Source organism: Erythranthe guttata, chromosome 14, assembly GCF_056151865.1.
Source record: "Erythranthe guttata isolate IM_541 chromosome 14, IM_541, whole genome shotgun sequence".
In the NCBI taxonomy this organism is placed as follows: Eukaryota; Viridiplantae; Streptophyta; class Magnoliopsida; order Lamiales; family Phrymaceae; genus Erythranthe; species Erythranthe guttata.
Window position 1 is genome coordinate 6,269,427 of NC_142546.1, and position 71,415 is coordinate 6,340,841.

At 33.6% G+C, this 71,415-nt stretch overlaps 9 protein-coding genes across 10 annotated transcripts in view; 2 read left to right on the top strand and 7 right to left on the bottom strand.

Moving 5' to 3' along the window:
* Positions 1-284, top strand: part of LOC105960199 (uncharacterized) — a 2,432-nt gene extending 2,148 nt beyond the window's left edge. Inside the window, exon 4 of the mRNA XM_012984368.2 lies at positions 1-284. This exon is cut by the window's left edge and continues 25 nt beyond it. Coding sequence (XP_012839822.2) covers positions 1-162 — 162 coding nt within the window. The 3' untranslated portion in view covers positions 163-284.
* A 306-nt stretch (positions 285-590) lies between these two features.
* LOC105960200 (nuclear envelope-associated protein 2) lies at positions 591-3,781 on the bottom strand. The gene is made up of 6 exons (XM_012984369.2): positions 3,653-3,781; positions 3,072-3,306; positions 2,607-2,714; positions 1,573-2,037; positions 1,375-1,476; positions 591-901 (listed from the first exon to the last, which is right to left on the bottom strand). The coding sequence occupies exons 2-6, from the start codon at positions 3,273-3,275 to the stop codon at positions 731-733; spliced, it is 1,050 nt and encodes a 349-aa protein (XP_012839823.2). The 5' UTR covers positions 3,276-3,306; positions 3,653-3,781; the 3' UTR covers positions 591-730.
* Positions 3,782-9,904: 6,123 nt separating this feature from the next.
* Positions 9,905-14,661, top strand: LOC105960201 (hypothetical protein). Of its 2 annotated transcripts, XM_012984373.2 has the most exons (4): positions 9,905-10,445; positions 11,479-11,995; positions 12,095-12,790; positions 13,215-14,661. In XM_012984373.2, the coding sequence occupies exons 1-4, from the start codon at positions 10,181-10,183 to the stop codon at positions 13,402-13,404; spliced, it is 1,668 nt and encodes a 555-aa protein (XP_012839827.2). In that variant the 5' UTR covers positions 9,905-10,180; the 3' UTR covers positions 13,405-14,661. The 2 variants fall into 2 exon arrangements, with proteins under 2 accessions (XP_012839827.2, XP_012839826.2); XM_012984372.2 differs by having other exon boundaries at positions 9,907-10,445; positions 11,479-12,790.
* Positions 14,662-15,847: 1,186 nt separating this feature from the next.
* LOC148765013 (non-specific lipid-transfer protein AP10-like) lies at positions 15,848-16,696 on the bottom strand. The gene is made up of 2 exons (XM_088814213.1): positions 16,331-16,696; positions 15,848-16,005 (listed from the first exon to the last, which is right to left on the bottom strand). Exons 1-2 carry the CDS (start codon positions 16,665-16,667, stop codon positions 15,995-15,997), a joined length of 348 nt encoding a protein of 115 aa, XP_088670339.1. The 5' UTR covers positions 16,668-16,696; the 3' UTR covers positions 15,848-15,994.
* A 6,453-nt stretch (positions 16,697-23,149) lies between these two features.
* LOC105960202 (uncharacterized) lies at positions 23,150-24,510 on the bottom strand. The gene has a single exon (XM_012984374.2). The coding sequence runs from the start codon at positions 24,407-24,409 to the stop codon at positions 23,420-23,422; it is 990 nt and encodes a 329-aa protein (XP_012839828.2). The 5' UTR covers positions 24,410-24,510; the 3' UTR covers positions 23,150-23,419.
* Positions 24,511-32,529: 8,019 nt separating this feature from the next.
* Positions 32,530-36,271, bottom strand: MUG7 (MuDR family transposase). The gene is made up of 3 exons (XM_012984375.2): positions 35,900-36,271; positions 35,034-35,391; positions 32,530-34,686 (listed from the first exon to the last, which is right to left on the bottom strand). Exons 2-3 carry the CDS (start codon positions 35,378-35,380, stop codon positions 32,709-32,711), a joined length of 2,325 nt encoding a protein of 774 aa, XP_012839829.2. The 5' UTR covers positions 35,381-35,391; positions 35,900-36,271; the 3' UTR covers positions 32,530-32,708.
* A 5,797-nt stretch (positions 36,272-42,068) lies between these two features.
* Positions 42,069-44,767, bottom strand: LOC105961793 (putative L-cysteine desulfhydrase, chloroplastic). Its single transcript, XM_012986056.2, has 2 exons — positions 43,156-44,767; positions 42,069-42,361 (listed from the first exon to the last, which is right to left on the bottom strand). The coding sequence occupies exon 1, from the start codon at positions 44,432-44,434 to the stop codon at positions 43,160-43,162; it is 1,275 nt and encodes a 424-aa protein (XP_012841510.1). The 5' UTR covers positions 44,435-44,767; the 3' UTR covers positions 42,069-42,361; positions 43,156-43,159.
* A 1,140-nt stretch (positions 44,768-45,907) lies between these two features.
* Positions 45,908-48,348, bottom strand: LOC105960206 (D111/G-patch domain-containing protein). The gene is made up of 8 exons (XM_012984377.2): positions 48,226-48,348; positions 47,642-47,725; positions 47,216-47,411; positions 46,965-47,119; positions 46,608-46,751; positions 46,391-46,494; positions 46,128-46,290; positions 45,908-46,023 (listed from the first exon to the last, which is right to left on the bottom strand). The coding sequence occupies exons 2-8, from the start codon at positions 47,705-47,707 to the stop codon at positions 45,946-45,948; spliced, it is 906 nt and encodes a 301-aa protein (XP_012839831.2). The 5' UTR covers positions 47,708-47,725; positions 48,226-48,348; the 3' UTR covers positions 45,908-45,945.
* An 18,840-nt stretch (positions 48,349-67,188) lies between these two features.
* Positions 67,189-68,740, bottom strand: LOC105960191 (hydrophobic protein RCI2A). Its single transcript, XM_012984362.2, has 3 exons — positions 68,515-68,740; positions 68,301-68,398; positions 67,189-67,409 (listed from the first exon to the last, which is right to left on the bottom strand). Exons 1-2 carry the CDS (start codon positions 68,599-68,601, stop codon positions 68,315-68,317), a joined length of 171 nt encoding a protein of 56 aa, XP_012839816.1. The 5' UTR covers positions 68,602-68,740; the 3' UTR covers positions 67,189-67,409; positions 68,301-68,314.
* Between the last annotated feature and the right edge of the window lie 2,675 nt (positions 68,741-71,415).

Consider the following 71,415-nt stretch of genomic DNA (forward strand, 5'->3'; position numbering starts at 1 on the left):
AACGGGGGCAGCCCGGCTCTGGGGGGCGGCATCACGGGCTTCGGTGAAAGCCCGCTAGGTGGCAACTCTACAATTTCCACATCGAGCGGACTAAAGCCCTTCATCGGCTGCATCATTGTGGTGACGTCATTCATCACACGGAGAATTGTTTCAGATATCTAGAGATATGTAGACGCAATTAATCGAAGCTCATTCCTTAACAAAGTACATAGAGTTTTGGGATGTTGGGATGTACAGTTCTTTGCTTTGCAGGTAAACTATATAGTTCAGGAATTTCTTATTGTAGGAGATCTCATACACTTTAGCAAGACATCTATATATATATATATATATATATATATATATATATATATATATAGGGCTATTCTAGTTATTACATTGTGGCTCCTATTATATATCCACAAGCTAAAACTAATTGGATAATCTTGCAAAATTTCTCCTTCTAAGAATCTTTTCCTTGATCCTTTTTACTTTTGCCGTGGAATTTGTCGAGCTCGAGTTCGAGCTCGAAAATTAGAAAAATGCTGCAAGAGTATATGTCCGCCACTACTTTTTAATAAAAAATGAGAAGAAAAAAGATGCTCGGAATATAGAAAATCGCAAATTATTTAATACAATATATGTGCTACATAATCTATCCTCAATTGCCCAACTCGAGCCTAAAAATACACATTTTGTTACTACCGAATAATTAATATACAAGATCAATAGATGATTGGATTGAATAACGTTACCGTTTCGAGAACACTACCAAGATGAACATTGACATTGAAACAACGATCTTGAAACTCGGGCTCTCCCAGAAATTCGGGTTTTCGCTGCTGCTCGTAGGTGCACCGGTTTTTTTGGCCACCAATTGGTCTCTTAATTCCTTTAGAGCTTTTTCTCTCCGCTCTCCCATCTATAAAACAGAGATAATCAAGAAATGTAATTGATTAGTAATCATAACTTCTGATTTAGACTTTTAAGCTGATGATGGTGACATTTTTTGCATGTTTGGACAAAATATTCAATTTAGAATGTTATGATTCAATATGAGCCAAAGTGTATTTATGTTTTAAAATCAGGGTAAATTACTTTCACCCCCGAGGTAAGGTCAAATTACTAAAAAACCCTCATGTTTGGATAATTACAGCCACCTCCCTCAACTATGTAATGTCTTCGTCCACCCTTATGGTGTCAAATTTACCTACTGAAAGAGGATTTTTTCGTAAGAGAATACATAGATGAGGGGAATGGTTTTAATTACCCAAACAGGAAGGGTTTTTTCGTAATATGACCTTACCTCAGGGGGTTGGCCGTAATTTGCCCGTATAATTTATTAATGATAATTTTTATCAATATCATATATATGAAAGATTCAAGAAATATTACTCTTTGGAGCTTGCGATTTTGACAACGTGCTTCTTGGAGACAGAACTCTAACTTGAGAACTTTCTTTCTTAAATCTTCATCTGCTCTACCCTGCTTCTCTAACTGTATCCAGATAATTAATAAATTATTGTAATGAGTTAGAAAGCAATTAATCGAAGAGCTAAACAGAGACGAACACAAACTGATTTATACACAAACCTGGTATTCGAGCTCTTTCGTTTTAAGCTTCCAATGGGCAGACATAATTCTGATTTCGTCTCTCAGCTTGGCTATTTCTTCATCTTTTACCATCAAAAGCTTATTAATCTTATCGAAATTTCTCGGTGAAGCCTCGTCGAGTATTTTCATAAGCTCGCTGTCTTTTTTGTTCGATCCAGCTTTTGCTAATGTTTGCATTATCTCGTGCTCGATTCGAGAGACTTCGTCTTTGAGCTGCGTTTGGGAATATTCTCTTGCTTGAAGATCGTTATGCAGAAGGTCTAATTGTTCGCCTAGTTTCTTTATGCGAACTTCGTGTTCTTTCAAAGAGTAATTTTTCTCTTCCAATTCTTTCACGAGTGACGAACATTGTAACTGTGCAGATTGTGCGGATAGTGCACTCGCCTCTGCAGTTGCTTTCGTTGCGTTGAGCTGCAATCTCAAAGCATCCAATTCTTTGACATACTGTCACAAAAATGACCGACGCACGGATTATTAGAAGAAATTCAATTAACGAAAAAAATCATAAATCAGTTAAATCGGCTTCTTTACTCAAGAACGCAGAACTCAATCCAAGTACAAACATAACTAACACAATACACCATTTTTTTTCCCACAACTCATTTTACTCTCCATCGATAATAGTAGATACTAAGGGACCAATGAGTGATAAAACAAGAAACGTGATAGGAAAAAAGTGAATAAACAGGGTACATCAAAATCTATTACTACAACGTTGTCAAATGTGTCAGACTAACGTATGTTCAATTCAGCAACTATTGTAGATTGAGGATTTATAATCTACAACACATTTAAATCTAAATACAATTTCCCAAATAGAACAAACAAGAGAAGCCAAAAAAGCAACCATAAAGAGTAACAACATGTGTGTTTGACATGGAAACTACAGAATATACCGCATCGGGGTCCATGCCCCCCACCGATTTTATAAATCTCTCAAATAAAATGAAAAAATGAAAAAAAAAAATTTATTAGACACTATAAAGATTTTGAAAGAAATTAGCAAAAAATACCATCTCAACGGCAGATGTTGAAGTCTGAAGCTGAAAGTTTCTCTCCTCTAAATTCTTCTGCAATCTTCTCATCTCTTCCTCCATCATCTTTGCTTTGGTTTCTGCTTCCTTTACAAATCAATTTTAAAACAAATTTCAATATAATATATTATAGTGATCTAATGTTTTAATTAAATAAAAGGGGAAAAGGGCACAATTTTTCAAACTCATTCCCGTAGAACCTCGATAATACTCATAAATTAATAACCTCGTTTAAATAATAGTTTCTTCAGTTCCGGACTCGGCAAAAGCTTATTAAAATATTAGTTCGATAATTTAATATTTCGCTAAATTAATAGAATTTAGTTCGCCCCGACTCTATTGATTTATAGAGATTTAACTATATATTAGTTCAAACAATAAAAGCGATGAACTACATGCAATTAAATGAATCGGGCATATATATTTAATTTAATTTCACCGTACCTGTCTGGTTAGGGTTTCTTCGGCAAAGCACTGCTCCTGAGAGGCGAGGCGGCCGCGCACCTCCTTGAGCTCCGCCGCTATAGACACCACGTTCCGCCGGAAATTCTGTTTCTTCTCGTTCAGATCCTTCAGCAACGGATCCACTTCCCGCGCCACCGCCGCCGCCGACGGCGGCACCACCCGTCTCTCCGCCGATGCCGGCATGATTATCCCCAAATTGACAGCGTCTTTTTTACTTCAGCAGCAGAAGACAAAAAAAAATCAGAAATTTAAATCACTACACTCTCTCTCTCTCTCTCTCTCTCTCTCTCTCTCTCTACAAATTGCAATTAATGAAAGCTAAACCCCACACAGAAACCTATCGCCGTCTATATGTGAACGATTTAGCTCCTACAGCATTTAATTCAAATCTATAGTCATTTTTATTTTAAATCTATACAGCATTTATCTCAGCCACACATCAATTTGTAGCTCAATATACAGCTCCGGTTATGTCAGTCAAACACTCATCTATACATATACATGCAGATATATACATACAGAATATATACAGACACATTTTTAGAGAGAGAGAATCATACACACTTTGTAGATGTCGACAGATTTTCTGCAATCACAAAATCCAGTTACATCACTTTTACCAGAATGTATTCACAGTATGTACTAGAGAGAGAAAGCTGAGAGAGAGAGAGAGAGAGAGAGAGAATTTATTAGTTATTAATTCAACTGTGTTTACTCAAAAAAAAAAAAAAAAAATTCAACTGTGTTTGAGTTCTTCGTTCAAATTATCAACGGCGTTGAGCAGAGGAGAGATGAAACCAAGGGCGGAGATTAGTGCGTGTGGCGCGTGTTTTGAGTGCGGGAATCGTGTGAATTAAAGACAAGATGGCGGAGCCTTAGGTTCGGAGGAACCCGAGCCTCGGGGGAAATGACAAGATCCGAACCTAGTTCGAATTTACCCTCAACGCGGGAAATCTAAAAAAATTCGTATGCCCCACGTGGCAGTATCTAAAGACGTGGCTCAAAAACATTTTAGGCCCACTATTAAAAGAGCAGTGTGTTTAACAGGCCCATTTATGGCCCAAACATATCGATCTCATCGGGGTGGAAACTGGGCGGATCGGATCGTAATAAACACTTTCGTGAAAAAAGATTGGGAAGTGAAAACTAATTCTTATTCCGTTAAAAAAAATCGGAAAAATCAGGAATTGGAATGAGAAAACTCATACTGAAATCGAATATTTTTTATTGGAATCGGCGGAATTCAGAATTCCTGTTTTTTAGTCACCTAAAATATAATTGCATAATAATACCAATATCATAAGTTTAATCTTCAGAAGAAAGGAAAATCCAAATTTTTGCAATTGTTTTCGAAAAATAAAATCGGATCAAAAATCGAAATCACATACATATTCTATTTTACGTTCCAAAAAATGCAGAAAAATCGGAATCGCATCTGTGAAGTTCGGAATAATTTTTTTTTTCCAAATTTAGAAAAGTTTGGATAGCAATCAGTGGTCGATGGTTATGTTCAAATTTCCATCTCAATCGTTGCATTAAATATACTCACAATAATTAGGACCGGCAATTGAGGCGAGCCTAACCGATGCCCCATAATTTGGCCCGATTATATTTGAGCCGATGCTACTTTTTAGTGAGCCGGACCGAGTCTGAGCCATCTTACTAAACTCGGTTTATTTATGAGCCGAGTTTGACCCTACTATGGCTCAATCCGAAGAAAGCCCGACTATTTAGGTTTAATAGAATATATAATACATTGATTATTTTAATACTATGACAACATACAAGTTACAACCGTGTAAAATTATTTTATTTTGCAAAATAAAAGAAATTAAGTAGTAGCGGTGGCAATTAGTAAATAGGAATCAAATGAAAAATACTCACCAAAATCTAATTGCTGAAATTTATCACCGAAATTTGAGAATAAAAAAGTTTACAATAATAAGAGTTACTAATCCTTTTTTACGTCTTTCAATCTTTGTTTTTAAGTTTTTCCAATAACATGCAAAGATCGTTGAGGTCTTTTTTCTGGATTGACTTCAATGGGAGGTAAATCTTGTTTATCAATTGTTTTTATTATTTTTCTTACTCATTACAGTTATATAGTAATGGAGTCCGATATAAACCCGAAACCCGAAAAAAATACATGAGCCGAGCATGAGCCTATACTAATGAGGTCCGATGGTATGTGAGTTTGAGCCTATAGTGTCAAGGTCAGATGATACGTAAGCTTGAGTCGACCCAAACTCGGCTCACATAAACTGATTGCCAGCCCTAACAATAATGTAATATATATGAATTTGTACCAAGTGAATAATTTATGTGATTTTACATATAAGTTAACGGTCGGCACCAAAAGCATAGGGATAGCAATTTGACTCGCCTCGACCCACCCCGAAATTTTTGGGTATTACCCACCCCGAGAAAAAATGAGGCGGGTATGAGGATTTTCCTTTTTTTTGACCGAGTACGGGATTAAATATACTCACAACAAGTAAAATATGTGAATTTGTACAAAGTGAATAAGTTATGTGATAAGTTTTACATATAAGTTAACGGTCGACACCGAAAGCACCCTACTAAATTTTCAGTATGTATTTAGTGAAATGATTGTTAATACATTTCATATGATTATTATTTACATTTAATTTCGGAGAGAAAATTAAAGAAAATAATAATATGTAAATTATTTGGTAATTCAGCAAATGATGACGTAAGACGGCACTTGAAACATTGAAGATATTCATGAGAATTTTTTTTCAGTGGATAAAAGTTTCGTTGGTTCCCTATCCACTGTTAAGGATATTTACATACCAATTAACGACAATATGGAACATTAGTTTTGTGTGCTACGGTGTCTACTTGCGATTCTCTCTCCACAACGAAAACCGATACTCATTGGATGGACATTGTCATTGATAATCACGACATAACTCTGGGTATAGTTCTATTATTGTCGACAAGTGTATGACACAACTAATCATATCCTGAATAATGCAGGTAAAAAAAATAGAGAAAGTGTTGTTGGAATGGGACTTTGTAGGACTAAAAACAAGATTCAATTCGGTACTCCGGAATTATGAAATAGCAAATTGGGTACACATATTTAATAAAATACGTAAATTGAAAAAATATTATTTTTCTTCCAACTTTTAATACAGTACAAACTGAATATCAAAACACCAAAATGTATAATTGTGGAAACGGAATATCAAAACACCAAAATGTATAATTGTGGATTATACATGTGCATGCTAATGCTACTGGGCAAGGGATTCAACGCACCGTTGAGTAGTTTGAGCACAAATTTTATGCTTACATTACATTTGATTTTGTTGAACATATATGATTAGCAATTTATTTATCTGAATTTGGATTTTTTTTTAGGAACAAAGAGTAAGCGTAAAAAGACGTTCGTTTTAACAATGTACGGTGGTCCACATAACATTATTAAATACTCAAGCGACGATTCAGATAACTGTTGGTATAATGAGTTGGCCTATTCATGTTTTTTTTTCCTACAAAAGATATTGCATCATACTATCTTCTCAACTTTTTTCTTTTGTTAGGAAATATGTTATGGTATTATTTGAGTTTTAGTTTCAGATTAATTTTGACATTTTTTTTATCTAATACATATTGTGACATGTTCTAATTACTATTGCCTTTTTGTGTGTGTGTGTGTAACCATTTGTATAATTTTTGGGTATGTGTATTCTCAATGTGTTGAGATAAGTATAACTATAACTAAGCAAGTATATTTTACCGCTTATTTGATGCTACACCCAATGAATTGCATCGAATAAATTTTGAACTGTTGATCTGCACATAATCATAAACTTATACACTCATACAATGTCTGACCTAGGGTCATTTGGTTGGTAGGGCAAGAGTGTGGTAAAAAACCTATTTGAGTGACCATATTAAAGAATGTAATAGTTGTATAGTTAAAATATCGTAATTCGTTATATTACTTTTTTCGATATTTAATTCATTATATTATACAACTTCACAAATTGATTCATTGTGTTAATGGTGGAAATATAGCCAACTTTTTTGGTTTTGTTCATAATTATTAAAGTACAACTTTCAAAATACGCAAGTTCTGTAATTTTTGTGATGCAAAATTTGGTTCAAAATATGGTAAAGTGTTGTATTAATTTAAGCCTTTGTTTTGGCCTTCTCAATTTGTAGCGCTCAAGTGTCTGCTTTCCCGTGCTCGGGCGCCGGAACTGTTCACATATACCAATTTGGAGAAAGTTATGAAAGTAAGAGAGTTAAAATATGAAAGTTGTAGCCATTTGAATTGGTTCCCAATGCCACTTGAATCAAGTCAATTTGAACATCAGATCATACGATTGAGTTATGATCAAATCCGTATGAACAAATATCCTTGCGAATAAACTTCATAATATTTGTTGTCATATGTTATCTATTTAAATATCGACTAAAATTCTACAAAACTAGCCCCTAGTATAAAGATTTAAACAGGTAGAAAATAGTAAGTGTTATATTTGATATGTAAGAGGTTAGGTGTTACACCCTCCATAGCCGAAGGGGTAAAATATATTTCACCCTAGCTATGCAGCATGGACACGGGATCGCGGACACGGGGAAACAGGGAAACTAACACGGTCAAACTCCGTTTTCTAAAAAGTTGGATACGGGAACGTGGGGAAACGCGTAAATAATAAAAATATAGGGTGCATTCATAATTTCTAAAAAAATATTATAATGTTTAATATCATTCTACAAATATTATAAAAAATAATGTTTAATATCATTCTACAAATTACATTCGGGCATATAAATTTATTATAGTGTGGAATTAACAGTTACAAAAATATTAAAACACCACTAGAAGTGAAAATGAGACATAATATTTAAGATTTTTTTTAAAGCGTATGCAATTCGAAGTTTTTATTTAAAATGAAATTTAGATTATTATGTGGGGAAACGCATTTCCAATTTTTCATTGTTATCTGAGAAGTCTCTGAAACTTTTAATATTTATGGAAACGACACCAAAACGTTTCCGACAGGTATCATGGAGTTTCAGTTTCCGAAACGTTAAAACGCGTGTGGGTTGAAGTTTCCATGCATCATAGCACCCTAGATTATTTGATAAGTCAAGGCTCTAACAAAATATTTGATAAGTTAATGATTCTTGTTACAGTTGAAGGATAATCGAGAAGCAATTAGTAACCTAATATGCAAAAATTAGGGTTAGACATGGATCGGTTGAGTAATTATCGATCATTCATCGATTCGACTCAATCCGATCAATAGACTTTGCTTATCGGTCCAAATATTACGGGCCATATAATAATTGGCACCTACTTTATCGATCTATTGCAAAATGAGTTGGTTAGTTGGTATTATCGATCATCTAATTATTTAACTTTTTCACAAGAATATTAAAGATCTAATTGAGTAGGGGTGGAAATCGGATCGAATGGATCGGAAATGGTTTTTTCAGAAAATTTCCAAAGTTTTTCGAAAGTAAAAAAATGGGTTCCAATTTCTGTTCCAAGAAAATCGGAATGCAAAAATTCATTCCGTATTCGGAATGCTTCGGAATCGGTTGAATTTCGGAAATTTCAGAAATTACATTAGTTTATAATCTCTCATTCCAAATTCGGATATAATAAATATTTTCACAATATTTTTCTATCTTTTTTTGAAATTTTGCAGCCAAAGGCAAAAAAATTCAAAAGAGAATTCGACAAACCGCAATAAATAAAAATACGTGTAGGAACAACAAATTGAAACATAGGTTTTCTTATAAGAAAAAATGCAACATAAAATTCTGATACCAATTAATTTTTTATAAGGTTTTAATTTACTTCACCATTCGATATTAATATTTTTTTATATAAAATATACCAAAAGTTATATTATGAAATTACAAAACATATCATAGTAATATTCTATATATTTCTAAAAACCATATAAATATTCAGAACTAAAATTAGATCGGAAATCAAAATTGCCGGTAATTTTATATACTATTCCAATTCCATTACAAATAAATTCGGAAGAACCAGAACTTCATAAATCAGAATAAAAATTACGTTACCAAATTTAAATATTTTCGGGTCGAAATTGATGGGAATCGGAAGTTCCACTCCAATTTCCATCCCTAAATTGCAGTTATCAAAGAAAGAAAATCAGAAAAACTTGTTAAAAAAAAAAAGGGTAAATTACAACCACCCTGATGCATGGCAATTTACGAAAAAACCCTTATTGTTTGGATAATTACATCAACTCCTTCAACTATGATTTTTTCTTACACCTCCATCCTTATGGTGTCAAATTCAACATAGTCATCTAGAATTCATGGAATGTACTCTAGTTTGTACTCGTTTGTGTAAAAATACAGCTTTTGATGCACCACAATCTGATATATACAAGCCAAAAAACACATATTATGATCATCCTGCTTCAAAATATGGAGTTCGAATGGGATAAAACGGGTACAAAAGTGATAATATTCCATATAATTTCGAAGATCCAACTAAATTTGAAACCGTAAAGATGGATGTGTAAAAAAAATTATAATTGAGGGATGGTTGTAATAAACAAAAAAGGAGAGGATTTTCGTAAATTGATACCTAAAAAAAAAATCCCATTTTCCCGATCAGCGCACGGGACGAGAAGGCGTCATTCGTCAGAAATCAGAAAATCTTGTCAAAAAAAAAAAAGCTGGATCTTCTACAAGGGTAAAATAGTCTTTTCACACGCCAACGAAAAGTCGTGCCCCCACTGCACACTCTCATTCCAAGAAGTCTATCTATCGAGTCCTGATGATAGTCTTCCTTCGTCCGCACACGGCACGCGCACCATTGAATTAAATAAGAAAATCGAAAAAAGAAAAAAAAAAAAGAAGAAAAGAAGAGAGAGAAAGAAGAGAGAGAAAATACACCACGACGACGACGACGACTACCACCAAGTATGCTAACGTGCGCCTCTACCTACATCCACCAGCCCTCGATCTAATCAGTCCAAATTCGCGAATCAATTTTGTGTTTTTTTTTTTTTTTTATTGAACTGTCCGATTGATTTTGGGGGTTGAATCTGGCCGGAGTGATGGGTGGAGACGGGCCGCAGATGTCGGCGGCGGAGGAGCAGTACGTGAAGGCGAAGACGTCGGTGTGGTGGGACATCGAGAACTGCCACGTGCCGAAGACGTGCGATCCGCACACCATAGCGCAGAACATAAGCTCCGCCCTGGTCAAGATGAACTACTGCGGCCCCGTCTCCATCTCCGCCTACGGCGACACCACCAGGATTTCGCCGGCCGTTCAGCAGGCGCTTAACAGCACCGGCGTCGCCCTCAATCACGTCCCCAACGGTAAAAATCTTTTACTGATTTTTTTATTTTTGCTTTGCTTCAATTTTTTTGGGGATCGTTTGTACTTGATGATTATTATTATAATAATTATTATTATTTTTTAAGATAATTCTATTTGACTTGCTAATTAGTGAAGTTTGTAACTTGGTGATTATTTTTGTTAATTTTTTTTTTTTATGAATTGATTTTCTTCTGCGCAGATCGGAGATGTGGAGTTTAGTTAACTACTTAAGTGCATTGATATTATTTATGCTGTCTTTAGGGTTTTCCGGGTATTGTAGATTCTACACCTCGTGAAATACACTATGTAGTTTTACACCATTGATCTACACATAGTAACACATACCCATGTGTATGTGTGTTTCATGGTTAGTTATTTATGTAGATCCACGGCTCAAAACCGTAGGATCTCCTAAGTTGGGATTTCGCCTCTTTTTTGATGAGTTCTATTTTTTCCTTTTGCCTTTGAGTTTTCAATGTTTACAATAGTTTTTTTTGTGTGCATCGCACACTTTTTTTTTGTTTTTTTTGGGTCGAAATATTATCCTCCAATTCTGCACCAATATAAAGAATAAAATTTTGAAATGAATTATAATAATTGCAATATTTTTTTGTGTTTTATAATATAATCAATAAATGTTACACTATTTTAGTCAAATTAGAATGAAAATCATTGCATAGTGTAAAAACTAAAAAAAAAAGAGAAAAAGTCAGAATAATACATTCATTTTGTCTACAATTTATTTATTTTTTTGGTTTGGGGTGGGTAGTGGGGTTGGGCGGCGAGATGTGAGCCAGTAATGATCCTTGTTCGTCTTAATTTTCGTTTTCATTTATATTTGAGCAATCTAGTGAAGATAAGCACCGAAATATGAGAGATTGTCTGTTAGTTTTGGGGGTTGGGGGGAATCCTTGGCCAGAAAATTAGGCATCGAGGCTATTGTTTGGTCTGTTTATCATGTTCATGTTACTACTACTTCCCTTAATTGGCTAATTATGCTGAATTCAAACATTGGATTGAAAATACATTCAGGTGTGAAAGATGCAAGTGACAAGAAGATTCTGGTTGATATGTTATTTTGGGCGGTCGACAATCCCGCGCCCGGCAATTATCTACTAATTTCCGGAGATCGAGACTTCTCAAATGCCCTTCATCAGTTGCGTATGCGTAGGTACAACATTCTTCTAGCTCAACCACTCAAAGCTTCCGCCCCACTTATTGCTGCTGCAAAGAGTGTATGGCTCTGGACTAGTCTCTCAGCGGGTGGGCCCCCCCTTACATCCGCCGAATCTGCCCAATTCGTAAGTAACAGCAACAACAGCATGTATCTATCTGCCCCCGACTCGTCACGTACAGATTCAGTTATGGTAAACCACCCCCCCGATTTGGGAAATCAAAGATTCTTGAATATGGGAAGAGGGACTGATGTAAAATCTAAAGGGAAACAGATTCGAAGAAACGGCACTCAACCTAGTAGCATGCCGAGAAACCCGAACAACATAATTGGTTCTGACGAAGATCATAACATTTCCAATGGCCAAAAATACGGGTACCCTAAGCAGTTCAATGATCCCCAACAATTATCTGGTACTAATTATAATCCAAAAGTTGCTACTACTCACCAAAATCACTACCCTCATTTGTTAAGGCCGACAGTTAGTCCACCTGTCGAACCCGCCCTGCCGCATGCTAGCTCGTCTTTTACCAATCAGCATTGGCGCCCGCCAAATGGATCAATGCCTTACAGACCCGACCCGCCCAATTTGACGTCCGGCCCGCCCAATTACGTACCCGATATCGGCAATTTAATCATTTCCCAGCATCAAAGGAATGATCAACAACGATACGGAGGAGGAGAGAGAAGACAAACTTCTTCAACAGAAACTCCAAACCGTGTAAACTTAAACGGACCCCAAAAAGGATACAACCCACAAAAGAAACCTTCGACTGCAATTAATGGTGTGTGGGGAACACCGGGTTGCCCTAAACCTTCCGAGCACGAACAGGGTCTTATTGGAATCGTTATACTCGCTTTAAACACACTTAAAAACGAGAAGATTATGCCGACCGAAGAAAATATATCTGGTTGCGTCAGATATGGAGACACCCGACATCAAAATACTGATATTAAGAAAGCTTTGGCATGTGCCGTTGAGCAGCAGTTTGTCATACAGCAACAATTGGGTAACTTGCAGTTGTATGTTGGGAGAAACGAGAAACTATGGCAGTGCGTAAATCCTATGGGCGGGGATCCGAACAAGTGCCCAAAATCAACATGGGATGAAATTCAGAAATTTCTGTCGTCCCCTGTTGGACGATCTGCCATGCTGGATACCGAATGCAGGTATATTATTGATTGTCTTCGGTGTATTTTCGTTTCGGTTTTTGCTTTGTATAATTTTGTCGATCCTCATCTCGTGAGCTATTCTGGATATTGTTTTATTTGGGGAAAATTACTCTTTTAGTCCCTCAGGTTTACCTTGATTTCACATTTGGTCCCTCTTGTTTGCTAAAAAACAAATTTAGTGGCTTACGTCTCAACAATTTATCACTTTCGGTCCTTTCCGTTCCATTAGTTCTAACGGAAAATTGACCGAAAGGATTAGAAGTGTTAAGCTGTTGAAACATGAGGGACTAAATTTTTTTTTGTGAACAAGGGGGACCAAATGTGAAATCGAGGTAAACCCTAGGGACGAAAAGTGTAATTTTCCCTTTTGTTTGTTTCCGACACGTTTAAAAATATCACGTTCCTAATGTGGTCTTCTTAGGTACGAGGCAGCGACAATTATGAGAAAGATGTGCTTGAAAGATCTTTCATTGGGTGAAATACTCCAGATCTTGCAAATGGTAACTATGAAAAGATGGATTACGTATAATTATCAGTCAGGATGGAAACCGATTAAGATTACAGTTGCAGAAGTCAACCCCGATTCAGAGGGGTTGGCAGCTGCTACATAAATCTCGACAAGAAAAATTTACGTGGAAGGGTTAAGAGGGTAGCGTGGAGTTTCCGCTACATTACGTGAAATTGGTTTTGAAATTAATAAGAACTGGTTATATATATATATCGCCCTCTTCCCTTTCAGAGTAAGTGGCTGCAAAAGTAAGCAGCCTTTGGACGGTACAAAAGTAGGTAATTTTTGGTTTCTTGTAGAACTTCTCGTTTAAGACGACTTTCGGAAGGTACTTCACTGTGGTTAGACAAACCATCGAGACTTTAGAGATCTTTTATGATGCATGCTATGGGCGTTAGATACAGAGGGTGTATCTATTTTAGGTTCAAATGTTTGGAAGAAAAAAAATTGGGGTGACCATACTTGCTTTTTTCTTGAATTGACGTCCGGATTTCTGGTCAAGATTTTGTATAGTTGCGTAGGAATCTTCAAGATCACTGTTGTCGAAGAAAAACCCGAGGGTGGAATAATTGTTTTTTTTTCGACAAGAAGATTCCAGTGCATTTTCGGAATGTGTTCGAGGTTTGTGAATAAGATGTGCTCTTGTAAATTCATAACAAGATCAAGACATGGTTTAAGAAAGAAAATGGCGGGACCGTGGTAACTTCAGACATCATCGGTGTAACTAAAGCTGTTCGAGAGAGCTTAGTATTTGCGGTAGACTGTTACAGAACAATCGAGAGTTTATTTAAGCATATCTTGATATTAGTCGGCTTTGAGATAGGGGTGTTTCTGCAATATCAAGGAAAATTGAGAACAAAAGACTGCTACCTCTTTTTGCTTATCCGGGACAAAGGTACGATGTACATTGAAATCCAATGTATGTGACGAAACATCTTAGCGATTCGTACGGTTCTTTTACGTGATGACCTGGCTAATTATCCCTTCTTTAATCCAAAATACTTCTTCAAAGAACTCGAGAGGAAGACGTATATAGTGGGACTTATCAGACGTGTTGATCTTATGGTATTTCACACCTTTCTTCCCAGGTTGAGATATCGTGTATTTTGCGGAAGACAAATCTGAGTTGCCGGAAATTGGATCGTGGAAGTGAATTATATACTGCTTTTTTTTTTTTTTTTTTTTTTTTTTTTTTTTTTTTTTTAATGTACTCGGCTTAAGTATGTCGTACTTTGTTCCGTAAAACTTCCGAAACTTGAATGTATGTAGATAAGGGTTTGTGACTTTATACTGCTGATCCTGAGCAGTACTCTATATTGTTAATTTCCTATGTTGCAATCTAGTTTTTATTATAGTACAACTTGGGTTGTTATTTCTATTTTTTATTTTACCTAAAATCATTTCAATACATGGAAGTTGGTTTGCTTAATTTATGCTGCGAATAATAGAGAATGTGAGTTTCTAACATAAGTGACAAAATGTTTTCGGGAGTTGAAAATAAGCATAGATCCGGAGATTTTCGAATAGGGCAACCTTTCGAACTGTTGCTAAATCCATGGGCTGACAAGAGACAACCTGGCGAGTTGAATCATCTTAGTAGCAGACAACCTGGCGAGCTGAATCATCTTAGTAGCAGACAACTTGGCGAGCTGAATCATAGTAGCCAGAGGAAAAGAAAGCAAAAGCTATCCCCGTAGTAGCGGCGAGCGAAATGGGAGCAACCTAAACCATGAAAACGGGGTTGTGGGAGAGCAATACAAGCACGAAGGTGCGAAACAGTTTGAATGCTACACCTTAGATGGCGAACGTCCAGTAGCCGAAAGCGTCACTAGCTTACGCTCTGACCTTACTAGCATGGAACATGTGGAATTTTGCGTGAATCAACAAGGACCACCTTGCAGGGCTAAATAATCCTGGGTAACCGATAGCGAAGTAGTACCGTGAGGGAATAGCGAAAAGTGAATAATAGAGCATGTGAGTTTCCTAATTCAATTGCTCGAGGGTTTTCAACTTTCCACTAGTATATCATCAACTTACCAGGAAATTAAATACTACACTTGGTTATATAAATTGCGTGGATTTGAACAGTAGATTTTAAAACATATATAAATACACCCATGTATATGTGTGCTTAGTAGATAATTATTTAATTAAATTTACGGTTTAAATCCACAAAATGTGAATAACTAGTTGTACCATATACCTCCCTTTCACCATATATATCCCATAATATTAGTGCTGATATAATTTCTATGTAACCTCCATCTAACTTCGGATGGTTTACACCTATGTAAATGAAATATCTCCCTCGCCAAAGACACCAACAATTATCTATCAACGTATAGTTGTTGATCTGCCTTCTCTCGACCTATTTACTTATATTGTTGTTTATATTGTGTTATTCCCCGATCATCAAACCAAAGAGTTAGATTCAAATATGCCATCTCACAAAAAAAAAAAATTATCTTTTTGTATTTTCTATTTATTAAAATATAAGTTATATTTTAAACATTCATATTATTAGTTTGCAAAAAAGAAGACATATCTTCAATAATTTCGATTTTCATATATATAAAATTCTCTTGCTACTTAATCATCAAACTACATAATTAGTAATCATCGATCCTTCGATTTAACGCAATTTAATTCGTAACTTGCGTAGCTCCGTTATTGGTCGTCGCTTCCATCCACGATCAATCAAAACCTACAAACACCAAAGAACTAATCAATTAACAATTAACCCATATATATATATATATATATATATATATATATATATATATATATATATACACACACACAAATATATATATGTGTGTGTATACAGTAGAACCTCGATAAATTAATACTCGAGAAATTAATAACCTCGCTTAAATAATACTTTCTGCAGATCCCAACTCGATAAAAACGTATTAAATTATTAGTTCGATAATTTAATATTTCGCTAAATTAATAAAATTTTGTTAGTCACAACTGAATTAATTTAAAGATGTTTAACTGTATATGTAATTAACGAACATAGTACGTACAAGCAACACGAGGATCAACTGGGAAAGGAGTACTCAATTTGCACAAGCCGGTAAGTGCCTTAGCTCTCTCGGGAATGATATGCATGTCTTTTGCAGCCTTCTTAAGGCACGCGCACAAGTTTTGGATCACCCCGGAATCGGCCGGAATCGAACGAGCACTGCTGCAGCACGAGACCGTCACACCGTTGGCTTTTCCGACAAGATAATCCTTGCAGGGCATTAGCTTTCCGATGGCTTTAGTGCAGGGCGGTGTTGTAACTGCATGACTAGCCGTCAACGCGGCCAATGCCAGAAACCCGATTACACCACAACAAACCAATTTTCTATCGGACTTCATTTTATTATTATTTCAATTTTGTTAATAGTAAAAAGAGATGTGAATTTTGTGCCGTTTTATAGTGAAGATTTCAAATTTATTGCAAAGGTGAATAAATTTATTTGGTGGGTGGTGGTTAGTGATTAATACAAGTTTTGGTGTATGGGGAATATAAATTTTCAACTACTTTTAGGTTGTATTTGAATGAGGGAATCTGGATTGAAGGGATGATTTAAACATTAATTAGACAATAATAATTATTGTAAAATAGTCAACTGTAGTATTGGTTGGTATGTTGGCCCCAGGGACGGAACCAGGAAAACTTATTAGGAGAGCATCGTCTTTTTTTAGAGTACTTCATAAAATGATACAAAAATAAGTAATATTTAAATTTTATTTGAAATAGACCACAATATTTTATATTGTAATGAAAAGTATATAAAATGTTTACAAGTTTACATGTAAGTGTAGAAAAAAAAAAAAATGAAGAATCAAAATTCATAATTACAAAAGATTGGGATGGCCAAAACCTTCTGGAAAATATTACTTAAAATTACTATTTTTTTTTTTTTTTTTTAGAAATACTCGGAGGGCCACAACTATCTCCCACTCCCCTCCTTTTTCATTTAATGTACTGAAATGCTACCCAGAGACTTTTACTGAAATTGACTTATATGCAGCGATAGTCTCATTTCTCCTTTTTGTAATTTTCTAAAAAAATTGAAACTCTCTCAACTTAAAAAATTCGAAATCTACGAAGCTGAATGTCGTTTAAAAAATTTGCTGCTGAGCAACAACAACTTCAATGGCCTATACGGATTACTATTACGAGGTAAAACGAGCACGAAAGTAGAAAAAAAAGGAATTTCTTAATTTGTAGAACGAAACCCCTAAAATAATTCGAAAAGGAAGGGGTTTCGTCCTACAAAAAACGAAACCTCAAAAAAAATAGAGGTTTAATCCTCCACATAATGAACATCTGAAAATATTTGAAGGTTTAGTGCTCTAGAGCACGAAATCTGGAGTATTTTTGAAGGTTTAGTGCTCTAAAGCACGAAATCTAGAGTTTTTTTTGAAGGTTTAGTGCCTCTAGAGCACGAAACCTAGAAAATTTTGGAGGGTCTTATAAAAAAATTCAGGGTTTCGTACTCTAGAGCATAAACCTTCAAAAAAATTCTAGTAAAAAAAATTCAGGGTTTCATGATCTAGAGCACTAAATTCTCAAAAATAATTTACGGTTTCGTGCTCTAGAGCACTAAACCTTCAAAAAAATTCAGGGTTTCGTGTTCTAGAACATGAAATAACCATTTTTTTTTTTTCGAAAAATCACTAATCCTAACACACATTTTTAACTAAATTGTAAATGAAATTGATTGAAGTACTCAATTTAGAAAAAAATACCATAATCGAGAGTCGTACGCTACAGATTGGCAGCCGAGGTTTTTTTCAAAGTTTAAATGTGTTACGAGAGTTTGAGAGAGTAAGAGAAAATTTCAAAAACAATAAAAATCAAATGAATGAGATTCCCATGCATTCAGTAAAACTCCCGCTGCAAATATGCATTTTTCATTCTTCTTTTCGTTTGGTTAATTGTATCTCTTGTCACATAATTTGATGTTTGTACTAATTTCTATATAGTAAGGATTATACGGGCCATACTACTAGCAATATTAGTTCCATTAAATGCAAGATCAAAATAGAAAAACTTAACCCGCAAGGGTGGCCTAGCGGTTGGAGCAAGAGAGCTTGGGTCATTTGACCCAAGTTCGAATCCCCTTGCCAACGGTCGCTAGGTCGAGCTTGTCACACATGGTTAGCCTAGTGTGGTTTACATCTCTCGTATGGTTTGCAAGCTATTATACGAGAGTGTAGGTTTACCCAGTGCACCTATATGGTTGGCTGCGGGTTCCTGCATTACCAAAAAAAAAAAAAAAAAAAAAAAAAAATAGAAAAACTTAATGTACAAATACTATAACACCCTACTTGTTAAAAAAATTAAAAAATCAAATTAATGCATTACCATAAATAAAAAAAAATTAATCACAAAACCATAAGACCAAATTCTCATCTTCTCCATCTTCCAACACCCAGAAAAACTTTTCTCCTTCCTCTTCCATAAACCCACAAAACCTCAACATTTAAAACCCTGAAAACTCAACAAACCTTACAAAAAGGGCATGTATGGAGTCAAAAATATTAAAATGAAAGATTATACGGTGAAAGAACTCGAAGAATGTATGCATTTATATGTTTTATTAGCTAGTTTTATCGTTTTTCAAAAAAATCCGCGAAGATGTGATTCGATATTGACAGGTCGAATTTTGTACCCAAAACTCGACATTAAGATGTCGATATATGTGCGACAAACTCGACATTTGCACGTCGAATTTTGTGCATTCTGAAACTCGACATTTTTGAGTTTTGGCGACAAAATTCGACATGTAAATATCGAATCACGTTTGCGCGGATTTAAAAAAAATGATAACCTAGCTAATAAAGCACATAAATGCATACCTCTACGGGTTCTTCTACCGTAGGATCTTTCATTTTGATGCTTTTGAGTCCATTAAAGCCCTATTTGTAAGGTTTGTGGTGTTTTCAAGGTTTTGCATGTTGAGGTTTTGCGGGCTTATGGAAGATGGAAAAAGGTTTTTGTGGGTTTTGGAAGATGGAGAAGATGAGAATTTGGTATTATGGTTTTGTGGTTAAATTTTTGTGTGTTTTTTTAGTTTATGATATTACATCAATTTTTATTTTATTTTTTAACAAGTAATGAATGGTATTATAGTATTTGTATATTGAAAATTTTAATTTGGTCTTGCAGTTAATGAAATTAGTATCGCAAATAGCCTACTATTTATTATGTATTTTCTAATATATAGTGGTATTGATGATTTCTCTTGCTAATGAATTGTGTTGTGTGCTATGATGCACGGAAACTTCTATGCACATATGTTTCTACGTTTCGGAAATCGAAACACCATGAAACATGTCCAAAACATTTCAAAACCACTTTTGTAAATATTTAAAAGTTTAAATGACGTTTCTGATAATAATGAAAAAAATAAAACGCGTTTCCAGCGAGAAAAAATAATCCAAACCCCGTTTTAAATAAAACTCGAAATTGCCTACACCTATTTTTTTTTTAAATCTTGAGTATTTTCTTTCACTTCTAGTGGTGTATTTTAATATTTTCTGTAGATGTTAATTCCATACTAAAATAAATTTATATGCTTCGAATGTAATTTGTGAAGTGAAAATTCGGATTGGGATCGGACTTGTAAATTATATACAATATGTAGATACAAATATGTAACTGACGATAAGTATATATATAAGTTAAACATTATAGTAATATTTTTTAGAAATTATGGATGTACCTCCATATATTTAAAAGTTACACGTTTCCCCAGGTTCGTATCCAACTTTTGAAAAAATGGGGTTTTCCGTGTCCTTGTTTCGTCGTGTCCGCATTCCCATATCCGTATTACAATAGGTTGTGTTTGTTTCTATGAATTTGTGGATTTTTGGAAAAGAGAAATTAGTGACTATTGTTGTAGTCACATTTCATGGTGTAATATAAGTTAAATTCCCCATTATTCTCTCAGCTTATTAACTCCTATTTTTCTGGGGCGTGTTTTTTTTTTTTTTCTTTTTCTAGTGTCGTTTTCGAAATTAATGAATAAAATAGGGCTGTTTTGAACAGTGTAAACAAAATAGGGTATGTCGCCACGTGGCATGGAGACTCCTTTTAGTGCCGCCACATGGCGTGGAGACTCCATTTAACCGGTCTAATTAATTATTTTTTTAAATCGAATTTGAATTAATGGTTTTATTTTATTTTAATGAAATAATTTGTGTGAGTTAGATTGAGATTATCGATCCAACGGCTGACGGTGGAGAAGGCTGCCTAAAAACGCGGGCCTTGACTGAGTCGCCATTGTCAACGACGACTTCACTCTCTCTCGTCCTTAATTGCCTAGCTGTCCCCACCCCTCTCTCTCTCCTTCCATAATTGCCACCTCGACACCTCTCTCCCCCTCTATCTTCTTCTCACCTCTCTATCCTGTTCATTTTGCCCAAAAATAAGAAAAACAAAAACTCACAAAAAAAGGAAAACAAAAACCCATCGTTGTCCGGCCACTCACCGCCTATCCTTTCGCCGTCGTCCGACCAAATCACCACCCCCTCCCCCCACCCCACAGCTACCGCCGTCCGGTCCATCTACAAGATTATAATTTATTTAATTATTATTTATGTTTATTAATTAAATAGTTAACTATGTGTTCAAATATTGGTTTAATTATAGCACGTGTATTTAACCATTTGTTTAATTATAATATATGTATTTAATTAATTATTTAATTATAGCATGTGCATTTAATTAATTGTTTATTATAGCATGTGTGTTTAATTAATTATTTAATTATAGCATGTGAATTTAATTAATTTTGAATTACAACATGTGTGTTTAATTAATTGTACAACTATAGCATGTACGTTTAATTATTAGCTATTTTATAACATGTGTTAACTTAAAGATTGCATATCACGTGTGGTTTTATAGTGCTTAATTTTAAGGCTAATGCCTAATTTCTAAAACATGCTTAATTTTAGGGCTATTCTCTAATTTTTAGTGCCTTAATTGTATATTCAAAATGTAGTTCCATTAAATAAAATTAAATTAAAATCGATAATTAATAATTATTCCCTTAATCTTTTGAAGATTGATGGCGCATGGATATAATGTTAAATACGTGCACGTGTTCCATATCCAGCGGACGACACCGAGTTTGTTGATGAAGTACCGGTAGAGCGTGACATTCGTCGAGATGGTAGGCAGCGGAGGACTAGACGACCACCTGTATGTAGGACTGGTGGACATAGGCAGTGACTTTTTATGACCTTTTATTTTGTATAACTTTTTTTTATTTTTTTGACAATATTTATTTTGTATGACTATTTTATTTCCCTTTATTTATTGTTTACGTATTTCTGAAGTTGTACATTTTTTTAATGCATGAATTAGATGATTGAGAATTTTACATGCTCATAAATATACAATAGTTACAAAAAAAATATTATTATATGAAAAAAAACCCTCTTTACACTTTTTTTTATATTTTTTCTAACATTAGAAAAATTGTTGAAAATCCGAATAAAAAAAATTGACTCTTGTTGAATTCAATGGAGTCGCCACGTCACGTGGCAGCAGTAAATGGAGTCGCCCGCGTGGCGACACTAAATGGAGTCGCCACGCCACGTGGCGGGACTAAATGAAGTCGCTATGCCACGTGACGACATACCCTATTTTGTTTACACTCTTTAAAACAGTCCTATTTTCTTTACTAATTTTGAAAACGACACTAGAAAAAAAAAACGCCCCTATTTTTCTTATCACATATATATCGTTTGAACTAGATCTAATTACAGTCGATTATAGAGGCTATAATCGACTACATTTTACTATAATTGACTATAATTTACGCTAGTCGATTTCAATATAGTTAACTTATCTGGGAAAAGAACAATAAAGATAAAGACAAATAAGAAAAAAAAACTAAAAACTAATAAAAATCATTTGAAAATTTAAAATAAAAAAAAAATAAAAATTGAGGGGCATCTCAAATGGCACAATTAACAAAACAATGAGTTGACATTTGAGATCTTGGCAGAAAAGGAAAGCCACCTAATTCAACAAAGGCAGGAATGTTGCGTTGCTGCATCAATCTAACTCTGTCAAGTGAATTAAATACAGTACGCCTTTTAAATTCTGAATTTCGAGACATAAATTGAAACACATTGAAATCGTTACCGATGCTCTAAATATGACCACGGTTCGGTTTGGTTTCAAGATCCGATTTTGGAGGAATAGAAACCGAACCAAATATTTCCGGTTCCTTGCTGTTCGGTTCTATACGGTTCCGGGTTAGAACCGGTAGAACAGGCCGGTTTTGACTTTAATTTTTATTATATATAACTTAAAAATAGTTAATTTAAAAAAAGAAAAGGAAAGAATAGTTCAAAGACTTAAAAAAATTAATTTTTTTTAAATACTTCAAAAAATATATTTTTTTACTTTTAAAAAATTTGAAGGAATTAGTTTTAGTTTTAAAAATTAAAAAAAAAAAATGAAAGAATTTGAAAGGGCTTGCACTTAATTTTTAAATTTTAAAGTTAAACTTTAAATAATTTCATTAAAAAAAATTCAAACGTTTAGAACCACAGTTCTAACCGTCGGTTCTCGGTTTCGAAAATGGGGAACCTGAACCGAACTGGTTTTCTCCCCGGTTCCGGTTCTAGTCAAATCGGTTCCGGTTCGGTTCTAAAACCATTGACCCTTGTTCGGTTCCGGTTCCGGTTCTAACCGAACCATGGTCATGTCTACCGACGCCTCACATTAACATTTTTTCTCCGGATAAAAAATACCACACCTCGACCGACCCGAAACCCGAAACCCGAAACCCAAAAACCCAAAAACCCAAATACGAACCGACACAAACTGCCACGAAATACCATCTCTTACAGCAGACATATAATAATCTTTACAGAACAATTTAGTCTACACCGAAAAAAGGAATCAAGAAAATCATATGATCGGACTCGTACAGACAATTCACATGGTTTATCACTTACTAACCACAACAGTATCATGTTTAACTCCAACAAACACCAAGCATTTGAACGAAAACACGAAAAAGCGGTAACAAACATATCACGACAAATAAATCGAATCTCGGAAATTGTTACAAAAAAAGAAAAAAATCTATCAACTATAAAGCGGCATTATTACCATTCGATTCTACTCCATTATCCTTGCGCGTATACTCAATCTCGTTCTTCGCATCCTCCAACTTCTCCTCCTCGATATTTAAATCACCACTCTCGATATCGACAAAATTCAATTGATCGCTACCGCTATCATTATTCCTCTCTTCATCCAAATCCCCAACATTTTCTCCATTCGCGATTTCTTCGTTTTCTCTCAACTCAACTGCATTCAGTGCCTCCAATACCCGATTCGAATTATCCGCTCCGTTATCGATCTTCTCATCCACAGCTACAATTAAATTCTTATTACTATATTCTCTCTCCATTTTCACACCGATGCCGCCTGGAGTGGGGCCCGTTGGATTGCCAGGTGGCGCCAAAACGTCGTCTTTCTTCTGCAACTTCTCCTTCACCACCAAACGAGCGACGTGTTCCAACGATTCTTTAGCCCTTCTCTTCGCCACTGCCGCCTCCTTAGCACGTCTCTCCGCCTCTCCCTTCGCCGCCGCCGCCGCACTGTTCATGGATGCGGACGCGATTTTTGCGGCGGCCATAAACTTCTTCGCGGAATCTCTGTCCATCATCATCGCAGTGCAATCGTCGCCGCCGCCGATGTCTACATTTGCCTCTTTTGCTGATTTCAATTTGAATACGGGCTTGTCGGGGTGGAGGCAGAGGGGGCAGATGTAGGAGGCGGGGGGGAATGTGGGGCCGCCGGCGGCGGCGGAATCGGCGCAGTGGGGGTGGGTGACGGAGTAGCATTTGGAGCAGTTGCGAACGCCGTCGTTCGACGGGGGCGGAGGGGGGTAGACTTGGAAGCAGGTGGGGCAGAAGTTGTGTGAGTGGAGGCGGAGGACGCACGTTGTGCAGAGGCGGAGGAAGACGCTGCGGTGGCGGACGTGGTGGAGGAGAAGCAGCCGCTCCTCGACGCGGCAGTTGCCGCACACCGGCACGGCGGCGGTGTTATTGGGGTCTGGTTTGATCAGCATCATCACCGATTTTTGATTGATTTAGGGTTTCCTGAAAGAGAAGGAATTATTGCAAAGTTCAAATGGATACGACGCCGTAATTAACTTTTCGGGAAGACGTGTCGTTTGCTAGTTTTATTATTATTAGGGTAAATTGCACTTTCGCCCTTGTACTTTGGCTCGGTATCACTTTACTCCTTTTAGTCTCGATTGCATCAATTCGCCCTCCTACACTTGAAAATTTGTATCAATGTAGCCCTTGCTGTTAGTTGTCAGACACTTGAGACCATTCAACTTGAGTAATTTGGGAATCGAGTTGGAGAATTTTCAAGTTTACGTTACTACACATGAGCTCTGATTGCCCGAACGAGTGATGAATGTTCTTGTTACCTACAAAATATACTAAAAACACTATGTGACACGTGCCAAAAACTTGTTGGTGATTTATCATGTACGCAAGTGAACGTATCATTAATAAGTAATAAAGTGGACTTGTGAGTCGGGAACTCGGATATCGAGCTCAAATGGAGTAAATTATTTTCTACTTCTAAGCACTTAAATTATCACTATTGATCTTTATCCAAGTAACAAAATGTGGTTTTAATTTATTAATCGTAAAATTTAATAACCAAGATTCTGCGCTTATTGGGTTCGCGGTGGTTAAGAACCACCACACGATAAATCGGCGCGGCGATGATTTTATCGAAGATGAATCAGAAATAAATTTAGTGCAATATATTACTAAATATTATTTGTAAATACTCAATATATATCTATATATATAAATAATATTAAAACATGATTCAATCTTATCATATTCCAAGTACTCATCACGTAACAAAAATGAAAAATAATAATAATAATAAATAACCCGATTTATTGACTCATATATCAGTTTGACCCGCTACAAACTGTCTCGCTGTTAAAAAATCAATATTCCAAACCGCCTTAACAAAATCGTAAAAAATTACAACCAATACTGATATTACAGCCGATATATCGACCGCCACAATTGCTATTAGAACATTGTAAAACAAAGAAATAGCAAAAAACAAATAATGGAGAATTCATTGAAATTTGAAGTAACCTAGGATATCGTCTTCCCCTCTGTGTACTTGTTAGAAATAATATCCATAATCATAGAAGCTAATGATTACTTTATTAACTAGGAATACTAGTTTAATTATAAACAACATTTGCAGTAAGTTATAGCCCTAACATGCATAATCAATCTACGATACATCTATGTACATCGATTAAAACATGTAGCATTGAACAAATTTCAATTACAGCTACTCAAGAGATAAATGTATATTTCTATCATATATTCATGCAAAGAACACCAATTAGATAAATTAGCTCTATAGTTCTTCGACCCACAGTTCTAAATAATTAAAGAAATTCGCCAATCACTTCAAAAGAACAAATCACAAATTGATCAGATTCATGAATAAATAATTCATAAAACTTACATAATAAATAAATTAAATCCAACAAATCTCACATAGGGTACTAACGAACTCCTACAATACGAGTTTAGCTACTTATGTTGTTCAAAGAAAGGCAATAAAAATAGTAAAGAGGAACTATGACGAAGAATCGTCAAATATTCCTCGTCTTTTTCTCGCTCTTTATTTCTCCAAGATTTCTCCTAATTTTCGTGGAAAGACTCCCCTACTTGCCTTGGAAGTCTTTTTTTTATACCTAAACTTTTGGCCAAAGTTTCAAGTTTTCAGTAAATGTTTTGACAAAATACATCTCGCTCTCTGACTGCAGTCTCATTTCTATTAATTTTCTCATATTGTGGACTCAGGCTCTAGTCTAGACCATTGTTTATTCACTCGGACCGCGGTCTTACAAATTGCACTGAAAAATGAGACTGCGATAAGGCAGATTGTCAATTTTCTTTTCTTCTCATATCAGACTGGGGTGTGAAATTCCTTCACAATTCTTGGATTGAGGTCTGATAAGGCAGTATGGATCTTCGTCATGTTCGATCTCTCGGATTTTTACGTTGTATAGTCTCCTTACCTCCTTCAACCTCGAACTCTCTTTCTTCTCCTACATAGCCAATTAAACAACATATCAACGTATTTATTGTATCAAATCACACAAAAATCCAACCCACAACACATATAATTGAGTGTAATTTATACACTCAACAACTGTTACACTGCAACTTGTAAGTTAGATATCGCATGTTGGAAGAAAACCCTATTAGAATCCTGTGGATTTCTAATCATCTCAAAACTCCAGTTCTGACTTGGTCTACAAATCTTGGAACCGTGAAACAAAATAAGACATTTAGTATATACAGTCCTTTTTTTTTATTGTCATAAATTGTTACAAGATTTTACAAGATAAGGCATACAAGATTTTCTATATTTTCTTTACATATATGATATATCCGCAAGAAAGAAATAACTGTTCCACGAACGAGATAGTGTTTTACACTGCAAATCAAGTTTTTTTCTATTTTCACGCAAAAATAAGGTCAGTTCTTCAGGAGAGGGACTTAGAAGATCTCAGGAGGAGGTCAATACGTCGACTGACAGTGTTCAACATTATATAGTATTCAACCGTGCGGAGTGGAGGATATACTTCAAATTGAAGATCATAATTTCGAGTATTATACAAGAACGGCTTCAATGAAAATGAAGTCTTTAGTTTTGAATAAGTCTAATTATTGTATTCGTAAAACTAAAATTAATGAATTATTCCTTACATGTCCCCCATGGAGTAGGATATGTTTGTATCTTAACCATGTTAACGTTTATGTATATTTCCTATTTTATAAATTGTTGCAATATTTAACAAAATAGTAACTCAAACTGAAATTGATACAAATTTGAATTAAATGCAACGAAACAAATTTAACAAAACCAACACTGAAAAAACAGCTAGTCAAGAAAAAAATGTACCATAAAACGATCACCATAAAACGATCAATGTGATGTATCGATGGAACTTGAGGTCCTTTTACTATATACTGGATGTGTGATTCGTGGATTGCCATATAAGATTTAGTGAGGACCATTTGTTTCAAAATTCTATTTTCCTATTCAATTTGATTCCAGGAGTTGAAAAATCAACCACTTTCCACTTTTAGAAAAAACAACAAAATTAATTTGTTTCAAATTTATAATAATCATCAATTATTTTAAATAAAATAAGGCTTAACTTTAATTGGAACTCTATTATATAGGGAAATTACATACCGTTTCCCTTTTTAGTTGAAAAAAATGCACAAACCTCCCCTATTAGATGGTTCTGCATGGGAGGTAAGGAATAGGGCTTTACATGGGGAGGAAGGGACTACGGGGGGAGAATTGGTTCAATGGTCTTGGGCATATCTCTCCGCTTACCAGTAAGCACAAATGTCAAAGTTTGCTTCTCCAATGGTTCAATTTCAGACTTTCTGGACTCCATCCCCTGATGGGGTCATTAAAATGAATTTCGATGCTGCCATTCCTGTAGGCAATAACTTTTATTCGGTGGCCATGATAGCTAGAAGACTAGCGAGGGGAATGTTGTAGGTGGGCTGTCCGTAAGGCAGTAGATTGTGAAGCACATGCTGCTCTTGAAGCTATTACACTAGCTAAATCACATGGTTAGAACTCGATCATTCTAAAGGGGGATTGCTTAAATGTCATCAATGCCTTGAAAGCCGGAGTTCTTTCTTCCTCCTCATTTGGAGCATATATTGAGGAAACCTTAACTATTGCTGCATCTTTTGATTCATGTAACTTTTTTTTTATTAAGCGTAACGGCAATTCTTTGGCACATGTTTTTGCCACGAAGTTACACTTTACTTTCTGTGAAGGGACTTCTCTTCCCCAGACTTTGGCGATATATGCCCAATAAAATCGTCCTTTTCTCAAAAAGAAAAAAAGTTGGATCTGCTTAAAATGTCAATCGGAGCATGTGAAATATCACTTTTACCCTCATTTTTTATACTTATATAAAAAAAACAACAATTGACGAAAAATAGAGAAAAAAATAAACCAATAGGAATTACCTATTTAATACTGATACCATAACCTCTTGGATTTCTCCATTTATCTCCCTTCCCCAACGATGCTCACTAATTCATTTTGTTCTCCAATTTTCCACTATAAAAAACCAGCTAACTACACATACAAAAAAAAAAAAAAAATCAACGAATCTACTCTCAAGCTATTGATTGCAATAGCTCTTCTCCTATGATTTTCAGCATCAACGACCACGGCCGCGGCCCGGATATGCGATTCGGAGTCGACTAAAGCTACCCGCCTGAGGTTAGAGGAGGTGGAGAGTTGTCTCCACCTCAATTTAGAAATATAAACATAAAAATTAGTATTTAAAAAATGTGTATCAATTTTTTTTACGTTATCCTTATAATTTAGAAAATTATTATTTAGAGATAAATATATGAAAATAATTATAATTTCAAGAATATATATGATAATATAACAACCTTATGATAATTTATTATAACAATATGTCCCCTTATATATTAATTTTATTAGTTAGACACTCCTAACTAAAATAATCGGTAAGGGTATTTCAATCAATAAAAAAAGTGAGTCAATTTCAGCCAAAAAGATAAAATTAGGTAGTTCATTAAATTTTTTATCACATCATCAATTTTCATCCATAAAATGGACGGTATGAGCAATTTTTTGACTAATAATAGGTGAATCTGTAATTTCACTATCTCCACGGATCCAGGTGAAAATAACTCGTAAAACAAAACTACATAGTATATAATATTATATACACACGTTCACACAAGGGATAATATAAAATATATCGCATATAAAATACTAAAACAACAATAAATACAATTAATCAGTCGTATATAAATATTTATGTAGATATAATAAGATATAAACATAAAATAAGATGATAAAAGTATGTACATTTTGATAAACTAGCAATTTTAAAATTATCGTTAACAAATAAACATTAAATCTTTTTATAAATTAGAAAAAAAAATGAAAAGAAGCACTGCATAGCGTTGCCAATAAGGCCGCACTAGAATTTGGTGCGGTAGGTTTCAAATAAATATAATTCTTGAGTGAAATATATAGGTAATTTTACACCGTAAATAAATAAATAAATAAATATATATATATATATATATATATATATATATATATATATATATATATATATATATATATATATATATATATATATATATATATATATATATATACTTGTTGACAATGAAAATTATCAATACACGTGTACGATGAGATCGTAGTCAGTGAAGTTCACTTGATGTGTAGTGATGAGGTCCGACCTGATCCTCATTGTATTAATTACATGTATTCTCGTTCGTGTATTTGTGTGTATTAGTGATTATTTGTGTGGAGTGTGTGTTCTTGGTGTAGTGTGTGTTTCTTTTATGTGGTTTTGTGGTGATTCCTCTAGTGAATTGTGTTCACTCATTTCTTATCTTCTTATTTGTATAAAATTTAGAGACAGAAAAGTGAAAAGTGGGCTGAGTCTAAGATGTTAGATAATCGGCCTTTTTGGGCATAGGCAAAATAGCCCGGATCATGTAGCATAGAATAAACTTCCAGTTCTTAATGCCCTGAATAAAGATGCAAATGTAATTCCCAAAACATAAAAGATTGTTCAAAATACAAAATAACAAACCAATCTATGAACATTGCTTTGTGTGTGAGAGAGAGAGAGAGAGAGAGAGAGAGAGAGAGAGAGAGGAAAGCCAGGGAAGAGGCAGTGCATGGCAAGGACAACAAGACCGTCTATTGGTGTTGAAAGGTCCATCCCGTGCTCTGTCTCGTCCCCGTCTACCCTCTCTTTTACTCATTTCCTTACCGTTTCCTCGATATCCGGACTGCGTGTTCCTTCATTCCGTTTCCCAATAATACATACACGTAATTTTCAAAACCGATATCTATACATCCCAATATTTTAATTTGAAGGCGGGAAATTAAAAGCAATCTAATTAGAAAAAAAAATGTGTTGGTCAATATCTTGCAAGAAAATTAACCACGAAAGCCTTGTTTATATATACAATTGGTTGTGTTTGTGGATTGGTTAGTAACAATTTTTTTTTTTGTACAAGTTGTACTTTAGCTTAAGATGAGGAACAAAGGTCTCATTCCTTATAGTACAATTAGTACAAAGACATATTTGTGCTCATGTTTCTTGCCTTTCTGTGTACTTCAACTTGGGTAGCTCGTACATCTCTCTCTCTCTCTCTCTCTCTCTCTCTCTCTCTCTCTCTCTCTCCTAATAATCAGATTTAATCTTTAATTATATTTCAAAATGATGGGAAATTGTTTAGAGTGCATAAATTACAAACACCCCCCTGAGGTATGGTCAATTTATGAAAAAACCCCTCTTGTTTGGATAATTGCATCTACCCCTCAACTATGATTTTTTCTTACACCTCCACCCTTATGGTGTCAAATTCAACATAATCATCTAGATTATGTGAAATGTGCTCCAGTTTGTACTCGTTCTGTGTTAAAATACAGTTTTTGATGCACCACAATCTGATATATACAAGACAAAAAACACATATTACGATCATCTTGCTTCAAAATATAGAGTTCGAATAAGATAAAACGGGTAAGAAAGTGATAATATTCCATATAATCTTGAAGATTCCACTAAATTTGATGAATTGAGAGGGTGGTTATAATTATCCAAACAAGAGGGGGGTTTCGCAATTTGACCATACATCAGGGGTGGTTGTAATTTACCTTAGAATTTTTATACTCATTGAAATAAGGACAACAACGTTTTATTTTATTTTTATTTTATCACATGTCTCTCTCAGCTTAATATTCAGTTCCATAATAACTATAACTATCTGTCTCTTCTTAAAAATATATTTTTGTTCCATATAATCTATCACTTTAGATTTCTTACTGCAATAGAAAAAATAAAATGAGATACATAAAAAATTGAAACTCATTAACTCGACATAAAAAAATTCAAATATGTACTCGAACGTTCCTCCAACCTTACTAACGAGCTAGTTATGTATACTACGAATTTAAAGTGGACTCCTTATATATATGTATATTAAGCCTAATTTAATTTTTTTATTAATGGATTTAAAAAAAAAAATCTACAACAAAACTTATATACATGAACACAATTATTTTTAACTTTAAAATTATTAATTAATTCAATCAATCTGAATGAAGCCATAAGTCAATATTTTAAAACAAAGACATGTGCTACTTTTTAGTTGTCGTAAAGATTTTGAAAGCAGATTACTTTTTTGAAAAATTGTACTTCGTAAGTACACCTTATGCACTAACTCAAACTTGTGAATGGTACTGAACAAAGTACACCAAAAAAAATTCAAGCATATTTTGTGATTTTTTCATTGATATTATTATTATTTTATTATTTTTTATTATTATTAAAACTATCATGATTCACTATTGACAAAATAATTCCGTGTGAGATGCTACCAAATCATCGTCTTGAAAATGCTACATCTAGTACAATAAAGAGTAAATTACAACCGAGCCCCTAAGGTAAGGTCTATAAACGAAAAAAACCTTTAATTTTTCCATACTTACATCCACCCCTTGCAATTTGTAAATTTATTATGTTAACACCCTTTTGCAGGGGTGGATATAAGAAATTTACAAACTGCAACACTCTAGATGTAATTTCAAAAAATAAAGTTTTTTTAATAAGTACTTCAGGGAGGTGGTTGTAATTTACCTAAAATAATTTGATAAAAATTTCACCTTAATTTACACACAATCACACACGTCTGTGGATATGCGTAACAATATGGATGAACCGATATTCATGTATGGTATGATATCACTCGATAGCATACAACAAACCAAAATCTTGAATAATTTGTACTCTTATTTTTTTTAATTTTTTTGGAATAAAGTGTCGGTTTCGGGTGGGAAAACAACGACATACTATCGAAACCCGACAATCCGAAGTAATACTTTCTCCTCACTTCATGCAAATACAGGACAAAGAAAAGGAACTAGGACAGTGAGTACTAAAAGTTTGGATTCAAAGCAGACAAAAGAAACCGAGTCGCCCCACTAACCGAAAACTACACCAAATATATAAGCTCGACAACTGCAAAAACTACACAGATCATAAATATATCAATAAACTCGCGAAAGAAAAACAGCCGGTGAGAAATATAGACGCACTAAATTACCTTCCTTCCTCTTATTAAAGGTCAGATGAAAAAGAAGAAAAAAAACGGTCACAGTATGTTCAACGACCACCAAAAAACGATAATTAAATCTAAAAAAAAAAAAAATACTTCTGCAAAAAAGCAATACGATAATAATACTTACACATAGCAACGCTAGCACTCCAATAAAAATTCTTTACAAGTAGATTTGTTATGCCCGATACCCTTGCATCTACTGCACTGCAGTTGCCTTCTCCCTACTTCTTGCGAACTAACCCTTTTAGTCGTAGGTCTGCCAGGTGGACGCCTAGTTGGAGGAGGTGTTACAGTCACTATCTGAGTCGACTCACCCTTCTGCCACATAGGACCATCCGAGTTCGAAATCGGATTCAACGTCTCAGCATAAGTTAACCTATAGCTCTCAGTCGTAAAATACCTCGAGCAGAAATCATAAGGGTCGCGCTGCAAACACATAATAACCGCAATGGCATGACAGCATGGCAGCCCAGTCAGCTGCCAAACCCTACAACTGCACTCCCACCTGTCAACGTTAACTACCTGAACAGAATTTTCAAAGCGAACCTCGATTCTATCACCGAGCGACACAACCTCTAGTGCCCTAACGTTGAGATTTTCTTTCTCGAGCTTCTTCTCCATCGAAGGGGTCAACCTTCTCATCCAATCGAGCGCCTCCATGTGGCGGGAATACACCAATTCCATAATCTTGGTCCGGATCGCGTCCACCAATTGAGTGATGGGCAATTCGTGTGCGTCTGATACCCAACTGTAGAAAAGCTCGCCGAAATTCGACGTCATGTGGTTGTACCTTGCGCCTTGGAAGAATGCGTTCGCCCAGTGTGTGGGGTCACTCTGCATTATCCAGTTGTACGCCGTCACAGAAATCGCCTTTATGCTATCGACGCATTTATAGAAGATTTGTTCTGTGGGTGCGTGAGCGGCAGTGAACATGTCTTGGATTATAATTCGCTTCACTTCGTGAGAAAATTGCCCCTTCAAATCTCTTATAAGCTGCTCTGATAAATAACGGAGGCAGTACGCATGATAAACTTCTTGACCCTGGAAAATTTCGGCGATCGATTCCTTCAAACCTTTTTCTCTATCGGCTACAAAAGTCAACCCTCGAGGAGTAGTTGACAGTGCGGTTTTGAGCTGCTGCAGAAACCACTTCCAATTCTCATCGGACTCGACATTTACAATGGCGAAAGCCACCGGAAAAAACCCGTCATCGGCGTCGGCAGCTGTTGCCGCCAGCAAAGAGCCTTGGTATTTTGACTTCAAGAATATGCTATCAAGAAACAGCAAAGGGCGACAGCCTTGTTCGAACCCATACAAAGAAGCACGAAAAGAAACAAATAGATGATGAAAACTCGAATCCTCTTTAGTGGCGAAACTAGCCAAACTTCCAGGATTCGTTTCCATTATCTTCTCACATAGATACGGTAACTGACTATACGCCTCTTTATACGAACCCTGAAGCTGCTCCTTAGCAATCTCTTTTCCCCTCCACGCCTGAAAATAATTCAACTGCACCCCATATTCCTCTTTAATATCAGTCACAATATCCTTCGGTTTGTAATTCGGAAATACTTTCAGCTTCTCTTTAATTATACTAGCAACCCAACTCCTCGTAGCTTGATAACCAGTTGCTAAAACTGAACCCTCGCACGTATGAGTTGGATTCATTTTCTTGATACATATCAAAGGAGTGGTGGAAAGTCTCGAAGCATGGACCCTCCACTGACAGCCCTCCGCTTTGCATTTTACGGTGACACGATGACTGTCGTTCTTCTTGTACTTGAAAGCGAACTGATGGGCAATTGCGTACTTCCGCAGCGCCTCGCGGAATTCGTGCACACTGTTGAACCTTTGGCCGACACCAGTTATATTGTTCTGCCATTGTTGTGCGGCTTTGGCGAGCTTTTCGTCATACGGACTGGCAAAAGCAATTGGAGTAGGAAAATCACTAGGTACAGGCACTTCGGTGGAAACATTAGTGTCACCGACCACATCGAATGTGGAATCGACGAGTGGGTCTGGCTCGTTTATGTCATCAACTACATTGTTTATCGTACTTCGGGAAGGTTCAACAGGAACCCCAACCCCAGCTTCTGACAAGGTTGTCCTACTTGACCTGCAAGAAAGAATTCTTTAGTTTCTAAATTAAGGTAGTCAAAATCGGGATTTTAAGTTGAATCGGAGAGGGGTAGCAAAATAAAAAAAAGGCTAAAATTTGATGGAAGAAAGAAGATAAATATACCTAATTTGATCGAAGCCAAGCTTAAAAATTTCAGCCCGACTTTCGACTAAAATTGAAATCGTTAAAATTGCAAAAAGAAATAGCAATTTCACTGCCGATTTGAAGGGACTTGCGAGCAAAAAAATCGCGATTCCACTATGATTTTACGATTTAAATCCCGATTTGAAGTACCTTGTTCTAAATTCTAATTCATTTGATGGAAAAAAAATATAAATATATACCTACTGCCTGGCATCTGGGAAACATCAGGAGCGGCAACTTCCTCTGTGACAACATATATCTCAGCTGTGTCGGAGTCGTTATGGAACTTGATCATGCGTTTAAGGTCTTTGTCGTTGGAAATGCTGATTAGGGTTTTCTTGTTTCCAGGAAGGAAATATTTCACGGCCACAGTTCCGAGATTGCAACCGAACATCTCTGCAACCTCTGACCTCAAATCCTTAAACTTCAGTTTATCATCGATCTCCATTGCATGAGCATCGCCGCCTTTGTAAGAGATTACGCCGTCGGCGTCGGTCTCGAATTCACCGCCCGACTGACAAATGGTGATAATTTTCTTCACAACCATGGTTCAGTTCACTGTTCGAACAGAAAAAAACAGGGAAGAAAAAAAAAATATACGTTTCAGAAAATTAATCGAAACCCTTGTAAGTGTCACCGAATCAATCGAAACCTGAAATTGTCTAAACTCAAAGAAACCTCCATTGAAACAGTGAATTTAGGTTTTTAAAATCATAAAATTCGACGAAATTACGTCTGCGAAAAGGTATAAAAGGAACCAACAATGCCCTAAACATAAACTACAAGAGAATACAGCCTGCTGCACAATTACCCAACTAATTACAAATTAAGATTAATTGCACAACTAATTACAAATCGCCGCAACATAAGTCAACACAAACATCAGAAGAGATGGAGGAAAATCCATAATTGCAAAACCCTAACTATTTACAATCAATTAGTACCATTATACACAGACATAAGAACACAACCAAATACATTCGACAAACAAAAATCGAGTCGTAAATTGACCAAACCCACAAACCCTAAAACCACAAATAAAAAAATTAAAAAAAAAAAAAAGTACCTTTTCGGCAAAAGTGTTGGACCTCTAGGGCAAAAATAAATAGCGAAAAGGGCTGCCCGATAAATTCCTCAATTTGTGATTCTCGCAAAGGAATGGCGAAAGGGGGGCGGGGGGCGGGGGGGCGGAGTCGTTGCGGTATAGAAATCTTTTTCTAGTGTGTGTTTAAGTGAGAGAAAGATACAGTTCCCAAAGAAATTGAAAGTAGTTGTGATTGTGAATTGATTTATATTTATCGGATGCACAAAAGAATCATAGAGAGAGAGTTTTGATTGAATGAATGAAAGGGAAGATGGTTAAATATAGTGTTCCAATTGTGGAAACATGAATATATTTTTGTAAATACGGACGTTTTCGCCCCCCAAATTTACAAGCAAGTTTAATTTCGACCCGAATTTTTTTGATTTTAAAAAAAATCATTCAATTTTTATATTTTTAGGAAATATTTGAATCGAAATCAAATCCAATGAAATTGCCGAAAATAATTTTGAATATTTTAAAATTTCATAAAAAGATAATTATTATTATTTATAATATGATATACATAGGGGTGAAAGTCGGATGGATCGGATCGGATCGGATCGGAATTAGCCTTTTTCGAAAAAAATTCAAAATAATTCGAAAGTACAAAATCAATTCCAATTTCAGTTTCAAAAATTTCGGAATTTAAAAATTCATTCCAATTCCAAAAGGCCCGGAAATTTCGGAAAAAAAACCGGAAATCATATAAGCTTTAAAAATTCAAAACTTAAGCGGAAATTTTCGAAAATGTTCATAATTTACTAAAAATAAGAACATCCATCTCGATAAAAGTAAAACTAATAATTACTAAATTTCAGTTCAAAAAAAAAAAAAACACAGCATAATATCCAATAAACTTATAACAACAATTCGTTATCTCAAAATTCTAAAACAAAAATTATAGGTATATTTTACGAAAAAATAAGTATTATATAATATATAATCTTTATCGGTGTATTTTTCGGAAAAAATCGAACTTAATTTCGGAAATTAAATCGGATCGAAAATCAGAAATTCCAAATTTACTTTATATAATGCCAATTCCAATCCAAAAAAATCGGAAATCGGAATTTCGAAAGTCGGAATGAAAAAAGTTGTTCCAAAATCGGAACTTTTTGGATCGGAACCAGCGAAAATTGGAATATTTCCAACTTGCACCCCTAGATATACATCTTATATATAAGGGGTTTTTGTGCATAAGTCTCCAACCAAGCATCTTTATTATTCTAGGTTTATGGGCTATATCTCTTTCACCAATAAATCCATACCTTTAATATTTATTATAAATAAATGAAACATTCATGTATATATTAATCTTATCCTCAACCATTTATACCCAATTCTTAATTGTAACCCCCAATTTAATCAATTTTGTCCACAAAAATCCAATCTTGACCACAAAAATTCAATTTTGACTTTTTTTTGGAGCATACTTTAATATGCTCCAGTTTCATCATTAACTTAATTTAATCTCACTTTGACCCCAAATTTCACAAATTATTTTTGACCCAAAACTTTTTTTTTTCAAAAATTTATTTTTTGCCGCCGGATTCCGGCGTTGACTTTTCAAATTTTTTTTGTTTTGTTTTTTTTCTTCCAGATTTTTTCACCGGTTTCTGGCGTTGACTTTTTTTTTTTTTTTGCTTTTTTCTTTTTTCTTTTATTTTCTTCCAGATTTTTTCGCCAGTATCCGGCGTTGACTTTTTTTAGTGTTTTTTTAAGTTTTTTTTCTTTTTTTTTTTTTTTTTTTACGTTGACCGTAATTGTGCTGTCACTGACAGTAAATTAACGTAGTTATACTGTCAATGGCAGTTAATTAACGTAATTGTACTGCCGTTGACAATACATTTATGTAATTGTGCTGCTGTTGACAGTAAATTAATGTAATATTATTATTATTTTTTATTTTTTGTTGTTTTTTTTTATTTTGTTTGATTTGTTGACAAGTCAACGTAATTAGATTATTGTCACTGACAGTAAAATAACTGTAAACACAATAATATTACTGTCAACAACATCAATATTATTATTTTTTGGGGTTTTTTGTTTTGTTTGAGTTATTCACGGAGTAACGTAATAATATTACTGTCTATTATTGTAATATTACTGTAAACACAATAATTTTACTGTGGTTGACGGTAATATTACTGTTGTTATAGTAATATTGATGTCAACCACATCAATATTATTATTTTGTTTGGGTTTTTTTTGTTTGTTTGAGTTATTCACGGAGTAACTTAATAATATTACTGTCAATTATTGTAATATTACTGTGGTTGACGGTAATATTACTGTTGTTATAGTAATATTACTGTCACTCACATTAATATTAATTCTTTTGGTTTTTTATTATGTTTACATTTGTTGAACGGTCAACATAGTAATATTACTCTATTACACAATAATAATAAGTTTTGTTGTGTTAATATTAGTGTGTTAGAAATTATTATAGTAATATTACTGTGTTAAACTGTAGTTTAGTTAATTTTACTGTGTTTAATAGTAATATAGTTAATATTACTGTCAATCACAGCAATATTGTTGTTTAAACAAAAAAAAGGTTACAAAAAGAAAGAAAAGAAGAAAAAAAAATTGAAAAAGTCAACGGCGGAAACCTGCGAAAAAATCTGGAAGAAAAAAAAATTAAAAAAAAAAGTAAAAAAATTGAAAAGTCAACGCCGGAGACAGGCCGGAAAAAAAAAATTCAGGTCAAAATTGAATAATTTGTGAAATTTGGGGTTGAATTGAGGTTAAATAAAGTTAAGGATGAAATTGGAGCATATTAAAGTATGAGGGGTTATTTTAGTCCTTTACAAAAGTCTGGACCATATGTGGACTTATTGGTAAATGAGTTTTTTGTCTGGATCTCTTTATGAATAAGTACCCACTGATGGGGTTATTTGTAATGACCCTTATATATAAAAGAAAGAAATGCTGAACAACCCTAAAAAACCCTAATGGTATTTCTGTAATTATTTATTTTTAATATTTTTTCTCTACTAATTTATAACTATAATTTTTATCAATTATCAAAATTAAAACTAACCCGTGAAGAATCCTACCGTATTGCTACTTATGTATTATTTATTTTTAATATTTTTTCTCTACTAATTTTTTAACTATGATTTTCAACAATTATTGATCTCTTAATTTTCATCAATATATCTCAAATCTTAAGAGATAAAGCTAGAAATTCAATATGAATAATACTACATTGTTAAATTTTATTATATCAGTGTACTATATTTTCTTATTATGTATTAAACTGATTACTTTTTTCACTATTTAAATAATATCCCGTGCATCGCACGGGGAAAAAATGCTAGTTGTATATAATCTATACAAAAGGAGTTATAGCCAGACAACCCTAATATCATCTCTTAAAAAAAATTCCTACTAATTTTCTAAATATTTTTTTTTCTTTCTTATCTTGCAGGAACGATTTTCCACTTTTTTTTTTTATTATTCCCATTTTTTATTAATGCAATCTTTATTAAAAAAAATATATATATTTTGTTCTGTACAAAAACGCTCTAACAATCCTAATGACATTTTTATAATTATTTTATTTCTCTTATGAATAACTATTCTCTTAATATTTTCTTCAAATGTACTATTTTTTAATGTCACATGCTCATATCATTTTTTTTTTCTCTTACTTTGGAATGCCACCCGTGTGTTATCCCCTTAGTCGGTGACATCGGCTACGATTTGAGTGTGGGCCGAGTCATGGTCGAGAAACGGTGCCAAGCGAGGATTGACACAAGACAGCCACATAATCGGCTAATGAGTGGTCGAGTGTTGGGTAAGCATTTGGGGTGTTTGTCTGAGAAAGTAAGGAATGACTTGATTCAAGAGAGAACGATGATCGAAAGCACTTGTGGCGGGCGTTGCTCGGTAGCCAATGCGGATAAGTGTGGGCAATAATTGGTATGTGGCCGAGAACTTGGGCAAACGAGCGTTCGAAGGAAATCGACCACAACATAACAAGTGTGGGCAAGTTGGCACGACCAGTTGGCAAGTCAAGGAAGGCAGCCCGATGAGCGGGTGTGCTAATTATAATGATCGTGTGGGCAAAGAACTGGCAAGTGATTGGCAAGGCAAGCAAAGTGTGGGTGCAAGGTAAGGCAGATGGGCTGCCTAGCAATCGGGCGGATTGTTTTGGCCGTTTGGTGCGCGCCCGAGCAAGGCAGGCCCTGACAACTGACCATGTGGGTTGTTTTGAGGGAAATTGCGGAGCGGTTGAAGCTTGGAAAGTATGCGGAACTGCCCCTTATTACTTGTAATAGTTAGCCAATTGTTGGACTAGTGTATTGCCAAGTGTTTCTAGGTAGTTTAATGTGTAGACTACATTCTTCCTTGTATTATATGGCTTTGAGTGCACAAATCTGCCACATCTAGTATTAGAGAGTTCAGATTGCAATTGTGGGCAAATTGAGTGAGGATTCTGTTTGTGCACCTTAGTCTCCTTTGTATTCTTTGTGAAAAATCAATATAAAGGTTAGACATTGCCCGTAAACGTGTTTGTGTGTTGTTTTCCGCTGCATACTCTTGTTCATGTTTACGTTAGCTTAAGAGACTTGTGTTTGTGCTTTTGTACAAAGAGAATCGAGAGGAAGGCTGACTGATTTGGTGGACAAATCAGGCCGAACGAGCGAAAATTTCTTAAGAAAAGAAACCCCTGTGACACGATGCCGTGCATCGTGTAGGCAACTCTTTAGCTCATTCTATTGCTAAAATTCCTCGTATAGACTATTTGGAGGGCTTCAACCTTCCTATGAATTTGACGGATGTCGTCTAATAATATGTCTTTTTTTCAAAAAAAAAAAAGGGTCTTAAGTTATAAGTCCCTGGTGACAAATCGTATTAGAACTAAATGACAAGTTTATTAAAATTTGCTTCACATCCTTTATTAAATTTATTCAAAAAATGCCCCTCTACTCACAAATTCGAAATTACAACAGGTTGTAAATATACTATGATGAACTATGGTATTATTTAACTTTTTTAAGTTTGCATCTACCATTTTTTTAAGTTTTACGTAGAACACGCTTTTTTTTTTTACATATTTTTTCATTATATAAAAATCTATTTGTCCCCTTCTTTTCTACATAAAATTGAAAATTATGATTTCTTTTTTCTTTTTTTCTTTTTTAATTTTCATTTTTCATATTTTTTCATTATATAAAAATCTATTTTTTCCCTTTCTTTTCTAGATAAATTCAAAATTAAGATCTTTTTAATTTTTTTTTTTTTTTTTTTTGTCGTAGACATGTTCAGAAATCCATAGGAACCGTAGTAATCCGTAGTAACCCACATACATCTTGAAACCCTAACTCCTCCTTTCAACCCTAGCCACCAGATACCATAAACACTCATAGACATCTGTAGACATCCAAATCGAAAAATCTTAAATGTTCCTCACCAAACCCTAGATCCGATCGACCGCCACTATCACCACCGCCACTACTCCCCCTCTCCCTCCTCCCACACCCAGACCCACCTCACGACTCATCGTTGTTGGTTGCAAGCAGACAACGAGCCTGCCATAACAGAGCCTCCAGATGCAACCCCTCTCCAGATGCAACCCCTACACCGAGCGTCGCCATAGCCGTCGCCATCTACCATAACCACCGTCATAGTCTTCATCATTTCACTATACTTGAAAAGAAAAAAAAAAGGAGGGGGGGGGGGGTTGAACGTGTAAGAGAGAGAGAGTTGTAAGAATATTTTTTGGTTCAATAAAAATCAAAGGACATGTATCAATTTTTTAGTCAAAATATTCTATTTGAGTTTGTCATACATATATATTAACCCAAAAAAAAGGAGGAGAAGACGCCAAGACGGTTAAAGTGAGAAGTCAAATTTAATTAGTGTTTTGATTAAAGCTTTATATATTGCAATTAAGTCCCAAATTTTAAATTAGTTCCGATTTGGGGCACGACCAGTTTGCATGAATAAAAATTAAAATCAGATTAGGATTTCTTGAATTTTCAAAATTTTCAACTTAGTCCCTGAATTATAAGATTTCTATTAAAAGAAAAGAGATATATTCAGAACTTAACACACTCATCTCTAAACTGAGATTTTCTTCATTTTTTTCCCAACATTTTGCAATTTTAGATGTTTTTAAGTATAAATACGCATTGCGTGCACCAAGTGATTATATCGTACAACGTGCATTAAATCGTGTCAATATAACGAATTCAAAAGAGAGGAAGAAAAAACGATTAACATGTAACAACGATTGTGACATACATCCGAACGTATGCATCAATCACAAAGTAATATTCCCAACTCAATTACTTCATTAAAACGACGGGTAAAAACGGTCAAGTTAGTGTCTCTAGTGAGTAGTCGAAAAAATCATCCAAACCTAGTTACCGTAAAATCCAGCACGAGCAAAGTTTCGTCAATCTTGAACTGTGCTTGTTTCTTCAACTACTGCAAACGAAATAAAACGAATCTTGTTAAATATAGCATATCGTTTTCCGATAAAGCGTACACCTTAGCATACAAATTATTTTACACATTATCGAAGAAACCAATAACCGATTATTTGTGCCTATAAACAGAAACGGCAGAGCTGAATCCGAAGTACAAATAAGAAAGAATAAACACAAGAACCGAAGATGAAAAAACTTAAAAGCATTTCTAGGTGACGAATCACTTAAAATTTAGAAACGATTTAAAATGACGAGAATCGAGCTGCAAACAATCATTCGAAGTGTATTTGATGCATTATGACTGTACTAGTTCTTTCTCGGTAAACCTCGTTGACGAGTGTTAGAGATAATATGACGGAGTTTTATGATTTCTTATATTTTTTTTTTTGTTTATTTATTTATTTATTTTCTCTCTGTTTTTATTTATTTTTTACGTTCTAACCTGCTCTTTATACCATGTTAAAATCGAAAATCGGGAAAAATGATCTATATTATCGAATCATCTCTATAAATTATTAATGCAGTGGGGATTAGGAAAATTCTATTAATTTAGCGAATTATTAAATTATCGAGTTAATAATTAACACGTTCGGGACTCAGAGAAATTATTATTTAAGTGAGGTTATTAATTTATCGAGGTTCTACAGTATACAACTTATAAGCTATGAAACTCTGCTGTTGTACATAACAACCTAAATTATCGACAAAATACAAATACCCAAAGCACTGACTAATTACGTGTATCGTAAATGATAAGCATTTTTTTTAAAACAATAAGCAAAGATCGAGTACCTCGTCATTTGGAAAGAAGAGCACAAGTGAAACCAGCTTCGACGAGCTTTATAACAGCATCTCTAAGCCTGTAATAATCGTCGACAACATTATAAACCTGATGAGAAATCCTCACGTAACCCGTCGTCACCGAATCATCATCGACCTCCCCTTCCAAAGGGGCCCGGTAATAAATCGGAACCTCGACCTTAAAACACTCCCTCAAATGTCTCCTCAATTTCAACGCATCGAGATCGCTCTTCACCCCCAAACAAATCGGCAACCCCACCATAGCCAAGCTCGCGCACATTTCAGGGGGCGCCCCCAATTCCGACCCCCACGCCCCCGCTAGCATCTCCCCCATCTCGACCACCTTATCGTGGTTTCGTTTCATTATTCCCGAAATGCCCCCGTCGAATCTGTTTACGAATTCGATCACCTCGGGTAGGACGAGCTGCGCGCTGTAGTCTCGTGTGCCCATCCAGGCGGTGGCCGTCTCCATTAGTTCGTCGGATGTTTGCTTGGAGTACAAGAAAGCGGCGGACGGTGGGCAGAACAGCCACTTGTGGAGGTTGCTCGTGTAGAAGTCCGCGCCGATGGATTTGACGTCGATCGGGAGGTTTCCGATTGCGTGGGCCCCGTCGATGAATATCGTGTCGACACCTTCGTTCCGGCAGATTTGGACGAGCTCCTTGACGGGGATTATCACGCAGGGCATCGAGGTGATGTGGTCGATCACGGCGAGCCGGATTTTCCGGCCGTTCGATTTGCCGGTCCGGAGGGCTTTACGGAATTCGAGGACGATCTCGGAGGCGGATTTGACCGGGAAGGGGAGGTGGACCTCGATGACGTGGCCGCCGGCGCGGGTGATGTAGGCCTGGACGGATTTTTTGACGGCGCCGTAGGCGTAGTGGAGGATGAGGGCGGCGTCGCCGGGGCGGAAGTTGGAGGAGAGGGAGAAGGAGCTGGTGGTGTGCTGGAGGACGACGGCGGCGGCGGTGGTGGCGTTGTCGACGATGGAGATCTCGTCGACGCGGTCGGCGTTGATTAGGGTTTGGATGAGGCGGCGGGAGTGGAGGATTGAGGGTTTGAGGAGCTTGGCGTGGTAGTAGTCGGGCTGGCGGAGGAGGAGGAGGTGGTGGCGCTGCTGGGCGGCGATGATGGTGGCGGGGCAGCAGCCGAAGCTGCCGTTGTTGATCCGGGCGATTGTCGGGTCGTGGTGGGAGAATTCGGAGCGGAGCTCCGATTGGGTGATGTAATTGGATCCGGGTTTGGGGTTTTCGTCGTCGTCGGCGGCCATTTGGGGGAAGTGGTGAAGGGCATAATTCTCTCTCTCTCTCTATCTCTCTCTACTCTCTATAAACAAATGTAGAGAGAGAGTAGAGAGAGAAAGTGGATGACATGGATTTCGACAATTGCGGAATAAAAAAAACAAATTGTTTGAGGGAATCAAGATTGAAGAAACATAAACTAGTGGAAAATGGAACGAAGCAAAGAGTTACACAGTTGACATTTTTTTCTGTCATGTGAGAGAGATTTTTCAAATTCAACAAGTTGTTGTGAATCAGATTTTAATCAAGTCAAAGATGTAATTTCCTTGATTTATTACTTGGGAATAAGATTATGAATGGGAGTCGATCGACCCGATTGGTCGATTGTATTTAAGTCGAGTCCGATTAATCCATAATCCTCGGGGTTGACATCTGAACGAAATTTCCGATTTCCGGATTCCAATTTCCGCCAACTTGAATTTTTGGACGTAAGAATGAGGAATTGGGTGAAGTGGTGGAAAAGTGTTTTGCTTAAATGGGGTTTCGACAAGATTTTCATAGCAACGGTTGGTAATGGTTCTTCGAACGATGCTTCAAATTACATACTTGCTTAAATTATTTGATAAGTGGGGTACGAATATTTTAGGTGTACAAGATTTTTCGAAAGAAAAAGTACATTTGGTTGTTTCTCGTATTAGAGGAGCCATAAGTTATGTTCGAAGCTCTCCAACCAAGTACGAAATATTTCAAGAATGTGTTGCTATGAAAAAATTGGAAACAAAAAATTGATTGTTAAGTTTGGATTCTACTAACTTGATGTTGAAGTCGGCCACATGCCGTAGATTAGCTTTTGATGCGTACGAGAATTTGGGCATAAAAATTGATCTATCAAAGCCGCCTTATGTTGGGTTTCCGACGAATTGTGGTTGGGAGAGTGCTAAGTTGTTGTCGAAAATTTTATGTAATTTTTCTAAGTTTATGCCTAATAGTGTTTTTGAGAGAATAAGTGGATTGGAAATGCTTCTTAAACAATATTTGGAAAGTGTGGGATTTTGATTTGAGTGAGATGTCGAGAAGAGTGACAGAAAAATTTCGAAAAATATTCGGGACCGAGTGAAAAAATTAATATGATTTCATACTATGCGGTGGTGCTTGATCCGCGCCGTGAATTGATTCTACGTTTGACAAATTATACGAGGATACTGAAGTCCATCTATGGATTTGATTGAAGGATTCGATAAATACGTGGCTGCAGCCCGTGATGTATTAGCAGTTCCAGTCTCCACCGTTACTTCAAAAGATGTTTCGTCACGAAAAATAAATCCACAGATTAGACAAAGATCAACGCAATACAGGACCGATTCCCGTAAAACGAATCGTGTTTACCAGATCCTAGTCACTGTTCCAAACGACATCTTAGAGAAAAGATACTCACAGTTTTGAAGGGAGAAAAAACAGTTAAAATACACTACGAGTACAAGCAGGCGTTTTTTTGAGCTCCTCACAGTAATTGGATATATATATATATAACGGAAATTCCCTATTCTTCATCACTGTCATTGCTAAAAATGGAGGCAATAGCGACCTTCGGCTTCTTAGTTGTATTGCTAACAGAGCTCTGCTCAATGAAAACATCAAGACTTAACAATATTTTTCAAGAATCGAGAAAATCAAACACTAATAATAACAGGGGCCAATCAGCACAAAGAAACGAGTGGATACCTTGACAGCGCTGCCTTTGGCAGAAAACCCGAACTTCAAAACTTTCCGCTGATCTTGGTCGGTAACTTTAGAAGCACCGCTAGTTACCGCAGGAGGAGCTGTGTGGGTCCCACTTTCCTCCTGATTCTGCGTCTGTTGTTGCTGCTGCTTATGCACATCAGCCCTGTTATAGAGTAAATAAATATTATTCAATAATTTTTACTCGTGTAAATAAATAAATAAAATAAACGAGTTTCAAGATAATAATATTAATAATAATATACATTTGCAGAAATTTTGCCATCTCTTTTTCATGACGTTGTTGTTCTCGTTTCTGTCTATCGTCCCGACTGCTGCTTCCATGCATATCCCTCATTTGTTTGAATCTCTAAAAAAAAATTTAAAAAAATAACGAACTTCAATTTGATAAGACAATCGATAATTTGGTAACATATGCATCGAACGGGAAAAAAAGAAAAAGAAAAAAAAAAAAAAAAAAACCTTTCTGTGGTTGTGATCGTAGGAGCTAAGGTGAGCTTCAAACTCCATGGCTAATTTATATTGCTTGTTGCAAAGCTCGCAATAGAAGACCTTGCGTATTTCTTTGACTTCGGTTTGTATTTTCTGTTCGCGCTCTGCTATAACCTGGATTTTAATAATGTGCACGAAGCAGGCAGTAGAAGAAGCCACCAGGTAATAAAAACTGCACGAAATTCTCAAACTGCACGTAATATACCATTCCCAACAAAAGTAAAGCATCAACCTCGATATTATATTACCTACTAGTCTAAAACATTTTTTTTTTTTGTCGTTTTTTTTTGGTTATACATTTAGGACAAGTTAATTAAAAAGGGGTACCTCTCGTTTTTTGGCAAGTTCCTCAGTTTCTTCGAATTCAATATCCAGCTTTCTGCGCTGGATATTTTCTTCTGCCGTAAAAAAATCGTCTTCTTCTTGTTTACCCAGGCCTAATCTTGCATCTCTTATCCCGGATTTTATCGGCTCCACAATCCCTGAAAAAATAAACACAACACGATATATATTCTCGATTTAACTTACGATTTACGAACCAACTTCAAAAAAAATAAACAATCCACATTAACACGGACCCTGTTCGTTCTTTCCAAGCCCTTTTCCTCTCCATCCCATCTTCTGAAGAAGCCTGTACCCGACATTAGACGAGGTTATCCGTGTATCTAAAGACGCTTGCTCCACATTATCCAAATCTACATTCTCCGTTATTCGATGGTTAATCGGCAGCCGAAAATCCTCAGCAAGATCCTCAAGAACAGTCGCATCGTATACCTATGCCAAGAAACGACGAAAAACACGTCATTTTGCTGTTACTTTATCGCTCAACTACACTACCAGATTGCAAAACTCGAGCCCGAAAGTCGAATGCAGAAAAATAAAGCCCGACCCAGTGTGCTTGCATTAAACTACTCGTAGAAGCCAACGTTTAAATTCATCCACACAAAATCGAGATAAGTATAAAACCATACAAAGATAAGTTAAAAATTCAGATAGCCCGTTACCTCATCCTTTTTATCTTGCCGTTTATTGTGCATCTCCTGTTTACCACTATACCATTTACCATCCATCTTTCCGAAGGCTGAACCCTAACAACAATTACGAAGAAACATATATAAATTAATACCCGATAAATTAATAACCTCGTTTAAATAATAATTTCTCCCAATCGACCCCGACTCAGTAAAAATGTACTAAATTATTAGTCCGATAATGTAATAATTTCGCTAAATTAATACGATTTTGCTAGTCCCGACTATCTTAATTTATTTAAATCATCAAAGCACCAATCTAACATCTTCCAGCAGCTCATGTTATGGAGCTTCAATCGAAAAAAAATCAATTCCATAATTAATTTATTTTTTTGAAGTAAAACAATTGTTTCTATGTGTTTTCTTCGAAATTAATCTCAATTCCAAAACAAACTATAAAAAAAATCAATTAAATCACTTCAATTTTCCCCCTTTTCGATTGTTCAACCATGGAGAAATTCCAAACAAATACATAAGCATATATACATACAAATACGTACATAATTACATATCGACAGACGATAAATATTTTTTTACTTTGGCAGATTGAAACATACCTTATTGAAGAAACTGAGCAGAAAACTTGAATTTGGGGTTTAGATTTTCAATTTTGTGTTTTCCACTCTCAGCAAACAATACGAAATATTAATTAAATTATGATAATAAAGTCATTATTTTCAGTGACCGGCTACCTATTCAGCCGGGAATTTGGGCTTTGCATTAGCGATAGTTGGGCCCGTTTGGGCTGGATAAGTATTTATTTCGGCCCAGTTTCTCTATTTTCATAAATTTAAACGAAAAGCTTTCAATATGTTTGGTGTAAATAAATTTAGGGGAAATTACAGCCACCCTAAATTATGGTCAAATTACGAAAAACCCCCTCATGTTTAAGTAGTTACATGTTACATTCACCGCTCAACTATGTATTATCTTGCAAAAGAAAAAAAAAAAAAAAACCAGAGGTAAATTAAGGGATGTTAAAAATATTTCATACTACCAAACTAAATATACGATTTGTTTAGGTAAATAACCGAATTATATAAATTTTATGTAAAAATATTTAAAAGGTGGGGTGGGTGGTTGTAAATACACAAACAAGAGGGGGTTTTCATAATTTGGCCATACATCTGGGGGTGGCCGTAATTTGTCCATTAATTTAACTAAAGCTTCAATTTTGTTCTTGCCGCAAGGATCACATCCTACAGTAGAACCTCGATAAATTAATAATCTCGCTTTAATAATAATTTTCTCTTGGTCCCGACTCGATAAAAACATATTAAATTATTAGTTCGATGATTTAATATTTCGCTAAATTAATAGAATTTTGTTGGTCCTAATTATATTAGTTTAAAGAGGTTTAACTATACTTTCTCTAGATTTAATTTTACTAATAAAAGAACATTTATCTGCAGTGTTTATTTAGAATATTGTTAGGTTAGTAATAGTCAGAGTTTAATAAGAAATGGTGACTCGAGGTCAAACTATGGTTTTAACCAGTGTTTTAAAACCCGAATCGGACCGACCGGTTAAACCGCAAATCATTGTTTTGCCCGGTCCGGTTAAACCGTAATATCGGAATCCAAGTGAAGATTAAGTTTTTTCACAATGTAGTTTTCTGTTTGTAAAAATAAACAAATAAAATGGCTAAAACGACGTCTTTTTACTACATAGTTTAAAAAATATCAAAATAAATTTATTTGAAATTGAAAGACATGTTAATTTTTTATTATATTTTCTATAATATTATAAATGATTCGGTGTGATATGTGTGTGTTCATATGGTGTGTGTAAAAAGCATTTGGAAATGAGTAACGAGTTAATGTGTGTGAAAGGAAATATGTTTTATTTACCATAAGAATTATGTAAAAATAATTATAAAACAAAAAAAACGAAAAAAACCGGTTTAACTCTGATTGAATCGGTCCAACCACGACTCAGTAACTTGTCCAGAGCGATGTTCAGTCCGATTTCAAAATATTGATTTTAACTTTAATTAAAAGTTTCAAAAATTTATAATTAGCTACAAGAATTTAAATGTAATTTGTTTGGGGCAAATGGAACGACCAACCACAATTATAATTTAAGTTTTTTTAAGTTTTTAAAATTTGTACTCTAGTCTTCATTATTTGTACATTTTTGTACTTCTCCATGTTTAAAGAATTGTTCTAAAAATATTATTGGAGCTTAATGATCCTTTGTAGCTTTATTCTATTGTAATGCTAAAATTACGAACTTATTTTAAATTAATTCATTTTTTCCAATATAACTGGAGCATCAATATACACGACAATGTTACGCGATGTTCAGGCGAACCATGAGCAAGAGTAAAATAACAAAAGAGAATCCAATTTAACACCATATGCTCTCACAATTTCTCAGAAATAATGTAATTAAACATATAACCTATAGTTTTATCTTCATCCAAAAACAGATATTAAAAAAAATGTAATTAAGAGCATGCTACATCGTAGGTATCGAGTGCAAAATCGATGCGTTCGCCAGAATATGTAAAAGTGACAGCATCTCCAACGAATCCATTGCCATTGTTAAAAAGACACACGCCACTCTTTCCAATTTCGGAGATGACCGATTGATCATTCTTACTAACAACTACAGATTCGAAATTGGGGCACAAAAGTTTCACATGATAAACGCTGCAACTGCACGTGTTGGTCACACTCACCTTCCACTCTGTCGTCGATGTCTGAATTTGGACAATCTCAATCGATTTCGAAGGACATCTATTGTCTTCTTGGCTTAAACCTTTGGGAATAACAAGAGCAATAAGCACAAAAAAGCAAAGGAAAGTGGTGGTGATGCTTCTTCCCATTTTTTCTTAATACAAAATTGAAAAAATGGAAGTTTATTTATTTATTTATTTTGCAAAAGAAAAAATTGATGTTGTTGCTTTTGTTTATCTCACACTCTTTGTTTTCAAATTTATTTATAGAGAGAATTTTATGAGCCAATAAGGTAATGTATATTGTAATTTAAGTACATTCCAATAAATCAATAGTCCGGAAATCATATTGGATATTTTGCTCAATAATACAATATATGATATATCTATATGGAAAACAAATATATTTTTCCTAATCTTGAGAGGTCATTAAATTCAAGGTTGTTTACTATGCCAAGTATGTAACAAGGTTATATTATATCGTACCAGAATATTATTATTAAATAAAATGTTTATCCCACTTTGCACCCTTGAAATATATCTTTTTGACAGTTTGCACCATCGAAACAAATTAATGGCACTTTGCACTCTAGAAACACAATATATCATGCATAATGCACCCCAAATGAATTTTTAAAGCTAATAAAGACAATTTAATATTTTTAGTGGTATTCTTGTAGGATGCCAAATGTGAAATCAATTTTTTTTTATTCATCAACCATTTTCAAACTATAAAGTGCAAAAATAAAAATATATTTCATCAACATATTTAAAAAAATTATATTTTATCACGAAAAAATATTTTACTATAAAAAAAAACCCTTCAGCTATTTTGGTTATCAAGTTACCTGAAAATCATATTTTCTTCCGAATATTTCTACATAATATTTCCATCAATTACAATAAAAGATCCATCAATCGAATAATTTAGTGTTAAATGTTTTTTTTTGGCAAGAAAATATAATTTTTTTTTCAATAATCCGGTGTGATTTTTAATTTTTTGCACTTTGTGCGCTCGAAATTAGGTTGGAGATTGAAAAAATAACAATTTAATTTGTTATTTTGAACCCCGAAAAAAAAACCAATAAAAAGTAAAATTCTTTTTATTATTTAATTCATGGTGCATTGTAAATTATTTATTGTGTTTTGAAGGTGCAAAATGGAATTACTGTTTTTTAATGGTGCAAAGTGCCAAAATGATCTATTTCGAGAGTGCAAAGTGGGATCAAGTCATAAATAAAATAACTAGAATAACAGTTTTTTTATATGCTGAGATAATATAATAATTTCTTAAAAAGCAAAATAATTATTAGTGAAAATTAGTTATATTTTTTGGATATGTCCTTAATTTTGGTTTTATTCATGCTAAGTATTTTTTTTTTCTTTTTTTTTGTTTATAATTTTATTACATAAACAATTCATGTTACGTAAGTTGATAACAGTTTATTAAAATTTAGATGGAACAATTAACTCCAAAATGAATGGCCTAGTTGGTGGATCAAGAGACTGCGAATTCAAATGATTCTAGTCCGAATTTCTTTGTCAAGCATGCTCACTTTTAAATTGGTTGCTTAATGTGAAGTGATTATCCATTTTCTGAAGTGAGCTTCACAAACTAATTTTATAATTTGCTACAAACTCGAATGATTTAAAATAAAAGAAGTATTCCGGTATTCTGCACGGTAAGGTATACCGGACATCATTACTTTATATCGTATTGAATATCGGAATTCAGAGAAGAGAATACCAATACCAAATTTCGATTCGATATTTGACAAATACTGAATTTTCTGTTCGTTACAGTTTGGTCGATTTACCAACCGACTGAACAGTCTGAGATGTTAATGTGAAGGAAATGTATGAAAAGATTATTGTTTTCTTTTCCAATGATAATTGGCTGATTAGGCTAAATAGCACTTATGATTGGGTCTATACTCTATACTATTTATATTGAAATCGACATAATATTAATTTATATATATACTTTTTTAACCCAAATAATCAAGAATTTAAATTATAGCTAGCAAACAATCGATTGCCAACTATAGTCAAAAAAAATTATTCCAAGAACCTTGAATTGCCTAACAAATATGCTGAGATGATGGTTTAAGCAATTTTTAAATTTATCAAAATTAACTTAAGTGGAAAAATTAAGTAGTTAATTAATGTGAAGACAACAAGAACAAGTTAACTAAAATGGGCTTATTGCCTTCAACACCCCATGTTTTACTCTAATTATTAAAAAAACTAATCATATTATTAATATTAGCAAACACTCCCCTATGGTTCATCTTTTTTAGCAAAACTCCCCCCTAAAGCCCCACCATTTGGGGTTTTTTATGCTAAAAAAATACATACATAAGTTTTTTGCTAATATTAATAACACGAAGAGTTTGTTTTTACCAATTCGATTTAACATGTGAGTATTAAATGTAATAAGCTATAACTAAAACCGTATGCAGTAGAACCTCACTGAATTACTACTCGAAAAATTAATAACCTCATTTAAATAAAACTCCCTCTGTTCCTAAATATGTACTGTCATTTTTCACCTTGGCACGAGTTTTAAGAATCTCAATAAATATGTCTTGATTTTAGAAAAATAGATATAAATAGACAAAAATACCATTGTTTACTAATTATAATATAGAAAGGGTGCTAGAGAGTTAATAAGGGTATAATTAAAAAATATGTAATTAATGCAGCATTGGAATTGTAAAGTGACAGATAGTATGGAACAAAAAAAATTCTTAAAAGAGACTGATATTGTGGAACATATGGAGTAATTTTTTCCAGTCACGACTCGGTAAAACATACTAAAATTTTACTTTGATAATTTAATATTTCACTAAACTAATATTACTACGGTATATATTAAATTATGTGAACTTATGAAGCAATGCTTTTTATAAAAGCAAATGTGGAATATTACAAGTTTCCGTAGTTTCTAAGTACAATTAACTTAGACCAATTATATAATCTCTTGCTCTTATTTTTGGGATTTAAAAGATATTTATTTCTAAGAATCCTAAAAGCCAGACAGCTTGCAAGCAATGAAGCTCAAGAAAACACCAAGGCTTTTAAAAGCTTTCCTTTTTTAAATATTTAATGCTTTATTTTGCAATATAATAATTTTTAATTTCTATATACATAATAAATTATTGGCCGTTATTAAAAAAAAGTGAAGGTCAAAGTAAAATAATTTATCATTTTCTTTCTGCTTAAGACTCGAGATCAAAAGATTTGGGTTTAGGAAAATGCTTCACGTAATTCACTTAGCAACAATAATATTATATTTTGTTTTTCCCTAACTTTTTGTTGTTGTTTTCTATTTTTTTTTTTTTTTTTTTTTTTTGTAATTTAGGGTTTTTATCTCGAAGAATTTGTGCAACTTATAAGATTTTTCTGTAATGCAATACAATGATGAACGACGGCACCATGATCCTATATTCGAACAAATTTAACCGGCGCAATTGGACGATAAATACTCGTGTCAATTGAATAGATGGGTATATTTATTTTGTAGGGGTGTTCATTCAGTAATACCGTAACGGACCGTACCGCAATTTTGGTAAACCGAGAATTTGGTACTTCAAAAATGTGTACCATTAATATTTAAAAAAAAAAACTGTAAAGAAAATATATTTAAACTAATTAATTTTTGAAATTGACATTCAAATTTTAATTATGGGCCCTAAAAACAAAAATTGATATTGATCTAAAAGTTATTTATAATTTATTATAACCTTAAATAATTTAAATTAAAAGAAAAAAAAAAGAATATTTTTAAAATATTTCGGTATTCGGTACGGTACGGTATGATATATCGGGCATCAACACCGTATACCATACCGAATACTGGAATTCCACAAAATATTTACCAAATAATTGACCGAATTTTCGGTTCTGTATTTCGCACGTACCAAATTTTCGGTTCGGTCAGTTTACCGGCCGAGTGAACACCTCTATTATTTTCAAATTAAAGTTGTTACATGCATAAAGAATCATTTATAAGAGAATTCAAAAAAGGGGTCAATGATTTACAATACTAATCAAGAGAAGAAAGGATGTTGTGTTGGGTTAAAAAAGACACAAAAACAAAAATAAAGTTTTAGAAAGCATCTCCCAATGAGCATGTTGTAATGGTCAAACTTTGGAAGCATATTAGTCAACATTAACATGTTCTGTTGCCTTAGTTTTTACTAACACAACCAAAACCCAACACTATGTAACTTCATTTCATGTAATCACAACCATCAATCAGATCAATGGCCCTTGATTTCTCAAGATTCTCCACCCTTGGATCATCTCCCAAATCCCACTATAAATACTTCCACACAACCTCATAGTCATTTGAAAAAACAAGAAATAAACACACACAACACACACTAAAAACCTCCGAGATATATTGTTGTGTTGTCTTCTCTCTTGTAAGAGAAAAAAACATGGCAGGTAACAACAGGCAGAAGAAATCTTCTTTCTCTCTGTTCAGTTTCTTCAAAGGTAGAAATTCCCGTTCGGCCAAAAGGGGTGACGATTCGAGAGACGAGTATGTGAAGGCTTACAAAGTTTATCCAAGCGATGAGGACAGAGGCCGGTGGGTGGCCGAGCCCGGGATTGACAAGAAAGCCTCTGCTTACATCTCTTTAACTACTGATAAGTGGGAAAAACTCGCGGTGGCTAATTAGTAGATTGTATCTGTTTCGTTATTCGTTCTGGAGAACTAGCTCTACTTATATTTGTTTTATATATGTGAATTAATGTAATTCATTGGTTTTATTTGATGCTATTAGTAGTTTCTAAGTTGAATGGATCAGTAGATAGTTGCTGAATTGCAAATAATTAATATGAGAATGAATAAGATGATGATTTGTTCATCATGCTATTCGACTTTTATATATATATATATATATATATATATATATATATATATATTATCAACAGTTTGTTCATATACAATATCAGATTTTAGAAGTTCTCAAGTACTATTTTTAGTAGAAAATCATGAAGTGTAATTTTTTCGATATATTTTGCATGTTGAAAATTTCATAGTAATTGTTCTGAGCCATGGATCATGAATATATACATTTTTTTTTTGGTCAGAAATAATATACATAAATAAATATAAATTAAATGATTTATATATTTCTCCATTATATAATATTTATTTCTATATGCTATGTGCATGTTATGTAGTTTTTCTGTCTTATTTCATCTCAAACAGGGCAACTCAATAATGGTACGGCATGCTGTTACATTTGTACTTTTGTTTGAATAGTGGTAGGGAGAAAGGACAACTAGAAGAAGAAAGAATACTGTACGTGGTCACTTTATTTTAGAATCCTTTTTGAGTTCTTATAAGTGGTGGGTTGCATTTTGTAAAACTTGATATTTGTTTTCTAGCTTTATTTTAGGGTTTTCCTTGTCTTCAACTTTTGTAGTACTTAATTATTGCTAAAATATTTTGTATCGGATTCCTGTTGGCGGGAAGTTAGATGCTACACCTGGTTATTTACATCATGTGGATTTGACTCGTAGAATTAATTAAATAATTACCACTAAGCACGCATAAATATGTGTGTGTGATTATGTTTAGCAAATCCACCAAACGTAAATAACCAGGTGTAGCATCTAATTTCCCCTGTTTAGCCATACTCTTAAAAATTAAAATAATATTTCATGCTAAGATTATAGGTTTTTATAACCATACTCTTAAAAATTAAAATAATATTTCATGCTAAGATTATAGGTTTTTATAGAGACATAATTACAGTAAAACGTTTCACTTAATTCATGTTTAAAGACCAAATAATCTCAATTGCATGGGTGCATGCGTGGAAGTCACGGCCATAAGCCCCCCTCGAATTTTAAAAAGTTCCCCCATTATTATTAGGGGTGAAAATCAGAATATTATTTTCAATTTACACTGATTTTGATCCAAAAGTTTTGATTATGGAACACGTTTTCTCATGGCGAATTCCGAAATTCCAATTTTCGATGTTTTCGAATTGTTTTGCATTGGAAAATACACCAGTAGTTGTGTGCGTCGAACTCTCTCTCTCTCTCTCTATATATATATATATTATGTTACTTTATTCATTTTACTTAGTGTTAAATAAATTAAATATTTAATCATATTTTTGCCATATGGGCCATTTGAAAAGTCAAAGTCTTTCCGTTGGTATTATTCACGGAAAAAGCCCTAATTTTGACTTTATTATTTTGAGGGTTTATAATTTTGTGTGATTTGGAAATAGGTGCCTAGTGAAATTAAAAATCGTTATAGTTATTTCTAGAATATTAGACTTCATCGTATTAGTAGTTTTAGTTTTATGATTTTATGAAACTGGGTGTTCGTATTTTGAATGTTTATGAAGGTTTCCGAGACTGTTTATGTGATCTTTCAAATTTAAAAAAAAAAAAAAAATCAATAATTTTAGTTATTGGAACGAATTTCTAAATTCCAAAAGTTTTTGAATTGGAATTTGTTTTATACTTTAGAAAATAATTGGAAATTTTCCGAAAATGTCAATTCCGATATGTTCCATCAGACTTTTACCCTTAATTATTATATCAAATATGTGTGTGTGTTATAATTTAATTATGTTTGAGAATTGAAATAAATAGTCCTAATTACATAAGTTATTAAAAAGTATAAGAAATATTATGTTATTGATGTCTTACCACGTAATAGATTTTTTAAAAGAAATAAAAAAAAGTTTGATTGCTAATTACAAAAACATATGAGGATATAATATCTATTTTATTTTGAATTCATCAAAAACTTATTCTTACAATGTCTTATGTGGAGAGTTAAAATCAAGTTTCAATTAAAGCTTTTTGAAGGTAATTAAGTGATGATATATTTTGCATAATTCATAATTCCTATATGTATTAGATGATATTCATATCATACTCACATGTTTTAAATTTCTAATTTCAGCTAAATTATATCAAACAAGGAAACTTCAATATTCCTTCCTCATTTCAATTTTATATAAAATTGGTGGCAAACATTGTAGGTGGTAGTTTAAGCAACCACTTTGTACACCACCCACAGAAAAATAAAATCAAGTCCAATGTTTCTTCCTCGAGCTAGCTGGTTGCACCAGTCAGGATTTTATCATTGGAGAGCCGAATATGTATTAAAAAGAGTAAATAGAAAATAACATAAAAAATTCATGGCACTAATGATTGTTCTAAGATATTATTAGGGGGTGAGCTTAAATTTTCAAGAGTTCATGGACAATTCATTTACAAAAACAAGGACACTTTTTTTGACAAACTTTTTTTTTTTTTGCATCAATTTGGTTTTTGGATGGACTGGAAATGAAAAATTGAGTGCATTTAATAAATATATGTGTAATATAGTGAACTTTTGTAATTTAGGATGAACTTGTGTCCATCTTTTCTCAAGGTGGACTTGCCCTGGTTTATGAGTTACAATTCGTAACTTTTTTATCCTACTTGTTAAATTCGTTTATTATTTTGTTTTCTTCAATTAAAAATACATAATTTTATTTTCTATAAAAAATAAATTGTTAAAACTTATATGAGCACAATATAAAGACAATAAACTATATATAATAAAGTAATTAAAAAAAAAGGTAAATTCCATTTTACCTCCTCGTACTCTGCCCAAGAACCACTTTACCCCCTCGTACTATTAATTTTGTAGATTTACCCCCTTGTACTTGTACAATTTCCCAATACAACCCTCTTCGTCAACTTTTTTCGATTTTGACTCTGACGCCATTTGGTCAAGAGTCAAAATATTGACGTAAATATTGATTTTTTTTTTTATTTTGACTCTCGAGATTAGAAAAGAGAAAGTTTCACACATTCATATATTTTTTTCTTTGCATTGGGTGGAATCGATCAATTTTTTGATCTTGATTTTTACTAAGTTAGGGGTTCAATTTGGAGATATCTTGGAAGGGGAAGTAGTGGGAGAAGAAGAAATGACAATATTGACGGAGGAGAAACGACGCGTTATAGACAGTGGCAATTTTGTAATTTAACCAAACGGCGTCAGAGTCAAAATTGACAAAAGTTGAAGGAAAGGGCTGTATTGGGAAATTGTACAAGTACAAGAGAGTAAATCAATGAAATTGAGAGTACGAGGGGGTAAAGTATTTCTCAGGCACAGTACGAGAGGGTAAAGCGGAATTTACCCTAAAAAAAATATTGAGGAGGGCATGACCCCCCTTGGCTCTACACTAGCTTCCCCACTGAGTTGCACATAATTTTTTGAGTGCGCTTATTTTTTGTAAAAAATGTAGCGAGAGATAAGTTAAAAACGGGAATTTTGATACAACATCCTTGAATTTACTTCTTAAAAATTGCTAAAATTAAGTGAATTATTATAGTTTTTAATTAAAATAATCTAACAAATATTGAAAATTTATTAAATCAATATAAGAGAAGAAGAATATCTTTTTGTGTGGGGTGAAAAGACATATTTACTAAAAAAAATTTAAAAAAAGGGGGAAAATTATATATTGGTCATTCCATAAATTATTTTTTTCTATTTTGGGGGGGGGGACTGAGCCCCCAGTTTGCATGCTATTACACGGAGTTTTGCTTATATTATTGGCCATTCCATAACAATGCCTAACCATAACCAAAGGGAGGAAACATGACACCACTCATTCCTAGTATTAATAGACTGAATTTTGAGATTCTCACTTTTCTCTTGCACCCCAATTAAAAATAAAAATAAAAATAAAATTAAAATTAAAATTAAAATTAAAATTAATATTAATATTAAAAGGCCTATAGTTTCTTCAGCCTTTAAAAGATACTTTGTACTATTCTTGTTAACCTTTTTGTACAGCTGTAGTCTAATTAAAATAATTGAAGGATGGCCATCAAAATTAGCTTTTAAACCCTATGTTGTGATGTCTAGGAAACCAAGGCCAGCTTTTAAGCCTACCAAATTCCACTTTTTAGTTCCACTATGCATTATTTGGGTGATTTTTTGTGTGCTTTAATTTTCTTTGCAAGATTCACTATTCAAATGTTTATGTTGTGTTTGTGGAAAGTAATTAAAAGTTGCCACCTTCAATTGAACTTCAAATCATTGGCAATGCGTGGAGATTAACGGCGTGGATTTGAGACGAGTTAGGCAAAACCCGAGATTTGATTTGTAGGGATGGTTAGATTCGGCATATTTTTGGCGTTCTTATTGGACTCACGTACATATAAGAATACTCGGATTGTCATATTAGCACCAGAGTCCTACATGTAAATAAATCAAAATCTTTAGGAGTCTTGAGTGTGCCGAAGAGGTAAATTGCGAAACTTGTACCTCGTGCCCATCCCGTTTGCGTTTTTTGTACAATTTAGTATCAATTATCAATTTGCGGTTGATCTTTAATTCATGTAAATAATTAAGGAAACAACAAAAAAATTAAAAAACTTGCTATTCAAACATGTCTTTAATTTTTTTTAAATTGCAAAATGACCCATAATGTGTCTGGCATGTGTCCTAGAATTTCGGATACGAAAAGTGTCCGAAACGCGGAAGCATTAGGACGTTGAAGTTTGTGTATTACATAGGTTTTGAGTGTTGTCTAGATTAGAATTGAACCATGAAAAGAAAGATTAATATACTAATTAAAAAAAAAATAGTGTAGGAACCATTAAAAGTTTATTGTACATCAACTTAATAAACTTAATGCCAGCCTAGTTTGGTATAAATCAGTCTAGTTAATTGAATTGAGGTTAGTAAAATAAGGTCGATTTACGGTTATTTCTATTCTACACTGGGTGAAGACTATACTGAGGGACTTTTTACTGTTGATCTACATACCAATATGGGTGTATGTGTTTGTGTGTATATAAATGGTAATATTTACCCGGTATATTTCAGATGTATCATAGAATAGACCATCGGCTTACTAAGCTATGAGATGATAAAGTTAATCTTATGCCAAACCCTAGTTAATTAAGTTGCGTGTTGTTAGGGTGGGTCAAAAAATTGTAGGTGTAGCTATAAATTATAATATCAAGAAATTAATATTGTATTTGTGGTCCATGAATAAAACATATCTATCTTATTTGCACACACAACTCTTTTTTTTTTTTTTTTTTTTTTTTTTCTTTTAAATCAAATATTCTTACACAACTTTTTGGTTGAAGGACCAATTGATTATTAGATTTCCGGATCAAATGATTAATGCAAATCTGCAGCCACGCGCAACAAAGCACATAAATTGAAGGTTATTTGCCCTTTCAATCTCCTTGCATCTTTTTTTAATTAATTTGTTGATACTTGTTAACTTAATATTGAAGTTTCTCTATGTATGATCAAATCTACAAAAGGCACTTATACTTTTTAGGTCGAATTAGAGGTGAAGATCAGACGAAATAGATCGGAAATGGCTTTTTCAGATTTTTTTTTTTAATTTTTTCGGAAGTAAAAAATGGGTTTCAAGTTTCGTTCCAAAAAAATCGGAATGCAAAAATACATTCCAATTTCGGAACGTCTCAGAATTTTGGAATTTCGGAAATTATATTAGTTTATAATATATTGTTCCACATTCGGCTATAATGCAAATTTTCAATATTTCCAATATAATGCAAATTTTCAATATTTCCAATATAATGCAAATTTTCAATATTTTCCAAAACTTTGCAGGAAAATTCAAGAAAATCAAAAGAGGGACATAACGCAATCAATAAAACCACATAACAAATTGAAAAGGGGTTTTCTAATAAGAAAAAAAATGCAACAAAAACTTTTTTATACCAATTAATTTTTCTAAGGTTTTAATTTACTTGACCCTTCGACATTTATATTTTTTATATTAAATATAACATAAGTTATATGGTGGAATTACAAAATATATCATTAAATTATATTATATATCTTTAAAAATAATCAAAATATTTGAAACTAAAATCGGACCGAAAAACGATTTTTTTAGTAATTTTATATACAATTCCGATTCTGCTCCAAATTAAATAAATTCAGAAACATGGAATTCGGAATGAGAAATAACTTTCCAAATTTGGATGTTTTCGAATAGGAACTGGCGAAATTCAGAGATTCCATTCTGATTCACTCCTAGGTCGAATTCATCGCGCACAGCTTGTCCAGTACACTTTACACTTCTCGTGTGGTTTCTTGGTTATTGTATCCGAGCATAATTTACCTAGCTCACATAGCCGATTACGGATTCCTTTACAAAAAAAAAAAAAAAAGAATTATTACATTTCATGCAATTAGTAAGGGGCTGGTCAAATCAAATCATATCAAGAAATTCGTACAAAATATACTATAATTAATTGTTACATTTCATGCTTACAAGTTGATTGAGGACAAATTTACAGCCAAACAAATCCACCAATAACCAATCGGCGTCAAAACAAGGCAATTGCACTCATATGTAAACTTATACAAGACTTGACCAATATCTATCTCTACTTTAGCACGAATCAATAGCTAAAAAGATTCAAAATTACCAATTGAGTCACAAATTCTTTTCAACTTTCTTAGACTTCACCTTTTCACAGTTAGTGTTTATCCTAATATTGTAGAATCTGGTCTTAGTTAATCCTATTTTCGGAAACGAACAAAGGCCATATACCTTGTTTGCAGGCTCGTTTCTGAGAAATTGGGGGCCCTATGTGATGTTTAAAAATTAGTATAAACGGGGGTCATGTTATACACCGAATGACAGAAGATTAATTTTTTGATTAGGAGTTGAGATTGTTTAAAATATAAATTTAGAATATTACTGTCTCTCGCATATAGTCAAAACCGGTCCTCTACTTGTTTGGTTGATAATATAATTTATGGTTAATTGAGTAATTGAGACATGTTTTTTTGTTTATTTATTCAAATAATTTTTTGTGTTGACATACAATTTTTTTTTTAAAGAGTATTTTATTTGAAATTATGTATTTTTTTTTAAAGTTGCCTTAGTTTTTTGTTTGTTTATGTGGAATTTTTTTCTTAACAAATACACTTTAAGATTGTATAATCTTATCCACCAGTTTGGCTAAGCTTATTTTAAACAGTTGATAATCTCTTACGCCTGATAAGATGTTTTAAGAGCTGATAAGTTGTTACGTCTTATTTTTAGAAATAATTTTTAAATTGTTTGGATAATAAGCTTATATGCTAATTTTACTCACTATATATAAGATCTTAAATAATAATGTGAGGTCGGTAGATGTATTTTTTTGAAAATGTTTTAATTGCTCTCCAATAGCTTATTTAAAAAAAATTAAGATCTTTTAAAAAAAAAATACTAAACACTTTGAAAGAACTTATAAGCTCTTTTTAACATCTTATACACTCAGCCAAACACCATCTAAAACCTATCTCGAAAATCAAAGGATCCAATAAAGTGCATTTTCATAATGCTTTGTGGTCTTATGATCTTATCTACCATGGGAGAATCACTTACTTGTATAGTGAAAGAATAATTTGCAATGTTCCCTCCAAATTCTAAGGCCAAAACTTGGAAAAAAGACAAGCACAATGGCAGAAATAAAGAAACAATGAATCCCACTCACTAGAATAGCTATTTAACTTATTTGGCCAATCATGAATCAATACCTGTTTTTCACTATAATCCTATAACTACCAACAAATCATATTAGCTTTAATTTACTAAAATGTAAATAATAATTTATTTATTTTATAAAAAAAGAATTAAAAAAAAAACAATATAGTATCAATATATTTGATGGGCTAGCCCAATAACCCACATAACTAACCCATAGAAACACATATATACCAATAGAGTAATGCTAGTTCGTCATACAAATAATTAGAACTATGTTGGTTCATTCCAATGTTGGCCTTCTACCAATAATTTGGCCTACCTAAGTAGACCCTAATTTATAAAGGATAATTTGTTATTTGAAAAATATATTGAACTAATTAGTATAATTACTAATGAGATTACATCCTTGGTGATTCTCGATTTTTTCAAAATTTGACATACTCCCTCTGGCGTATAGAGTATCTATTATACTATTATACCCTTTAGAGAATCACATCAGAACCTAGCCAATCACAATCGCCTCTTTCTATTTATTTTTCCTCCCAGTTCCAAATTTACGCCTCATAGTTTTCCGACCGACAATGGTGTTCTCGGAGTCATAGTTTTCTCTTCGGCGGTCGGACTTTGATGGTTTAACTATTGTTGTATTCCTCTCGTTTAGCTCTTTCTTTTGATGATAATTTCGTACGTTTTGGAGCTCTGTATCTGATGCTTTGGTCATTTTACCGTGCATGTATATTTCGACGATGACAGTTCCTCTTGGAGAGGTATCTTATTTTCTGGCGGTCTAAATTTGACCGTTTACGCACCGTTGGATTCCAATTGGCGAGATCTATCTTTTGGTGTTGCTTTTGTTCAATTTTGATAGCCAAATTTGTTTCCGTGATTTTTCCCTTTATGTGCGTTGAACCTTAGGTGGTCGGTGGAGTTTGGTAGGAGGCGTTTGAGGTGAGGAGTCCTTTGCGGTTTGGTCTAAAATTTCGTAGCATTTTGCATCTATGGGCTTAAATTTTGTTGATTTGGAGTGTTTTGAAGCTTTTTCAATTTTTGTTAACTTGCACTAAAATTTAATTGAAATAACCCAATGTTATCAGTCTTGTTTTCCCAAATAACATAACCAAATATATTTTCTTTTTTCGTTGGTTTTACAATTGCAGTTAATGGAAATCATTGATTTTCTCCTTAAAGATGCCAAAAATCTGGTTGAAACTGTAAACGAATTTGGCGAATTTCACATTTCTTTCAAGCTATAATCAACTACATCCTGCATATTAATACATATGACTATACTCATGTGGTCATATATAGTAACATATGCACGTGATTCTGTATCTGGATATGTATTTGTTGGTTACAAAAATTTATAATATAAATATAAATTATGTATTTTGTTGTTGATGTTGATGATTTTTTCTCTATATATATATATATATATATATATATAATTGGTGATATTTGTAGTCGTTTTTTGTCCAATAAACATATCACAAAAAAATGTTTTTCAGAAAAATATAATTTGTTTTTTAAAGTAAATAAATAATAAAAAAATCAAAAAGAAAAATATATAAATAAATATAACAAAATAAACAAACATATTTTTATTAAAAAAAAAAAACAGCGAAAATGACATGCAGGTCAAAAAATACTAAATACAAAAAGTGAAAATGTTGAATGCAGATATATGAAATTACATATGATGGTAGCATAATCCTTATATCTCTCGAAGGGATCCTTCAAAATTTATTACGATTAGATTTTTCTCTAATTTACCGACTCATTTGGGGTATGTCAAATGCACCCTATTAAAGTATTCAATTTTCATTGTTGAATTCTTTCAATCATAGATAGCCAAAATCTGCGACTGAGTTCACGTAAACACTATTCAACGATCCATATATAAGACATATGTTACTGCAAGTCAACGTGATTAATAAATAATAAATATTTAATATTTGTCTTCCCAATTAGAATTCAACATGACAAAGTTTTCGTCGTATTTGAGTAATTGATTACGCAGGTATATATACTGGTCAACGTCCTTATATTTATCGGGTAAATTAAAACCACCCTCTGAGCTATGGTCAATTTAAAAAAAAATCCCTCTTGTTTGGATAATTACATCTACTATCTCAATCATAATTTTCTTTACATATCCACCCTTATGATGTCAAATTCAACATAATCATCTAGTTTGTACTCGTTTTGTGTAAAATACAGTTTCTGATGCACAACAATCTGATATATACAAGCCAAAAAACACATATTATGATCACCTTACTTCAAAATGTAGAGTTCGAATGGAATAAAACGGGTACAAAAGTGATAACATTCCACATAATCTCGAAGATTTCACTAAATTGAGGAGTTGAGGGGGTGGTTATAATTATCCAAACAAGAATGGGTTTTTCATAATTTGACCATACCTCAGGGGTGATTGTAATTTATCCTATATTTATCTCTCAAAACATTTTTTATTTTATTTTATGGTCACCACATCATCATAATTCACAATCCAATCATAAGTTAAATAACAAAATATGTAGAAAACTTAAAACGGATAGAGATTTGTTAGATTAAAAGGTCAAATGCGTAATCTTCTTTAATTAATTGATATTCAAGTGTCAAATACATGTAATCTTCTTTAATTAATTGATTATATAATACGCATTAAGAAAGATTTATTAAAAAGGTCGGCGATGAATAGTAATTATTCCTATATGGAGTACAAAATAGGGCGGGATATTAGAAAATAAAATGGGCAATTTATTATCCGAAATGTTTAATATCGTTTCAATTTTACCAATATTGTTTGAGTGATGTTATTTCCATCTCCAAAGTATCTTAATTCACTACCAAAGATCCTCAAATTTATAATCCACCACCCTTCCTTATATTTACTTAATCTTTATGTGTCCTAAGTTATTTCTATTTTTTTTTAATTTTTAATTTTATTTTTTGCAATGAAATATTTATTACAAGATATTTAAACTTCCATATCAGATGATATTACAGATTATGTTACTTTTTTTAGAAAACAAAATTATATTAAGCAAAATTCAGCACTTCGGGAGGAAGTTCATGGCCTTCCATACAAACAATCTTAATTTATTTCTCAAAAAACGTGAATTCCTGCTATTTTTGACATTTGAAAATATTTTTCTCTAATGAAAATATTATTCACTTAGGGTGGAGAGGGTGAGATTTTTAGTGAAAATGGTAGGGTTTTTTTATAAACATTTTAATTAGTTTAGTGGTAGATAGTTTATAAATTTGTAAAAAATATAGATGAAAGAAGAAATGGGTAAAATGGGAAATATATTTAATTTGGTGGTGAAATAAGATATTTTGAAGGGTGGAAATAACACGTCTTATATTGTTTTGAATTCAAACGTATCTTGACCTTTTTCTAGTTTGATTTTTAGAAACATTCAAGACACATGAATTGTAGAGTTAACTTTTAATCTGTCCCGAAAAAAAAGTTAACTTCTAATCCATCTTGAATCAGTTAAATTGAATATCGGATGACAAAGTTTACATAAATGAGTTAAATTTTCAATTTTTTATACATCAAAGTTGTGGGTAATGTTCATTGATTCATGATGGATTACAACCTTGTCGATTCATGATGGTTTACAAAGATTACCAACTCAAAGAACTACAAAATACGTGTTTAGAGTTTTGCCCAGTCTTGGGTCGAAAATTGTCAAAATCATGTTTAAAATCAAAACGGTATAATTAAAATTGAAACGACATTTATCACATTTCATTTATTATTCTTGTGATAGAAAAATAGAGAACAGAAAGCTAAACTGTAAAAAAAGAGTAAGTCAAATTGATATTAACAATAATTATTAATTTTTTTAAAAAAATTAAAACAATACTTATCTTGTTGATTTATAAAAGTTCGTGTTGATTTCACGAATAAACACAAAATAATCACAAAAATAATGTACATTGAATAAAAGATCATGTATACAGTAGAACCTCGATAAATTAATACTCCATAAATTAATAACCTCGACTAAATAATAATTTCTCTCGGTCCCGATTCGGTGAAAACGTGTTAAATTATTAACTCGATAATTTAATAATTCGCTAAATTAATAAAATTTCTCTGGTTCCGACTGTATTAATTTATAGAGGTTTAGCTGTATATGAAGAAAGTGTGTACTGAGGAAAAATCAACACAATGCATGTCTTTGTTTTGTATATGAATACTTCATCAAAGGTATTGAAGAATATATATATATATATATATTAAGCACATTCAAATCAAAATGAAATTGAAGATAATAATCCCAAAGTATTAGAGAAATGAGTGAATTCAAGAAAATACTAAGATAAATTAAGATCACTTGCTAACACATTACAGCCACAATAGAACGAACTCGTAAGAACCTTCTAGAAAGAAACCCGTAACGGAGGAAATAAACACGAAAGATAAACGACAACAACTAGGTCTAAAGTTCTCTAACACCACACAACTTTAAAAAAAAAAAACCAACTGGAAAAAAGATTCTATCATGCTTCAAATCCTCATCTGCAAAAAAGAAAAAAAAAATGCAAATATAAAACCTTTATTGTCAATTGTTAAACGCAATAAATTTTCATAGTGATAACAGTTTAAAGGTTTAGGGTTCGAGTCCCCCTCCCCTACTTCCCCTTGTAAATGAATTAAATTTACTCCAAAAAAAAAACACAATTAATCAAATTCATAACACCAAATGCCGATAATTGCGGTGAAGTTATAAACCATTCTGAATCCTGTAGATTTTTTGAAATAACCTCGTTTGAAATAATAATTTCTCTCGGTCCCAACTCGGTGACAACATGCTAAATTATTAATTCAATAATTTAGTATCTCGTTAAACTAATAGAACTTTAACAAAGTAATAGAACTTTAACAGTTACAAACTACCGCTTTGTGAAATTTTTTTTGTTCCAAATTATCTGTCACTTTGGAATTTCAATGATGCATTAATTACTATTTTTCCAATTTTGCCCTTATTACTATTCATTAATTGGGAGAGAACTAATGAAAACGACATTAATAACATGGATATTTTAGTCATTCTATATATTTTTCTCTAAAATCGACACACATTTTTTATTTTTCTTAATATGCGCGCAACAACCCCAAGCAAGCGACGCATATTTTGGCATGTGGGGAATGTGTAGCAACATGTAATATTCACATCAAAATCCATTTGAAAATGATAAATTAATTTAGAAAATGGGATGGATTTAATTTCGAAATTAATAACCATACAACAAAGGAATGAAGGATACATAATCATTTCAATTTAATTTTGAACGTTTATAATAATTTCCATAAAATGGTGATGATTTCAAGATTAAACACAAAAACACACACAAATAAATAAATAAATAAATAAATAAATGGAAATTGATTTAACTAAAGAGTAATTACCAAGGAGAAGATCTCTACTTGGTGATGGCGTACACAGCGTAGATTATTCCAGGCACGTAACCAAACAGCGTCAATATCAAACAAATCCAGAACTCAATCTGTACCCATAATTAACAACAAATTCATCATTTTTTTCAATTAATTTTTTCAATTAATTAAATAGATTTACAGATTTAAAAATTAAAAAAAATTAAAAAAAAAAAAAAAAAATTACCCCGCAGCCGAATCTGAGGAAAACGCCAAGAGGAGGCAAAATGATTGCCACGAGAATGTCGATGAAAGTTGCTGTATTGTCCGCCATTGTTTTTCTCCTTCAATTCGATTCGATTTGATTTAATTTTCACGAAGAATTTTATTTATTTATTTATTTATTTATTATTTTTTGATGAAATTATGAGATTTAGAAGAATTTTGGTAGTGGTGGTGAGTGAGAGAGAATTAGAGGGGGTTAACATATTTATAGGGGGAGGGGAAAACGTGATGGACGCCGTGTACCACGTGGCGGGCGCTGATTGGGCGGTGTCTTTTCTTCTGCGTTTGCTTATTACCTGTAGTGATTTGGTTTTCCTAATTATTAATTAGTGAGAAAAGATTAAATTATGTGATTTTCTTTAAGGTAAGGAATTCGAATTAGATGCGAGTACCGTGTACAGCTCACCCTCCTTAGTAATGGGGCCACGTGTCATGTGATGACCTTTCGGCCCTGTGGGACCCGCTTGGATGGGTATGAAATGGGGTGAAAGTTGGATGGATCGGATGAGAATTAGCCTTTTCGGAAGATTTCGAAAAAAAATCGGAACTACAAAATCAATTCAAATTCCAATTTCGATTCGAAAATTTTTGGAAACTAAAAATTCATACCAATTCCAAAAGGTCCTTGAATTTCGAAATTTCGAAATTTCAGAAAATAATCGGAAATCACATGAATTTTAAAATTTGAAAACTTAACGAAAATTTTACGTCGATAAAAGTAAAACTAATGACTACTAAACTTTAGTTTGAAAATATAAATAAAACTAAACCACATCATAATATTCAATAAAACTTCTAACACCAATTTAATATGTCTAAATTCAAAAACAAAATTTAAACTAAATTACTATTTCAGAAAACAAAACATAAATTAAAACAAGTATTAGATAATATATTATATTTATAGGTGTATTTTTCGAGAAAAAACGGAATTTTTCGGAACTAATATCGGATTGGAAATCAGAAATTCTAATTTTTTATTATATAATTCCAATTTCAATCCAAAAAAAAATCGAAAAATGGGAATTTCGGAAGTCGGAATGAAAAAAAATGTTCCTAAATCGGAACTTTTCGGATCGGAACCGGCAGAAATTGAAATTTTCGTTCCAACTTGCACCCCTAGGTATGAACTATGAAGTGTGTTTATCGGCTTATGAAATCTTACACCACGTGAAATACACGATGTAATTTTAAACCATAGATCTGAATAAATAACTACTCGCAAAACCACATACACATGGGTGTGTGTTATTATGTGTAGAACTGTAGATCAATGGTATAAAACTACATAGTGTATTTCACCAGTGTAGGTTCTACAAACCTATGATCCTCCCCGATCGTCTATCGAGTTTTAGTTAATTGAAAAGTTGTTTATAAACTAAATTTTAGGAAATTTACAGTTTTCATCCCTTAAGTTTGTACTGACCTCACATTTGATCCCCATGTTCATAAAAAAAATATATTTGGTCCCTCATGTTTTAATAATTTAACACTTTTGGTCATTTTCGTCAATTTACCATATTTAGTTCGTTAGTGATGCGCGCAAGATTGATTATGTTGTCCTGCAAGGGGTGACCTAACGGTTGGAGCAAGTGAGCATGTGTCAATTGATCCAGGTTCTAATCCTCTTGCCAACAGGCGCTAGGTGGAGTTTGTCATACATGATTAGCCTAGTGTGGTTTACGTCTCTCGTAAGAGTATTATACGAGAGTGTAGGTTTACCCGGTGCACTTATATGGTTGGCTACGGGTTCCTTCATTACTAAAAAGAAAATGATTTTGTTAATGCTAACGAAAAACTGACGAAAATAACTAAAAGGGTTGAATATTTGAAACACGAATGATCAAATATATGTTTTTATGAATATGGGAGACTAAATATGAAATCAAACTGTATTTATCCGTGTTAAATTTGTTGTCACAATTAAAATGTTGCATCAGATTAAGTGTTAGATAATTACGGTAAGCAAAATAATGTAGTTCCTAAAATTAACAGATTTCGATACACCCTCCTTAGTATGGGCCCACATGTCATGTGATGACCTTTTGGCCCTGTGGGACCCGCTTGTATTCGTATGAACTATGAAGTGGATCCTCGGCTTACCGTATTCTATACCTGAGAAAATACACCATATGATTTTAAACCGTAAATCAATATGAATAACTATCTGTCACACATAAGGCTGGGCATGGATCGGTTTTATCGGCCCATCGATCCACTTTCGACCTGCTTTTTTCGGCCGATAATTTTGTTGTCGGGCCGATAATTTTAACCGATCTAGAATAAATGGTCGGTCGATGGTTTTCAGTTTACTTAAAAGTCGTTGATTAGGTAATATCGGCCTATCGACTTTTTTAATAATTTTCTTTTATTATAAATATTTAATTGTAATTCTTATTTTTTTAATGTTAAAATAATATATAAAAGAAGTAAAAACTCAAAACATAAATTTATAAACCTCTCCGCACTATTTCTATTTTATATTATTTCATATTCTTCATTTACTTATTGTAGAGTTTAATAAAAAAAGAACTCTTAACTTTAAAGTTAGGATTTTCACTAACATAGGTTTTCCGAAATTTTGAATATCTTTTGATTTAAAAAAAAAACATCTTGATATTTAAAAAAAAAACAATAAATAAATGGTCAATAATACCAATCAACCACCCATTATTTATCCGATAAAGTCGGTTTGCAACCATTACCCGACCCATAATGGTCGGACCCGTAATGGTTTTCATTTTTTAGCAAAATTTGATGGTCGGGTAGGGTAGGTAATTGGCCGATAATTGCCCGACCCGACCCATACTAGCCCTTGTCACACATACATATGTGTGTGTATTATTATGTGTAGATCAATAGT

What these genes read in the sequence shown, in the direction of transcription:
- LOC105960200 (XM_012984369.2), bottom strand. Translation starts at nt 3,275, where the DNA reads ATGCCGGCATCGGCGGAGAGACGGGTGGTGCCGCCGTCGGCGGCGGCG. An exon ending in AAGAAACCCTAACCAGACAG is followed by an intron (nt 2,715 to 3,071) that starts GTACGGTGAAAT and finishes TGATTTGTAAAG; the next exon opens with GAAGCAGAAACCAAAGCAAA. An exon ending in AAAATCGCAAGCTCCAAAGA is followed by an intron (nt 902 to 1,374) that starts GTAATATTTCTT and finishes TCTGTTTTATAG; the next exon opens with ATGGGAGAGCGGAGAGAAAA.
- LOC105960201 (XM_012984372.2), top strand. Translation starts at nt 10,181, where the DNA reads ATGGGTGGAGACGGGCCGCAGATGTCGGCGGCGGAGGAGCAGTACGTG. An exon ending in CCTCAATCACGTCCCCAACG is followed by an intron (nt 10,446 to 11,478) that starts GTAAAAATCTTT and finishes AAATACATTCAG; the next exon opens with GTGTGAAAGATGCAAGTGAC. An exon ending in ATGCTGGATACCGAATGCAG is followed by an intron (nt 12,791 to 13,214) that starts GTATATTATTGA and finishes TGGTCTTCTTAG; the next exon opens with GTACGAGGCAGCGACAATTA.
- LOC148765013 (XM_088814213.1), bottom strand. Translation starts at nt 16,667, where the DNA reads ATGAAGTCCGATAGAAAATTGGTTTGTTGTGGTGTAATCGGGTTTCTG.
- LOC105960202 (XM_012984374.2), bottom strand. Translation starts at nt 24,409, where the DNA reads ATGATGCTGATCAAACCAGACCCCAATAACACCGCCGCCGTGCCGGTG.
- MUG7 (XM_012984375.2), bottom strand. Translation starts at nt 35,380, where the DNA reads ATGGTTGTGAAGAAAATTATCACCATTTGTCAGTCGGGCGGTGAATTC. An exon ending in TCCCAGATGCCAGGCAGTAG is followed by an intron (nt 34,687 to 35,033) that starts GTATATATTTAT and finishes TCTTTCTTGCAG; the next exon opens with GTCAAGTAGGACAACCTTGT.
- LOC105961793 (XM_012986056.2), bottom strand. Translation starts at nt 44,434, where the DNA reads ATGGCCGCCGACGACGACGAAAACCCCAAACCCGGATCCAATTACATC.
- LOC105960206 (XM_012984377.2), bottom strand. Translation starts at nt 47,707, where the DNA reads ATGGATGGTAAATGGTATAGTGGTAAACAGGAGATGCACAATAAACGG. An exon ending in GGCAAGATAAAAAGGATGAG is followed by an intron (nt 47,412 to 47,641) that starts GTAACGGGCTAT and finishes TTCTTGGCATAG; the next exon opens with GTATACGATGCGACTGTTCT. An exon ending in GCTTGGAAAGAACGAACAGG is followed by an intron (nt 47,120 to 47,215) that starts GTCCGTGTTAAT and finishes TTATTTTTTCAG; the next exon opens with GGATTGTGGAGCCGATAAAA.
- LOC105960191 (XM_012984362.2), bottom strand. Translation starts at nt 68,601, where the DNA reads ATGGCGGACAATACAGCAACTTTCATCGACATTCTCGTGGCAATCATT. An exon ending in TCCTCAGATTCGGCTGCGGG is followed by an intron (nt 68,399 to 68,514) that starts GTAATTTTTTTT and finishes TTATGGGTACAG; the next exon opens with ATTGAGTTCTGGATTTGTTT.